The 68599-nt window shown below is 34.8% G+C and overlaps 6 protein-coding genes across 8 annotated transcripts; 3 read left to right on the top strand and 3 right to left on the bottom strand.

The window, feature by feature from the left end:
- The first annotated feature begins 12804 nt into the window (after positions 1–12804).
- Positions 12805–17005, top strand: LOC114760805 (UDP-glucose 4-epimerase GEPI48-like). The gene is made up of 9 exons (XM_028950093.1): positions 12805–12995; positions 13907–13956; positions 14064–14199; positions 14793–14894; positions 15045–15272; positions 15627–15705; positions 15887–15969; positions 16540–16631; positions 16876–17005. The coding sequence occupies exons 1-9, from the start codon at positions 12816–12818 to the stop codon at positions 16973–16975; spliced, it is 1050 nt and encodes a 349-aa protein (XP_028805926.1). The 5' UTR covers positions 12805–12815; the 3' UTR covers positions 16976–17005.
- A 23133-nt stretch (positions 17006–40138) lies between these two features.
- On the top strand, positions 40139–43083 carry LOC114760801 (GDSL esterase/lipase At4g10955-like). Of its 2 annotated transcripts, none has more exons than XM_028950089.1 (3): positions 40139–40251; positions 41215–41332; positions 41908–43083. In XM_028950089.1, exons 2-3 carry the CDS (start codon positions 41271–41273, stop codon positions 42878–42880), a joined length of 1035 nt encoding a protein of 344 aa, XP_028805922.1. In that variant the 5' UTR covers positions 40139–40251; positions 41215–41270; the 3' UTR covers positions 42881–43083. The 2 variants fall into 2 exon arrangements, with proteins under 2 accessions (XP_028805922.1, XP_028805921.1); XM_028950088.1 differs by having other exon boundaries at positions 40139–40298.
- Positions 43084–44995: 1912 nt separating this feature from the next.
- On the bottom strand, positions 44996–45927 carry LOC114760803 (uncharacterized). Its single transcript, XM_028950090.1, has one exon. The coding sequence runs from the start codon at positions 45791–45793 to the stop codon at positions 45197–45199; it is 597 nt and encodes a 198-aa protein (XP_028805923.1). The 5' UTR covers positions 45794–45927; the 3' UTR covers positions 44996–45196.
- Positions 45928–50343: 4416 nt separating this feature from the next.
- LOC114760782 (uncharacterized) lies at positions 50344–52924 on the top strand. The gene is made up of 7 exons (XM_028950067.1): positions 50344–51186; positions 51282–51464; positions 51543–51781; positions 52037–52123; positions 52212–52293; positions 52376–52798; positions 52889–52924. The coding sequence occupies exons 1-7, from the start codon at positions 50344–50346 to the stop codon at positions 52922–52924; spliced, it is 1893 nt and encodes a 630-aa protein (XP_028805900.1).
- A 2478-nt stretch (positions 52925–55402) lies between these two features.
- LOC114760781 (uncharacterized) lies at positions 55403–57451 on the bottom strand. Its single transcript, XM_028950066.1, has 3 exons — positions 57435–57451; positions 56479–57326; positions 55403–56385 (listed from the first exon to the last, which is right to left on the bottom strand). The coding sequence occupies exons 1-3, from the start codon at positions 57449–57451 to the stop codon at positions 55403–55405; spliced, it is 1848 nt and encodes a 615-aa protein (XP_028805899.1).
- A 2743-nt stretch (positions 57452–60194) lies between these two features.
- Positions 60195–65435, bottom strand: LOC114760791 (importin subunit beta-1-like). 2 transcript variants are annotated; one of them, XM_028950075.1, is made up of 3 exons: positions 65288–65435; positions 61937–64356; positions 60195–61860 (listed from the first exon to the last, which is right to left on the bottom strand). In XM_028950075.1, the coding sequence occupies exons 2-3, from the start codon at positions 64348–64350 to the stop codon at positions 61662–61664; spliced, it is 2613 nt and encodes an 870-aa protein (XP_028805908.1). In that variant the 5' UTR covers positions 64351–64356; positions 65288–65435; the 3' UTR covers positions 60195–61661. The 2 variants fall into 2 exon arrangements, with proteins under 2 accessions (XP_028805908.1, XP_028805907.1); XM_028950074.1 differs by having other exon boundaries at positions 61937–64371; positions 65288–65425.
- Between the last annotated feature and the right edge of the window lie 3164 nt (positions 65436–68599).

Below are 68599 nucleotides of genomic sequence, written 5' to 3'. Positions count from 1 at the left end.
ACCAGCATTTCAAGAAACGCATTATCTTTTGCTTCCTTTGAAATCTCTTAGACTACGCCTTCTTCCATCGCCACTCACTATCATCTCTTTGAGGTTCAATTTCTCTAAATTTCCCTCATTGTCAATTTGATTGCTATCCTATTTTTCTTATAATTTCTTTGATAAATAATGTAGTTTGAATATAATATCACTTGAACTTGAACGATACAATATTGGTTGAGTTTGTGATTATTTCTTTTTGTGCTTTCTTTCTTCCTTGATATGATTATTTGCAGAGGGTCCTGAATTATGTTGGAAACATGATTTAGAGTATCTACTGTTGTAATGTATTTTGCATCTCTGTTATCTATGATGATCAAGAAGCAAGTTGAGTTGATTTTGTCTCGATTCAATTGCTATGGTTGTTTAATATAGATTACTGTATCATTCCAAAAACAAATAATTCCTTTTTTCTGATCTTCTTTGATATGCTCACTTGATCAGTGCTCCCCCACCCACTATTTATATTATGTTATATTTTCAAATTGGATTGGCTCAAGGTCTATGCATTGGTTGTAGTCTTGTAGTAATCATTGAGCATTAGCCAACTGGACATATATCGTCCTGCATCTAAAATCTCAATAGTCCATCATTCAAGTAGAGCGACACCTAATCGAATATTTTTATGTTTTTCAGTTTATCATGGATATTGGTTTTCTTTGGATGCATTTTTGTTACTGCAGCAACATTATTATATTATTATTTGAGGTGGTATCATATAAGATAATAATAATTATAATGGCATCCCTCCATGTGTGTGTTGTGCAAATCTTACCTTAGGATTTTTCATTCATATGTTTTTTTTAAGTGCCTGGGTGACTTACTCCAAAATAATTGAATTCTCTATTACAGTAATAGAAAACTGAAGTTTCTGCAGTTAAATATGAAGAATACTGACAAGTAAATATTTTATAATTAAATAGGTTAGATTTTAGAATATATTCGATTAAATTTATGAATATCTTATGTCTATTTAATGATCTTTTATGGATTTTTCTTTATCTAATCAGTAATAGGATAAAAAGAAATTTTGCCACAAAATCTACTTATATCCTATTTTACTTTGCAGAAGATATTATTAGATTTCAGTAGAAAAGAAAATATCAAATAAAAATATGAAAGAAAGTCAAGCCTGAACTTCTTTGTCTGATACGGATATCGTAATTGGCTAAGATAGTGACAAGTAGTTTGGAAACTTATAATGTGATGATAGTATTTTTTTTTTCCTTTTTGCAATTTAACAAAATGGCTAAAAAGAGTAAGAGCAAAGATGAACAAAGGCCTAGGAACTTCTCGAGATATATACTATTTACTGCAGAATTTTATGAGAAGAACAATAAATTTAAGTCTTTTAAAGAGGGCACTAATGCTGTGAAAAAGGCTTGGGGGAAGTTAACAGAAGAGGAGAGAGAACAATATGGTGAAAGGGCTAAAGAAATGAGAGTCCTACTGAAAAGAAAGAATTATATTGTTCCCTTCCACACACGGTGTGCTCTGGGACAATTTATGGAAGTTTACAAGTACTTAAAGAAAAGTTAAGATAAGATGGAAAGGCCAAATTGTTTGCTTAATCTTAATCTTAATATTATTATTAATATACACACACACACACACAAAGAAGGAAGAAAATTATTTTTTTTATCCAATTGTTCATTCCTGGGAAGAGGAAGAAGCAAATAGAGCAAGGGCCTCCTCTTCTTCCTGAAGTGAGCGAATTGCATGTAGAGATCCGTAGGGGCTTATAGTTTAATTGGTTGAAATGTACAGCTCATAACAGTAATATTATAGGTTCGAGCCCTACTAAGCCTACCAGAGCGAACGTGGAGACTCAAAACGGGGCATAGTATAACTAAGAGAGCGATTCCATTTAGGATGAGACAGAATGGGCAGGCACAAATGATTTGGTATAAATTGGTTGAAATATGCTGCTCACAAATTTAAAGAGATTTTTGTAGTGAATTGATCCATGCGTTTAACCCTATAAGTCAGCAAATTTCAATTCAAGTGAAGACATATGAAATGGGGCCCAAAGATGTAAATCAATTGATGGGCCTATCATTTGAGGGGTAGGATATTAAAATGGATGTAGAGAATAAAGATGAAACATTTAAGGAATTAAGGTGTGGGACTTGCATGAGGAAATCATTAGATGTCAAAATGATTGTAAGACTTCAAGTATAGCAGTAGAACATGATACTTATAAGGAGGAGAACCTTATAATGATGGTATGTGATGCATATAATGTCCCTTCTACAAATGATATGAACAATGAATTAAATGAGAGTGAAGAGTCTAATGTGCATGGCAAAAGGTTCTACGACTTATTAAAGGATGCAGAGACAGAACTTTATCCGGATTATGACAAGATGTCAAAATTATCTATAATTGTAAAATTGCTTCAATTGAAGTGCCTTAACCATTAGAATAATAAATCCATGGATGCACTATTGCCCTTATTGAAAGATGTTCTCCTAGAAGGGGCTTTAGTGCCAAAGTCATTCTATGAAGCTAAGAAGATAATTCGTGATTGTGTTTAGATTATAATAAAATTGATGCTTGTGGAAATGATTGCATATTATATTGAGGGGAACATGCAAATGAAGAATCATATCCTAAGTGCAAGATGCCTAGATGGAAGTTGAACGAGCAAAAAGGAACAAAGAATTTCCTAGAAAGTCTTAAGGCATTTTTCGATAACACCTAAGCTATAAAGGTTTTATATGGCAAGAGAAATAGATAAATAAATGAGATGGCATAAGGAGAAGCACACAAATGATGGTGTATTGAGACATTCAGTTGACTCTCTTGTTTAGAAACACTTTGACCAATAATACCCTAACTTTTCTACTGATCCAAGCAGTGTTAGATTAGGTTTGGTAAGTAATAAATTTTAACCTTTTAGGAATATGAGTGTCAATCATAGTATTTTTCCTGTAGTTTTGGTACCATATAATTTTCCACCATAGCTTTGCATGAAAAGCCCATACTTCATGATGACACTTCTTATGTTTTAGTGACGACATTTGCTGGTAGCAAACTCATTGCCTTTTAACAGTGACATTATGTCTCCACTGAAAGGACTTTCAGTGGTGACTTTCTATCACCACTAAAAATAGACTTTTAACAACAACTTTGTTACGTCACCGCTGATAAGCTTTAGCCACGACTGCTAGGGTAGTGACCTAGCGATGGCAAAATGTCATCGCAAAAGCTTTCCAGTGGTGACTTTGGATTTTTAGCCATTGAAAGTTAAATTTTTTTATAGTGTTGGTTGGGAAGTGTATATATATATTTATATATATAAAGTAAAGTCTATGGCATTTCGATCTGCTGAGCTTTAAATAGTGCTATGTGACTCATTTTTTATTTATAAATTTATAACAATAAGTGCCATGTTTCTTTTACACTTTCGTCAAAAGAACGTTAATGTTACATGTAACGTGGACTGTCGATGTTTAAACAAAATATTTCCAAAATCTATATTTTTCAAATTTATCTTTTTGGTTATATTCACTTCATCTCTAGATATGGTAAGCAGCTGCCAAAAATACAGACAAAAATTTGTCTTTGCATATAAAATGTTTTTTCTTTTCAAAGTTATCCCTACTAAAATAGGGGTATATTTGAAAATATATTTATTGAAGAGTGGTGAAAAACTCGTTAAATATGGTATTTTTTTTAAAAAAGATCATTTAAAACATTATAAAATTCTAAGCCATGTATTATAAAAGGGATAAGGGCATTTTTGCCATAGAAGTGTTCACTTAGGAGTAATCAGTATCCGAAAGTTTTATTTGGAACAATATCACCCTAAAAGCATGAAAACTATAACAATGTCACTTTGGAGTGACAGAGACCCCAACAAATGTCTACTATATTGGATGAATTGCTATATTAGAGTCCAGGTTACTTACACATTAGAGAGCTGTTGAACACTTTTTTTTTTTTTGGGAAAAGCAAGTCCTTTTGCTTCTTTCCATTAAAACCATTAACACTCAGCATTTATACCATAACAAACCCCCACTAAATCATTTTGCAACTTATTTATAGCTTGGTGGGACAAAAGAGATGTTAGGGATGGTGGACTCAATAGCGTTATCGAACAGTAAAAGCAAAAGGAGGATCATTCATGTGAAACGTCGAGATTGAGAGGCTAAGCATGATGGCCTAACAAGGCTGTGTTGTTGTGGGTTGGTGGCTCCTTTGTGTACTTCATGGACAAAGCTTAACCTAGAGAGGCAATTCTTTGGTTGTTGAAAGTATCAGGAGGTAAGGTTTTGGTTTCTTTATGTAGTTGATTTATCTCTTACTAAATCAAATGGTTGCTCTGTTTTTTATGTGGTATGGTGGCTCTATTAACAAGAGGTGGGTGTGGGTATTTTCAATGGCAAATGATGAGATAGGTGAAAGGTCAACGAAAGTGATAAATGAGTTGCTTGGCCATGTCGATAGGTTCTATAATGAGAATGTAAGGCAGAGGAGACGTGGTGATGATGAAGCATTAAGTGTAGATGTTGTAGTAGAGCTTGCTATGATTGTTGGTGAGACAAAAGACAGAAAGGAGATAGAGAATTGTAATTTTTGCACTGATTGTGACTTGGCTTTTGTTGTTTTCATTACTTGTGTAATGATCTTGGATTAGAGATTTGTTGGCTTTGATATCACTAAGTATGTTAATGCTTAGTTTGCTAATAAGAGAGGTGTGAGGTTAAACGTTTAAAGGCTCTTGAACTATATAAAGGGAAGTATAATGTTTTTTCTAAGGTAAAAAAGGTAAGTACACTGTTGGAACAAGAATGAAGAATTAATACTATTAATTTACCATTAAGATGCAAGATTCATGTTTTTATGACAATGATATTAATTTCCCATATTGATTAAATAAATTGAAAGTGAAAATTTGGACCTGCAGTATTAATTCAATTTTTTTCCCCCTATACTCATTGAAGTGTGAAATAAGTTTCTAGTTTATGGAAAGAATTAAAATGAAACAGCATTTATGCCCTATATAAAATAACAAATTAATTAGTTTGAGGTTTATATAAAATACACCATAGCAGAAAAATTACTCCATAGTATTTATATCCTATGTAAAATAAGAGACCAATTACATAAAATAAGACAAATGTATTGAGAAAGAAATCTTACAAAAAAGAATGTTAACAATAGCAGACAAGTTGAACAACATCTAACCAAATGTGCGCGCGCGCGCATGCCATTAAGTATTGCAATAGCATTAACAGTCTACAACCATCCAAAATACACTAGTTAGTGTCCAAAGTATAAGCACAAAACAAAGCATTAGTTGTCCCCACTGGTAAGTTGGCTAAATTTGTTGCAAATATCTGGGGAGAAAAATAAATAATAGTAGCATGTCCACTTTACAAGCATCCAATATATAACAATCTAGAACTATCTAAAATAAAAGTGTGCCATATATACAAAAACATGACATAGTAGACCCCTAAAGCTATTACCTCCCTCTCTTTGGATTGAACTTTGATCGACTTGTTGAGACAATCATTGTTTCATCTCTATGTTTGGGGAGTTGTGATGTTGACATTGCAGGTGATCCTCTCCAAGTGAGGCCTGGAGATATGGATGGTAGGTTGGATAAAGTTAAAGGACTTGCTCTATCTCTGTGATATTAGACCACTCTAAATCCAGTGATATTTGAAGTAGCAGAGACACTCCTCCTAATTTCCTTCTCATTTTTTATTGGAAATGTGGTCTCAATGTTAGCATTATGGTGCATATATTTCTTAGTTGTGCCCTTATTTAGCACAACATGTGATAGCATGCTAGGCTACAAAATGAACATAATAAATTAAAAATTAAAATGAAGCGAATTAATTAGGTGAAATTAGAATGAAGAATAAATTAAAGAACAATATTATAAATAGTTCTCCCCATAGCCTCATCAATCCTCACTCCCATAACAGTCTCTACTTGAGTCTGATAGAAAGCTTTTCCACTATGTGGTCTTGAGGTGTCTTGTGATTTTTGGGATGGGATTAATTCATAGTCTTGTGTTGATTCAGACTCTGATCTCCATCATCTTGTAAGTTCAGGCTTTGGTGTGTTTGTATCTTCTCTTCGCAATTGGAATAAGTATATGAAGTTATAGTACTTAGGAAACAACAACACTTAATTAATATTCACTACACATTTCTTTATAGGTTACCCTATTGTGGCCCTCTTTTCAATATGTGGTGCATTTAAAGGCTGAATCTTTCTTGCTCAACTTTTCAGTAGGTGGTGGAGACAAGTTAGAGTTTACATCAACACTCTATTATGTTTGTTGATTAGGTTTAGTAATGTTCCTCCTCCTATCAACTTCTTATGTTCAAGATTCCTTTATTCTTAGACTTGCCAGGTAATGCACACATAGGTAGTGGCTCTGTAGGCTAATACCTTTCTGTCCACCAAAATTTTTTCCTCTCATAGGATGGAATTTACATCTATAGCTAGATATATATGTGTCACTATGGTAGATCCTTGAGATTAGTGTTGATGGGTCTATCTTTGTATTGTATAGAGCACAAATCACATGCTAACATGGAATGCCAATGAGATCCTATGCTATACAAGTGCATCGTCTTCTATTAATGAAGACAGTATGCCTACTATCACCTTTACACACATGATATCCATCATCATTATTGAAATAAATTATACAGAGTTTTAACAAGTCCTTGTTAACTTCAAATAATGCCAAACACTTAGGGCTAAATTTTCCCTTCCACCTATCAACATATCTCTGTCCACTTTTTCATTAATTTTAGTCTTATCCCATCAATTATTCTAGTAATTAGAAGATATCTCTACTCATCTAACCAAGCATCCAAACTCTCACTTAAGCTATTATCAACCATCCAAGAACAACACCTAATACTAAAGTAAGCCCTTACCCAACACTGAACAAGATATGATACTGCTACAAACATTGTCTCTATGTTAAGGCCTCCAAGTGCTTTCAAATTGTCCATGAATTGCTCATCAAATGTACTTCATGCACATGCAAAATATTTCTTCTTCAATTCATCTCCTCTTTATCTCTTTGACCAATATGCAAAAAATTTCTCACCATCCTTTGATGCATATAGCACAAATGGAAAACCTTTCTCACATTTAGTCTTCACTCTTCAGGGCTTAAACCTAATGAGCCTCACCTTCACTCATGCATTAATTGCATACTTGTCAATCACAGCAACCAACTCCTTTTTAATTAGCATAAATTGTACCTAACATAAAACAAAACTTCTCTTTAGACCCAACCATTTCTTCTTGGGCTCTCACTTTTGCTTTAGGCTTATTAGCATCTTTTTGGCCCAATTCGTGCACGAATTCCTCCTCTTCATTCCCATTGTCATCACCTCCTTCATCAACTAATAACTCACTCTCTCTTATATAAAGATCCTCATCTTCACTATGATCTTCACCCCCATCTTTACCACCAAACTCTGACTGCTTCTCCTCCTCTTCACTAACACTCAATAAATGATTTTTTCCATTATCATGCCTACTTTAATCACATCAATAATGATAGCTTTCCCCTAAGCATTATGAGTTGTACCTAAGAATTACTCCTTGTACTTTCTCTGACTCTTAACCAAGTGATCTTTATATTTCCTAAATAAGCTACTTTATTCTCCAAATATGCCTTATCATGTACCTCTTCCTCCTCATCTTCTCCCTCCTCATTTTGTATACTCTTTGTTTCCTCTTCAAGCACTTTTTCATAGTACTCAATTGATCCACAAACTTATTTATATTAGACAAGTCATTGAAACCACCATCTTTATCCCCTTAAGAACTACCCATAGGACTACCGTTACCATCAACTGACATCTAACCCAAATCCTAAATAAATTAATTGGAAAGAAAATTAAAAAAAATTCACACATAAACAAACAACGGAGACTCTGCTATTTTACTGTACTAGGTTTAAAGAAACTTTGAATTTATTCTCCCAATCCCGAATTCCATGCCTTTTTGTCCTACAAGAATCTCAGTTGCCTCATCTCTTCACTAGTTATATATGGTTTCTAGCTCACATGTGACCCACTCTCTTACGTTGGCTTAGAGCAATCTCTGTTCTCTTGAATCTTTAGCTTTTCCTCTTACTTTCTCAATGATCCATGGCTTCTATTGTTTAATCTAATCATTTTGCCTAAGTTTCTCTTCCTATGCTCTTCTTTACGTGCTTCTCATATGCCACACATTTTTCTCCATATTAGCAACTTATCCACATGTAACTCACCTTCCTCACCGTCTTGTATTTTTTTAGCACCATTATGTATACCAATGATTTAAAACCCAAATCGGACTAGATGGTTGGACCAGTCTGATTGACAATCGGATATTTTATCAGCTTGGGTTGCAACTTTAAACCTTCTAAGGGGTTGAGTCGGTTTGAGCTATTCAAAACCAGCTTTTGAGCTAGTAGCTGGAATTAAGCTGAGAACCAAAGCGGTTTGAGGGAAAAAGGATGGGCAGTAACGAAGAAGAATAAAGTGAATAGGAAAGAGGAAAAAATAGACTAGAAGAAAATAGGAGAAGAAAGAGAGAAAAATTTTAACATTACCTCATATTCATAGCTTCCCTTCTTACCTGGTAACGTTGAAAAATTAGCCATTCTTTTATAAGAAAGAGAAAGAAGAAGCCATGGCCATCAGAGACTGAGAAGCACAAAGCAAAATGTGAAGCATGGAGAAGAAGAAGAAAGAAAAAAATGACTATCAAATTCAAGCCTGTATGTGATAAGCTTGGTTGGAGGCTTTGCGCATTTTGAGAATCAACTTTTTCAAAATTCTTGAAAAACGTATTTTGGGGACATGTGAATTATGAAGACTGTTGGTAGGTTTTTTAGGCCGTAACCATTATTTTAGGTTTTTTTCATTGTTTATCTTTTTAGTTTTATAAATATTAAAAATTTATTTACAATTATCTAATTCATTTTCATTTTATCTAAAATAATTAATATAAAATTAAACATGTTTTTTTACTATATTACTACAAATAATTTGTTGTATGATATATTATTATCATCTCAGTTTATTAATTTATTATGAAATTGAATTGTTTAAGTTGATTTCTAAATTAGAGAATACTTAGATTAAGTTTCTTTTATGATTATGTCAAGTTCTCCAATTACATATGATTATGTGTTTATTTTTTTTCATATTAGTTTATAATTAGATATTAAATGCTAATATTTTAAAAATAGAGCACATTAGTCATGTTTAATTAAAGGACTTGATATAATGGATATAAGTAACTTGTTGTAAGTATTGTTCTTTTAAATTATTTAATAACTTAATATTTTATTTATCTCTATATTATTATATAAACATATAATATTATTTTTTTAATTTAATCATTACATCACCAGTCTGACCATCGATCCAAATCGTCTGACCGGACGAATTGTGACCCGTTAGCCTCTTTGGTGCAACATCTGTTCTAGTTTTTAAAACATTAGTGTGTACCTAACAGTCAATGTGGCAGACATCTGTTAGGGTCTTCATCACTTCAAGACGATATTGCTAAATTTTTCATACTTTTAGGACGACATTACTTCAAATAAAACTTCCGAATACTTATTGCTTATAAGTGAACGTTTTCATGGCAAAAATGCATCTTATCCCTAAAATAAATGTTCAACGTTTTAGACCCTTATGACGGTGACAACGACTCACAAATTCAACTCACTCAGCCTGAAGGACTCTATCTCCCTCAGCCAAGTTTCCAGCCACAACTCCCATTCCTTGCAAAGGAATCCCAGGATCCTAACCAAGAAGACCCTGATCCAGAGCTCGAAGACTACTACTACTCAAGAAGCTCAAGGAGACACTATGACTCAGATGACCCCCTCAATATGTCAATCTCAATTATTAAAAAGGAAAATTGCAGCAAGTTTTTTTGGGGAGATTTACTATAATGCTATAAAGTTGGGATCCAAAAGCCGAGCATGGTCACAGGTTCCAGAAGATTCAGGAAATGATCGCGTGCGCACATCCGCTTACGGCAATAATAATTAAAGTAATCCCCCGAACAATCCACCTTGCTTAGTGGTCCAACCAATACGTATTCCGCGCTTTGTGCGCCAGGCTAGAATCTTCCACCCTCAAATGAATTTTTCAAAAGAAAAACTAGAATCTTCCATCATGCTTTGAATGCCCAAGTTCCCAGACATAATTTAGATATACCCGCACAACACAATGTTCACACATTGGGAAGATGATAGAATATGTATTTAATATAAAATTTAGTTAACAAATTTAGAATATTAAAATAGTTAGTTAAATTAGTTAGGGAAAATCCCAAAAAAGGTCCTTGGAATATGAGAAATGCCAGATTGGGTCTTTAAATTTCGAAAATGACAGAATGGGTCATTGACCCAATCTGTCATTTGTGAAATTCAGGCGAATTGACAATTTTACCCTTATTTATTCATTCACTACAATGATTCAAGGAATCACTATAAGAGTTTAGGTGTTACTTAGATTTGTGTAGTGAATAACTACTCACTTTTTCATAGTCAGGTGTCTTGTTATTAACTACAGCTAATTTTGTAATCACTAGAACAATGTAAGCATTATCTAGATTTGTGTAGAGAATAACTACTCATTTTTCCATAATCAGGTATCTTATTATTGTCAGGTACCTTATTATTAACTACAACGAATCTTGTATTCACTAGAACAGTGTAAGAGTTACCTAGATTTGTTTAGAGAATAACTACTCACTTTTGCTCAGGGGCAAAAATGTCAATTCGCCTGAATTTCACAAATGACAGATTGGGTCAATGACCCATTCTGTCATTTTCAAAATTTAAGGACCCAATTTGAGATTTAGTATATTCCAAGGGCTTTTTCTGGGATTTTCCCAATTAGTTATCTATAGATATTATTTTTTTAAAATACTCTTATTAATCATGTATGTTTAAATTACTTATTGATAGTAACTCCTTAACATATACAATTACTATAGGAATTACTTGAAAGTAAAATATATAAATATTAGAGACAAAATGAATTGAGGTCTTATATCTATAACCAAATTGAATGTCAAACTTGCTCTCATATTAAGGATCGAATGTAGTACTACCTCTTGGTCCTTAATGTAGGGCCCGGTCAACTATTTTGAAAAAACTAAAAAAATTACCAAATTATTTAATTATTATATATGTTACGTGATCTTTATAAAATATTTATTTGTATCATTAGATTATATATCAATTTATAAATAAAATAAATTATTTAAAAAAATGATAAATACAAATACTTTAAAGAATTTAATAAATTTTTTAATTTTTATAAATTGATGAATTGGGTTGACGACCGGAATAGTAGATTACTCACTGGGAGTAAAGTAAAATATCAATTTTCAACTGCGACCCAAATTTAGGAAACTTAATTGGGGCAATAATAAAGAGTTGAAAGAGTGATAAATATTACCTTAATTTAATTTGTAAAAATTAATTGAAATAAAATTTAATTTTACATATATTAATTTAAACAGACCTTAACACTTACAAACATATAATATTTTGATTCATTAACGCCATAAAATTAAACAAGTGAAAATGATATGAGGAGAAAAGAAGGATGGATTAATATAATATTAAAATGTGAACGTCATTGTAGAGCCATCTTAACACATACTAGTATTACGATTTCGATCCCCTATTCTTATTACTTTATTATTAAATAAAACAGCTTTTCTAAACGACACGTACTAATTAGATTGATATTACGTTATTTTTGAGAAAACAAATTAAAAACTTGGACACTCTAAATTCTGTATTGACTATTTAGATGGGAAATGTACCTTATCCTCATCTCTCCAAATGGATTAACGTATATTGATCATGCTAATATAAAGATTATGTTGGAAAGATTGTTTTCATTTCAGGTTAAATTTAGATTACTGGTTACTTAGTAATACTAAATGCCACATCTTCAATGCTCAATATAAAAGTTAGTTGAAAAATTTGATACTACTTCCGGTCCTTATTATAAGACTCTGTTTGACTTTTATTTTGATCCTAAATATAAGACCCCAATATACTTTATTTCTCATATTTATCTACTTTTTTCCATGATAATCCTTCTAATAATAATAGTTATAGATAACAAACTTGACTAGCAAGGATATTTTAGGAAAAACAACATCTATTCATTACAAAATAACTAACTTAATTAAGTTCTTTAATCTCCTCAAATTAGTCAACTGGGTCTTATAATTTGGACCGGAGGTAGTATAATCCTATATATTCTGTATTCTAAATTTATAATTTTATTCTAAAATATTTCTATTCAGTATAAGGGTTTTTGCCAAAAACATATTTTTAATACTCCTTAAATTAATTGTATAATTCTTATATTAAAAACAAAAGGTAAACCTAAATGTGACAACTTTGTTTATATACCTCCATTATACACTGTGAATTTATTTCCAAATAGCTAATCCAAACACTTTTTTGTTTTCAAAATTTTAACAGATGGAGCAAAAGATATTGATGAAAGAAATTTTTAGGCGTAAAAGGGGTGTGTGCGTGCGCACAGATTATTATATAAATGCCTCCATCACAATTGCGAGATGGGAACACGTTACAGGATATTCGTGAACACGTTACAGGATTTCTGGCGTTCTCCTCCCGCGTTTTCAGAAACCGGCTTTCGTCTTCATAGGCTGCCTTTGTGATTTCAAGAGTGTCATTCAAGTTCGCTTCAATCGTACTTCTCTCCTTTAACTGTTTAGTCCTGGAGATGAAGGTCGTTCTGGTCACTGGTGGAGCCGGTTACATTGGCTCCCACACCGTTCTCCAGCTCTTGCTCGCCGGTTTTAAGGTCGTCGTCGTCGACAATCTTAATAATTCTTCTGAGGTTGCTATGCACAGAGTCAGGGAGCTCGCCGGCGAATTCGGGAGTAATCTTTCCGTCAACATGGTGCTCATTGTTACCCATAACTTCCGATCAATTTTGTTGCATGTGCTTCTAAATGCTGGGAATTGTAATATTCCTTGTTCATTTAGATTAACGTACCCATTCTTGCTTTGCTGTTTTAATTTGTCACGTTTAGGTTCGATATATCTTTATTAGACGTTCTTTTAATCTCAGCGTGATTGCCGTTTGCCTTAAACGCAAGAGTTTTGATACATAAAGCGAGGCCGACACGCTGAATTTATATATTTTTCAAAATTATTGCCTCATGTTTACTGTCAGGTTAGCAATTAATCACGTCAGTGGCCTACTTTTTGATGGGGAATAAGTAAATAAGTGAGGTTTATTTTCTAGTTCGATTAAATCTCTTCTTTTTTTTTTTTTTGGGTGCCTTTTTCTCCTTTTAATATCCAAATGCTTGCTTCGTTTGCCCAGTTGCCCTGTTCTGACTCAGGGGTTGACTGATACTTAGTGCCTTCAGCATTTAGGTCAAAATTTAAGCTCTTCAGTTGTTGACTTTGGTTCAGATGTATATATAGGTATATATACGTCTAAGTACATTTGCACATAAGTGTATCTAAACATATTTACATGCGCGCGTGGATAAGCAGACATATACACATATGTGAAGTCTTTTGGTTTTTCATGTTTTTGAAATAGGATGAATAAAGTCATCCGTACTGTTGTTTACTGGCTATCAAATCCAGTGAGCATCAACTTTCAACGAGTTTTTGTTGGCGCTATACTCTGGTACCTAGTTTTTGCTAAAAATGAAAAAAAAAAAATCAGTTACCAAGTGCTTCAACTAATTAATTTTGCATCTTGATGTCTAAATTCTAAACATTGCATTGCAGCATAATTATTGTTCACTGATTTTGTAATGACCTATTGCTTACATTATAAGTCGTCAACTGCAGGTAGATCTTCGGGACAGAGCTGCACTCGAAGAAATTTTCGCTTCCACGCAGTGCGTGCTACAACCAAACTTTCTGTTTTCGGAAAAAATTACAATGTCTTTGGTTTCTTACAGTTGCATCTCATCAACTATCTGTTTCTGATCTCTACTAAATGCAGATTTGATGCTGTCATACATTTTGCTGGGTTAAAAGCCGTAGGTGAAAGTGTGCAAAAACCATTACTTTATTACAACAACAACTTGATTGGAACGATCACCCTCTTGGAAGTCATGGCTGCCCATGGATGCAAGAAGGTAAGTTTATTTATTTCTTCTTCTTCCTTTCTTTTCTTGTTCTTGTGATTGGCTTCTACTTCATAGATAGTATGCAAGGAATGTAATCAATGTTGTCAGAAGTTATCTTCTTTGAATTTATGCTAAATTTGAAATGTTTGGTCTTTCTCCATGATGAAGTTCCTTAAAATATTGTTTGGAAAATATATTTAGCTTTGGTGCTTGACCCCAGCAGCTATAAAGGTGTGTTGTTGTATCGTTGCATTCTCTTGTTGCTCCTGTTGTGACAGTATTCTTATATGTCAGTTTTTCCTTAGTTTTCTTTCCTTCTTTTCCCTTTATTCCTTATGTGCACAGAAACCAATCGAAGTAATGATTAGGAAAGTATTTGGCAGTTTTCAAGTTCCACAAGTAAATAGCTATTTTGGTCCTCGCTGTCAAGGAGATAAAGTAGAAGCCATGTTGGACTATTTTAAAATGAAGTCTTGATTTTCGTTTTTTTTAAGTCACCTTAATAGTATTGCTACCTTGAGGTGGCTCCTCAGATTAATATTATGCAGTCTTGGTGCTTCGTTTTGTTATTTTTGACTAACGTATTTTTTGCATGATTTCAGCTTGTGTTCTCATCTTCAGCAACTGTATATGGTTGGCCTAAGCAGGTTCCATGTACAGAAGAGTCTCCACTATCTGCATTGAACCCATATGGACGAACCAAGGTACAAATAGAATGTTGTTCCTGGTATTTTTGCTGTGGTATTGACAATGACTTCTTGGCCTTGCACACCATGTCTCTGATTTGGTGAATATCGGTGACATCGATGGTAATTGGAATCTAGTGATGATGTCTGAAAGGGTTTCTATTCCAGCTTTCCATTGAGGAAATGTGTCGTGATATCTACCAGGCAGATTCCGAATGGAAAATGATATTGCTGAGATACTTCAACCTAGTTGGTGCTCATCCGAGTGGTTATATTGGTGAGGATCCTCATGGAATTCCAAATAATCTCATGCCATATGTTCAACAAGTAGCAGTTGGCAGACGTGCCGCATTGACAGTATTTGGAAATGATTATAATACAGTTGATGGCACTGGGGTATGTTCTTTCTAATTCAAGACTTTGCAACTTCTTCTTGAAAGGTTGCATGAATTTTTATCAATGCTGACACTCAAGTGAGGAGTCTGCCTGCTATTTTCTTTTAGTTTGGAATGGCACTACACATGCACTGGCTCATATGTTCTGGAAATCCTAATCTATTAACAAAGTGCAGTTGGATCTTATTTCTTATTAGAAAAATAATAATCTTTCCCTATTAGACTTGAATGTTCCATTCCTTCTTCCCGCTGTTGACTTCTACTGAGTATACATGACATACTTCTTTTTATTTAAGATTTGATTTTCATGACTTCACAAAAAGTCTAACTCAATGAATCTCATCCTTATTGTTAGGTGCGTGATTATATTCATATTATTGATTTAGCGGATGGGCATGTAGCTGCATTGCGTAAACTAGATGATCCTAATATAGGTATTCTTAAAATTTGTCATATTTTTCTTGTTTACTTGTTATTTAAGTCTGTTGGTTCTGTCAAGGTGTCTTTTGTGCTTTTTATTTCTACTGTTTTTTCTTTTTAATCTTGTGCTATCATTATAAATATTACTTTTGTTAGTATTTGATCTTGTATTAAATTCATAGTGTGTATATGTAGGTTGTGAGGTGTATAATTTAGGAACAGGAAAGGGAACATCAGTTTTAGAGATGGTTAAAGCTTTTGAAAAGGTCTCTGGAAAGGTAATGGACAGATTATTTCCAGTTCAGTTGATATGACCATAATTTTTGCTGTGAAATTCGTTGGCCTACCTGTGTATGGGTTGTTCTAAAATTTGCAAAGCATGTAGCAGTTTACATGGTTAGAATAATTGTGTCATTGTGATCACTGCTCAATTATTTAATCGTCTTTTAAAATCTACATTTATCTAGTAAATTTGGAGTTTTTTTAGCACTCTGGTGATATCCTTTTGCACAAATTTGTAATGCTAGGATGAAGTGACTTCTGTTTTCATGTAAAACTCACGATATGTAGCTTCTCGAGTAATCATAGTGTAGAACCTTTAGTTAGAAAAGATGAAAGAAAATGGAAGGCACATGAAGGAGATAGAACAAGGTAGTTTTTAAGGATGGCTCACACGGTGCCTCAGTAACATGCTTTTAGAACAATGCATTAGAAGGAGAATTGTTTTCTCTTGAGGATCCCAACCTAATGGGCTGATACCCTGTCAACTATATTATACTTGGATTGGGCTTGTCTGTGATTGTGTCATATCACATCAATTTGTTGAATAATTTTGTTTTACTTTGCAGAAAATTCCACTTGTGATGGCTGGTCGGAGGCCTGGTGATGCTGAAATTGTCTATGCATCAACGGAAAAAGCAGAGAGAGAACTTAATTGGAAGTGAGTATCATTTAGTTTGAATGGTTTAGATATTGCCCTGCAATTTTCTTGGTTTGTTTTGTATTTTTTTGCCCCCAAACTATCCAATTAATCTTTTGTTGTACCAACATAAGAATATGATCGCACAGTCAAGATCTCCTTGAAAGCAGAGAGAGTCCAAAACTAAAATTAGTTGTTTCATTTGTTTGAATGAATCCTGTTTTGGAATTATTTTCTCTTTCTCACATGTTTATCTTCCTTGCAGGGCAAAATATAGCATTGAAGATATGTGCCGTGATCTATGGAATTGGGCAAGCAAAAACCCTTATGGCTATCAATCACAAGATTCCACCAAGCAAAGCTAATTGTCAATTATATGGATGCTGACCTCTTCTAGGGCCTCTTACAAGCCCTGTTCCTTCGTAGGCGTGTGAATCACTGTGAATCTTTTTTTTTTTTTTAATGTTGTAAAATAATTGTTAAAGGTGTCTTGCTGTACAGATTATTTGAACTAGGATCCTTTCATGCAAATCCAAGGTCTAAACTTCATGTTTTAGAGACAGGCATACCCAGACTAGATTCTCAGTTTAAACTAGTTTTGCTTGTTCTGTTTTCTCCCCTGCTTTTTGTTTGGAAATCATGGACGACAATAATCCTAAATGGAATGCAATCTCGTGTTTGAATGATGATTAATCCTCATATTTGTCCCTCAAAACAAGTACTAATTTTGATAGAAACATGACTTAGTATATCATCCAAAGAGAGATTCAAGAAATATGGATTCTTTTTTTTTGATAAACAAATTTTTGGAAAAGGGTTGGGCTCACCCACGATCCAAGGGCAGGGCGAAATCTCCCTTCCTCCTAGGTCATACCAATGTTGGGCAGGGCGAGCCGTCAATTACCCTCAGGCGTTTACCTAGGCACCCAAGAGCTAGGATGCCTCCCCAAGCGCCGCGACTGGAACCACAACAAAGTGGTATTCCCCAGGGATCGAACACATGCCAACTTGGTCATATGTCTCACCCCTTCGCCAGCTGAACCCACGGACGATGGGTCAAGAAATATGGATTCTATTGGGAGGTTGTTTAGAATCGTGAACTTGCCAGTTAGTTTGAGGTATGACTCTAATTAAATATACATTCCTTATTGCAGTCTGTTCCGTTAACTTACCAACCAAGTTCTGAGCATAGCGGCAACACATTGATTTAAAGTATTGCTGTTCAATTTGAACAATAAATAAACAGAGTTGATCTTCCTTCGATTTCATATGCATGCGTTTTTAGATATAATTATGAATATGAATTAGTCATTAGTATTAAACTGTCGCTACCAATATGTGTTGTGTATTGGGATGATATCGAGTGGAATATTAATTGTGGAAAATTGCGAGTTCGATCATTGAGAATCAAAATGAGAATACTATTGGATGGAATATCAATTTTCAATTTGTCAAAAGACATGTCTAAAGTGTGTGTTGATATTTTATTTCAATCATAATGTTGTATTTCTAGGATAGGGTGTGAACTATTGAGACAGTATCCATGGACAAATATCTGAATGATCCTAGCAGCATATCAACTAGTTTTCTTTTGGGTTATATGCACAATAGTTAGTTAATGGGAAAATGTAGAAATTAATTTTAATTAACAAAGAAATAGTTGTAATAGATTTTTTTTAAGATTCAAAGTTTTTGGTTTTAAAAAAACAAATCATTCGCATTGTTTTTCCTTGAGCATATTATTGAGAACTCATAGTAATTTCTTCATTATATGGAGAATTGCTATAAGCTTAGTTATTTGTAGGAAACAAGTATTTGTTATAAAACTAAAGGTAAAGTAGACAATAAGAGAGGACAATTAGAGAGAAGAGAAGATATGACTATTCCTCTCAATTCAAGATATTGAATACATTATACATGGCTTCTGTTTATAAGCATAATTTTACATTTTTTAATAGAATTTACAAATTAAATACTAATAGAAGATAATCTTGGGTTAGATAATGAGAGATATTGGAGATGATAGGAGATATAAGAGATAATGAGAGAGATATATAGATATCCACAAAAATATTATTATATTCATAACACTCCCTCTTGGACGTTCATTATATATGAATGTGCCTTGTTGAAAACTTTAACTAGAAAAATCATATGGGACAAAAATCTAATAGAAGAAAAAGAGTTTATCATTCATTGATGCATTATGTAGTGCTGTCTTATTAAAAACCTTACTAGAAAAACCCAGTATAGCAAAACCATAGAAAAGAAATAAAAGTACAATGTATATCAACTCCTCCTCTTGACAACATCAATTGACATCTTCGAGCCTATAGTCTAATATAACTAATAAACCTTCCAAATGTTATAGTGAGATGAAAACGTCAAATATTAATTTCATAACCTTTTAAAAATTATTAGGCAAATAGTCCCTTTGTGGTCTACAGACATGTGAATCATACTATGATCTCTCAACCTGAGGATCAAACAAGAATCCTTTATCCATAAATAAAGCCAGTAAGATTAGTCTTGGATACATTTAGATAAAATAATATCACCTCCGCAGTATCTTTAAAGTAGCAAAGAACATGCTTAGCTTCATTCTAATTTCTTCATGTTTATGAAAACTATATCATGCTAATTAGCAAATGATATATCAAGTTTTGTGTGGATGTTTAGATCTATAATTGTTTGACTGACACTAAGATAGAGTACTTTGAGACCAAGTATTTATTCATCAACTTCTGGAGGTCTAAATGGATCTTTAGTCCACATCTAAAGATCTAGAAACTATTGGAGTAGATAGTACATATTTCTAGATCTTTTTATAGATGGGTAATTTGAAATATTTTTATACTATCGCTTTAACTGATATTTACTACATTAGTTATACCACATACGTCTCTATATAGACTTATTTAACTTAATTGAGTGGTGTTCTTGAGAACATAATTGTATCTTCTGCAAACTTGAATCTTTCAAGGATTTTCATATCTTGTGATCCAAATCTATCCATATATTGGATTATTTTGAACTTGCACAAGAGTTTGAATCCTTCTAGGATTCACATAAAATTTCACTATATAGTGAATCACTATATTTTCTAGACGCATATGAAATCTTCTCATATATTATCAAACTACCAGACTGATAAGATACATAAAAGTTTAATCTACCATAAGATTGCATTTCTTTTTTCTTGTACAATTGTCTATTTATATAATACTAACATTACCTTTTAAATGCTTAAGCCAGAGATACACAAATCCCCATATAATGTTATATCTTTTCTTTTCTATTAGCCAACCATCTTTCTGTCTATATCTCATGACAGATTTGTATATAAGATCTTCATTTGATCAATTGATATCATCACTAAAATTATTATCAATAATTTTATTCCTTTATGGGTCTCTTTTCTTTTATGATATAACATATCGAGATCTCTTTGTTTCTTCCAAACACTTAAACCTCCCTTGATATTAGGGGGACATACGAACCAACTAGAAACAAGTATACGATGGAATGAGACCCCAAGAGAACATGCCTCTTATAAGCCCAAACACAAGAAACCGATTGAATGATCGAGGTAGGATTTTAAGAGAATCTATCTCTTATAACCTTAGCCATCAAGACACCACAAGGTCGATCACTCTCTTGCTACTGTCAAAGTATTCTCACAAGAATATGAGGATGCAAGCAAAGCTCACACAAAGAGAAATATAATTATCATGTTATTAATTATTCAAATCATTCCCTTATAGGCAACTATAGAACACTTTAGAATCATAATCCTAGGACATAAATGCTAAGATAATGCCTCATTGATGATTATTTGACTATGGGAGGCATCATTTATTATATAAAGAGAAAATGAAATTACTTAAATTTCAAGAACAAGTTTGCTATCTAAAAAATAGGAAACTAAATCAAAACAAAGCTTCTGGAACAATCATTAACCAAAAAGCCTTATTCAAAGTAAATGAATATGGAAACTTCCTAAAAATGAAATTAAATCTTAATTAATGTATAAGGACACCTTCTAGATGCTTCTTGAATGTTTTGGATGTCACTTATGTTCCTTGTCCATGTCACTGCTTGTCATATGGTTTTTTAAGTGAATTTTTTAATCAGGACTCCATCTGGGCCTTGTACATCATCTTAGATTCTTGTTGGGCTCATTGATCATGCCATGGTGGCTTTAGAAGTGGCCTATCACATGTCACTTCAAGCTTTGTATTTGTAATTGTCCATATCACTATCCAAATAATGATCCATGTCCTTCTCCATGTAAGCATTTTAAAGCTATAAATTCTTTGAACACTTTGAAGGACTGGTTGGGCCAAGAAAGGATAGTGCGAATAGTTATGGAATGGGCTCAAATCAGGGTCTATTTAATACAAATAGTGAGCCTTCTAATGATATGGATTTTGATGAATTCTCTAGCCCATTAAAGTCCGGAGATAAGTAGTAGGCTAGCCTAGTTGTTGAACAGACCTCGTATAAAAGTCATAGATCTCATGTTACTATAAAAAAATAGTGCTAACTACTTGAATGAAGCAAGCCTAAGCATAAGGTTCTGGCATAGAGTTGCTAACCAGTTATGTAAGAAAGTTTTATTTCAAGATAATACTTCAGCCAATGTCCAGCAAGTAAGGAAACCCTATATCATGGGGTTACCAGAGGATAGTAAGGAGGTTGCTATTCAAAAATCTCAATTACTTAGAGTTTCTTTGACTCATATTTCTTATTAGTCTTGAAGCTTGAACGTGTTAATCTTAAAAGGGGCTTAGAGAAAGTTGAGCATGAGGTGTTGCATATAACTAAAAAGCAAAGAAGAGAAGAATCTGAGTCTATTGATGTGCAAGTAGATTCTAATACTGAGTTTTCTTTCTTGAAAGGTAGGAGTGAGGATTTGGATAATAAGAAGAGGAAACAAAAACATAGAAGAGGAGCTAGTAATGCTACTTCTGGGCTGATTAATGTTCCTATGAAAGAAGTACATATTAGTAGAAATGGTGGAAGAGATACTGCAAATAGAGATGAGTTTGTCTTTGCTGCGAGAGGGCTTGGTGGCCAGCCTCAAATGGCCACTAGGTTGCCATGAGTCTCTTAAGTTAGAACTGTCAAGGGATGGGGTCTCCCTTGATAAGCTAGAATTTAAGGTTTCTGGGTGAAAAATTTAGACCCCTTTTAGTTTTTCTTATGGAAACTAGAGAAAATTTGATTAAAGCAGAGCAATATAGAAGTTGGTTACACTTTTAAAACAAATTTTATGTTGAACTTGAAGGTACTAGTGGTGCTTTGACCCTTTGGTGGCATCATAATATTCATATTGACATACTTATGGTTGAGAAGAACTTTATTCATCTGTGAATCATTTCTGGTCTAGAGCCAATGGAAAGATATATCACTCTTGTTTATAGGCTCCCAAAGCAAGGTTATCAAACTCACGAGTTTAAGTAAACTAGTGAGGGGAATGTAAACTTGGAATCATAAACTCGGATCGTAAACTCGTAAGAGTTTACCTTTTATTAAAAGATACCTATTAAAAACATAGCTAAATAATTCAAATGTAAAAAATAAATAATAATTTAGTCTAACTATACTTTAAATCTAAATTATTGAAATTAAAGCCATTAGTATTCATAGTTCATCATGCCCAACATAGAAATATATATATGAAATTATATTAATCTGAAGTCACTAAATAAAATCAAATTCAAAAACAATAATTATAAATTCAAGAAAAATCATCAAATGTTGGATTGCCATCATCTTCATTGTCTTTAGATTCTTGGCCTTTACCATTGTAATCTCCATTTGCCTACCCATATCATTATTATCAATATCATTATAATTTTCCCTAATGTTATCAACATTCAAATCAGCATTCAGGTCAACATCAAATATTGGATTGATAATGTTCTCATTAATCTCATGATGTTGAGGAATCTCATCATCTTCTTCCTCCACACCCTCTTCGTCTATTCTTCCTTCAATAATCCATTCATTATCAGAATAAATATCACCAAAGTCATAATTGGAAGCTCTATTATTTTGCTTCCTTGTTAGCTTTAAATTGCAAATGAAAAATGCCAAGTCATTCATCTTCTTTTGATGCAATTAGTTTCTCTTTTTGGTATGAATCTAAACAAAATAGAAAAATACTTATTATTATACTAACCTTCAAGCAAAATTATGTTGAAAGTTTTACAAAAAAAAACTGTCTTAACATCTCAAAAGCACTCCAATTACGTTCACAACCAGAAGAGCTGCAACATAAGCTAAGAATGCGAATTGCAATTCTTTTAAGTTTTGGGCATTCATCTCCATAAGAATCTCACAATTCTACTGGAGTCAGTTTTTTCTTAATGCTTGTGCAGTTTCACGCCTGAACATACCTTTTTTATGATTAAAGTTAGGCAATTGATACTCAATTTTGTTAAGTTCATCTTTATCCTCTACCATTCTTGAGAAGCAATCATATAATCCTTGTTTGACCATATAATTTGGTTTAAAATCAGTGTCATAATGGAGATGAGGATTAAGATAGTATGCTACTGCATGCAAAGGCCTATGCAGTTGAGCTTCCCACCTCTTATCAATTATATTCCATATAAGCTCATAACTATAACAATCAATAAATAGAAAGAGTCATTGAACAAAAACGGCAGAAGTAATCAAGATATTAAAAAAAATTACATTAATAAAATTAAACACAATTTAATTTAATACTTCTTTTTAACATTATTAAAATTTTGTTTGATCTTTTCCTTTGCACTTTCCATTACCTCATATATGAATCCCTTCTTCTAAATCCACTAAGCGAAGAACTTTAACAAGAGGAGTAGCAGCTTTCAGACATGTTACAACATTTTTCCACAAATTATTGTCAATAGAACTTCGTGCCACTTCCTTTCCATCTTGAGTGGATGAATATTTGCTATTCTTCCACTCTTGAGAATTAAACAAATTTATTAGTGGTACTCTATGTAAAACCCTTAACCTCAAAACATTATAACTCATCACAAAATCACTACTATGGTAGAAAAGAAAATCTGTTAAATGAACTACCATAGTAAGAAGAAATTTGCATAATTTTGAATTAACATGTAAACTCTGTTCCAACTCAAAGTCCGTTGCATGCAACTAAAATCATTCATTCACATCTACTGGGCCTCCGAGCCTCCGGCCCGGGTAACAACAGACATCACATCAGCCCATCTAAATGATTCCCAACAAAATAATCCAGAGTTTCATAAGACACTAGCAATGGCCTCGGGCCACCCAAAATAAGGAGATACATTCTCTCCAGTTACAACAAGGCCGGGTAATCAAATATTTCAAAAAGCAGTCCTAAATGTGGCAATATATACTAGCCATACATATACAAAGGCTAGAGGCCTAAAGCTAACCAAGCTCAAGCCTTTGTGTCTCTTCCCAATGGCCACGCCCGGAACCTTCACCTGAAAACATTGTAAACCACGGGGTAAGACAAACGTTCCAGTAACCAACCTTTTCAATTCAAGGTACTACTAAATAGGTGCTCGTGAGGTGTCAAGTGGGACAGTTCACAAGTGATATATATATATTGATAGCCACTACAAGTCATGCAAGTGCAATGATGCAATTTCCATCAACTATATCCCTCACTTTGGGGGATTTTCAGAAGCCGAACCCGGCCTATCCCTCACTATGGGGGACGTAAGGAGCCTAAAAAGGCCTATCCCTCACCCTGGAGGACGTAGGGAGCCAAAAGGCCTATCCCTCACTATGGGGGACGTACTGAGCCAACCATCATGCATTAATGGAGGCCTTACCACGTGGTAGTAACTATCAAAAACTCTCACCAATTCCCAATTCATGCATCATGCTCAAACCATAATCAAATAGTAATTGAACATTTTATAATTAACTTCATTCAGTGGCATATTCAAGATTTCATTCATCATCAATCGAAACCCCACAAAATGGTTTTCCTTTTTATACACAACATACACTTTGAACATAATTACTACTTGGAGCACAAAACATAAATCTACTCACAATACCACAGAAGCAAGTACTAAGGATTGGAAAGTGGTTACCTCTTGCCTGAGCAAGGAATAACAAACCAACAATGTGGCCCCGTGCACCACCAAGACTCACAACCGGTCTACACAAGCACACAAACACACAACCACCATGTATTAGCTTTCAAACTAATAATGTGGCCAAAACAACACTTAGGGACACAAAATTCCTAGCTTCAACCAAAACTCTACCAAACTCAAAGGGTATAACCATCCAAACAACACTCTAAAGTCATAAAAGTCCATTAAAACATTAAATCTCCTTCCAAGCATCAATTAGAGTTCAAACCTCAAGGACCCACTATAGGAACTCTACACCCAAATATCCTATTTGAACAATTGAGGTTCCAACAACAAATCTAAACCGATTAAACATCCAATTTAACCCTCCTTAACATAACCCAAATCACAAAACTCAGAATCAACCTCTATATTGTCATCCTCAATCACAAACCTCCCATTTCCATAAACCCTAGCTTCAAAACTCAAGATTCTTTAAATCCAAGAAAACTACACCAATTAAATACTTAAACTAACCCAAAACAATCAATTAAACTCAAAACAATCGGTCAAAAACCTTAATTCTATCACAACTTAGAAAATCTTAGGGTTCCACCAAAAATCCTCAGAAATTCCAAGAAAGAAAGTAGATTAGAGGTTAAAATCACTTACTTGAGGTAATGGATCCTTAGAAATGTCTTTCCCAAGCCTCAACACTGAAACCCTAGCAGAGCTCCTCTCTCCTCCTTCAGATTTTCTAATTTCGCACACTGAACCCCTCTCGCGACTATATAGATTCGGGACCTTTCGCCGCGGCGAACTAATCCCGAGAGGGATTACTTGCCTGAAAACCTGACTTCGCCGCGGTGAAAGCTTCCCGAGAGGAAACTCTCGCTAGCCCAGAAAACATTCGCCGCGACATAACCCTACCTTCGCTGCGGCGAAACCTTCCCGAAAGGATACTCTCCCCTGGAACTCCCGGTGCACCGCGGCGAAGTTTTACTCCGCGCGGTGAACATACACTGAGAGGGATATGTTCACCTATTCCTCCAACATACCTCAAATCCAACCCAACCACCAAGATCAATATTAAATCGCTAATCTATCCTTAAAATCAACTAAAAGAGGCTATTAAAACCCGATAAAACTCAGGATGTTACACTCTATGCTCATTAAGACATGACAAAGTCAAATATGCAATGACAAATCGAGTTGCGGCAGACCTGACTAAGTCCCTTCCATTTGTGTATTTTCTCAAAAGGTTGATGAGAATCGATCTTATATAAATGTATGTAGTGATTTTTCTACCCCTGCTAATGTTTTCTTTGTGCAACACAGTTTCTTTTTCAAAATCCCCCAATATTAAGTTAATACAATGGGCTGCACATGAAGTCTAATACAAATGTTTCCTTTTTTCCATCGACTTTTGCCCAGCTGCTTTACAATTTGCAGCATTGTTGGTTACTATTTGAACCACATTTTGCTCTCCTATTTTATCCACAACTTCATCAAGCATCTCAAATACTTTGTCAGTAGTCTTAGATATTTTAGAAGTATCTAATGAATACAAAAATATTGTCTCTTTAAGACTATTTACTAAAACATTGCAAATTGAGCACCTTTTTCTATCAGTCCACCCATCAAACATTATGGAACAACTTGTTGTTCTCCATTTACTCTTAAAGTGATCAAGCATGGTTTACGTGTTTTTCACTGAGATTTAAGTATTTCTCCCTAATCTCATTATAAGAAGGAGGCTTAAATCCTTGACCAAATCTTCCTATAACTTCACACATCTTTATAAACTCAGAATTTTTTATACAATTAAAAGGAATGGCACTTGTATAAAAAAACCGAGCTACTTGCTGACAAGCTTCTTCCCTTAAGTCTTTCTTAAACATCTAATTAATGGTTGATTGGGAGTTGCTTGCCCCTTTGCTATTATTTTTTGAATTTATCAAGAAATTCATGAGTACTTTTTCTAAATTTTGAGATTCAACTTGTGCTTTAGTGTCTTGATCTTCTTCTTCACTAACATCAATCTATTGTATTTTCCTTTTAGACGAGGCACATTTGGCTTCACAAATATATTGTAGTATTGCAATTTTTACTTCTTCAGGAACATTAACACAAGCCTTAGCATCTAGTTTAGTGCATGCTAGATGATGTTTAAATCTATAAATACCTCCATTAACAATTTTTTCACAATAGTTACACTTTACTTTTTTGCTATTCCCATCAACATCCATTCCATGTTTCCATCCTATGTCAGATCTATTACCTGGATAGTTTTTTCTTGCAGCAATAACTTTTTTCCTAGTATTTTCTCCTGTGCTTGAAGACATCTTCAATTTAATATATTACCTACTTCATAATTAGTCAAAATAAATTACAAGATTAAAAAATAAACTAAAGATCAGATAACCATCAAATTAACAATAAAGTGAAATTTTTTATATAAAGTAAATAGCATAAAATGAAACCAAATTTGTTTGTTTGATATGAGCTTATTTTTGTTAAATGTTAAATGAAACAATTAGAAAGAATGATAAAATATTAGTAGAATGAATGATAAAGTAGTATTAAAAATTAACCCATTCAACTCCTAATATTTTAACAAAGACCATTTTGTTTGTTAAAACACATATACAATGCATGAAAAAAAAATCATGGAAAGCTGGACAAAAAGTCCAAAATACTGACCCAATTTTGAAGTCAATACAGTTTCTTGCTTTGCTTTACTTCACGGTTTCCCACACTTGGACGCTCCTATTCAAAAGAAGATCAAGTTGCTACAAACTTTCAGCCGCACCAAACAAGCAAACGCAAGCTTTCACACAAAAGGCTATTAAATAATAATATAAAGCATATGTCAGGGTAGTCGACAAGTACCAGACGCAAGCTATGTTTTCCTTCTATTACATATTATAATATATATTATTTTAACAGATAAGTACCATGTCCAGCTGTGTTTTCCTTCTATGATATTATTTTAATGGAAACAAGCGTACATGATAGCTTAATAGTTACATGCCTACGCAGTACACACATGAGTACATGACACATCTATTATATTTTAAAACTCACTTCTTAGGGGCCCTCTTCACTCTCTTCTTCTTCTCGTGCTTCTTTCTTCCTCATCCTGTGTCGTCTTACTTTGAAACCAGATACCAGTAGCAGCAAGCAGAGGCGCAAAGGTATGAGGAAAGAAAGAAAGGTGCGAACTTGGGAAAGAAAGATGGTGGCGGTAGCGGCACAGGATTACAAGCTTAAAATAGGGCAAGTTATATGAGTATTCTTTTTTTCTTGTTAACATAATATAATTTTTTTAGCTTGTATTTTACTGTTTTAGTCTTTTATTAACCAGATCTACTTGACTCGCTTAACTCGGTCTTAAAACAACGAGTTTAATGAGTTTGATCGAGTCAAAATCGAGTTTGATTGAGTTTATGTAGGTAACAAGTTTGCAAGTGAGTTAACTCGATTTTCTTAGCTAAAAACCTGAACTCGGTGAATTCGACGAGTTGACTCGCTAGTTTGACAACATTGCCCCAAAGAGCAAGATTGTGGAGGTTAGTGGAATAGATTGAAAAATCTCTGCCCAGGGGATAATAACCTATGGCTTTGCTATAGGGACTTCAATGAAACTTTTGTACAGTTTTTAGAAAGAAGTTGGGAGGATGCAAAATCTGAATTATTTTAATGCTTATCAAAATTTTATGTCTACTTGTCAAATGGTAGACTTGGGTTTCAAAAGGATGAACCTTACTTGGTCAAACAACTGGCTGGAGTAGAATAATATAAGGGAGTGTATAGACAGAGTAATTTGCAGTAGGAATTAGATCTGACTACTTGCTTCTCTTCCTTAATACTTGTTATAGTGGGATTAAAGGGAATATAGTGTTTAGATTTGAAATGAATTAGTTAGACTACCATTGTTATGATGCTTTTATTGATGCCAACTGGTTGATAGTTGTCACATCCAGAAATTTTATATCTAAGAATAAGGGAATCCCCAGACATTTAAGGACCAGAATAATGGGAAAAAAATGAAATTTTAGAAAAATATGTTAGAAATTCTCAAAATTTAACAAATAATTATGAAAGGTAGAGAAAAGGTCCTTGGACAGTATTCTAGACTCAAAAGTTGAAATTATGATGGAAGGCAATAATTATTAAATTTTTAGTAATTATTGGATATTGACTAATTAGGAAAAATTGGTCAAAAATTAATTATGAAAAATATTTTTAAGCCTTAGAAAATTAAGAAAAAATAAGGATAAAGTGTCTTGGGAATTATAAGACATTGTAGAGGTAGTTTTATTCCCAAAATATCCCTAAATAATCTTTAAGGGATTAAAGTCCGATTATGCTAATTAGGGTTTTATTTGAAAAAATTCCAAATAAATACTTATGAGGCTAGATAAATCCCAAAAAAATTCATGAAACTTCTATGGGATTAATAAGAGGTTATGAAATAATCAAAAAGGTTTTAATGAGCTCAGAGACCTGAAAAAGTAACTCTCAAGTAAGAAAACTAATATAGTAAGAAAATTAGTTTTCTTTTCTATTAAGGATATAAATTCATCATGAGAGCAAAGGAAGCCTCTTTAGGAAGGTAGAATTGATAAAAAAAATGTTAAGAATATGAGAAAAATTTATTTAAAAGCTCAGATCACTGATATAGAAAAAGACGAAACTATTTTAGTATAAAAACGATGCTAAAAAGAGTGAAAAGTGCACACCTTTTTACTTGGCTCTCATTGTGCCACTTGTCAAGTTAGGAATGGAGAGGATTTTGACTTCTAAAGTTCATTTTATTTGGGATTAAATAAAGGAAAGAGAAAATGCAAGAAGAAAGCTCAGCTTGACACATCATCATTGTAATTCCTTTGAACTTGGATGGCATTTATTTAACTCAAGGCTTATAAATAGATCTCTTCCCCTCTCTCAAGACACCATTTTCTGCTACCTAAGGGAACCTCTTGCAAAATATTTTCTTGAAGTGTAATCAAGGAGAACCTTGAGGATTTGGCCATACAAGGTTGTATTCAAGGTTAGTTTGATATTCTACCTCGTGTATTGATTAGTTTTCTTGAGTTTTATGATTGAAATTGGTGGTTTATCCTTGGCTTGGGTGCTGGCCAAATTGTGTTAGATTTAGGGGAGAAAGAATATGATATTAATCCTAGGTTAAATGCATGGATTACTAGTTTTTTCAAGTGGTATTACATTATTTGGGAATGAAATTCATGTTAAAGAACCTATAGGTATGTTTTGGCCAAATAGTGATTTTTCCCTAGGATGAGATTTTGCATGTTTTGATGCTTCCATTGGCTTTAAAATGAAGTTTTGTGTAGGTAATCCTAAGCCATAAGCATTGGAATGCATTAAAGTGAAATTAGATGTTGAAGGGCCTTAATCACTACTTCTCAGCCAAAGCAAGTTCAATAGGTAAGAGATGTGTTTTCAAAATTACAAGCTCATATTTGGATTCTACATAAAAAATTATGTAGGATTGATCTAATGGGATAATTTTTAGATTGTTGAAAATCAATTCCAAAAACTCAAGAACAAAGGGGTTAAGGGTTTCTTGAATTCCAAGTCATGTTTGTATGGCATAGTTGTGATGTGTGATTGCCTCTTTTTAAATGTGATTTTAGGCTTTAACAATTGTGGAAGAGAGGGCCAAGATCAAGAGGCAAGGAAAGCATTGGAAGAATGGTAGCAAGATTTAATTAACTTTAATGTTAATTGTTGCATTGACTGCTATGCAATTTCATATGCTATTATGTGGTTAAACTAAATGATGTATGATGATGATGATTGTGTAGTTGTACTCCTTGCTTCAAGTGCCTTGACTCTTACATGTTAGAGTGCTACATGAATAAGGTTAAGTAGTTCCTTATTAATTGTAAAAGGTTGGAATGCTTGTAATAGATGCATGCTTGTAATAGTTGATTTTCTCTTGCTACTAGGATTTCTTTGAAATCTCATTCCTTCCAAATGTAACTCTTTTCCATAGGGGTTGAATCATCAAGGAGAAGGAGTAATTGGATAAAGCTTATGTTATATGCATGTTGAATTATGGTCTCATTTTTTGTAATTGTATTGAAGTTTATGATACTGCAACTCTGTTAAGGCAATGAGTTTGTGACTTTGTTTTGAATATGTTATCTTCCTTAGATGATTATGATATTTTGTATGATTAAATTACACTTCATGAGCTTCAAATTGATAGGTAGCACGTTTTAAATGGATGTGTGTACAAATTTTTAGTGATTTTCCAAAGTTAAGTTTAAAAATCTGGAAAACAGTTTTTACCAATTAGAACAGTAGTAACTTCCATAAAAATCTAGCACTGATCGTTAATGAATTGTTTTATGAGATTATTTTTCTTGAAAGAGCATTCAAACAGCTTTTTGTAGAACCTAGAAGCACTCTGCTTTGATTTTTCTAGATTTAGTTATGAATTTTTAAAGTTGGACAGAAAATCTGGATTTACTAAGTGAACAGTGTTGTTCTGAAACTAGCGCCCAAGTTACGAAATTTTGAGTTTAAGGCCATCCAAAATGGCTTTAATTGGACCTTCGTTCAACAAATTAGTGAAGTACACACTATATATCTCTCTTTGCATTGTCCTATGTTATTCCCTTATGGAGAAGATGGGTACAGGATTGTTGTTGATCATAGAGAAGAAACCCTTGCCTACACTAAGAAGAAGAAAAAGCTTAGCATGAGGGAATATTTCACATATAAATTTGGTTAGGGATAATGAAATATCAACATTCCTCCATGTGAGATGGTTATTCCAACAATTTGTTGTTGATGGATATACTATGATTGAGTCTCAAAGGTTGCTTTGGGTCAGGACTCACCAAAGAGAACTACGAGTTGATCTATACCAAGGATTATCTGATGTATTAACAAGTGGAGAGAGAGATGTTGTATCAATAGGAAGATGTATAATACTTCCTTCTTCTTTCACAGGAGGAGCCCGTTACATGATAATAAATTACCAAGATGCAATAGCTATTTGTAGATGGGCAGATACCCTGACCTCTTCATAACATTCACTTGAAATTACAAGATTTTATTCCAAATATGGATTGCATGCATCTGATAGACCAGATATTTTATGTAGAGTCTTCAAAATGAAGCTTCAATCATTAATGAGAACCACTTAGAGAAGGAAGACTTTTGGTTCGGTTCGGGCAGGTAGAATTTAATGCTTACTTTCTTATTTTTCTACATGTCTATTATATTGTAATTTGTACTTTATGCCTATTAATGTTATTCTAACATCATCATTATCATGCCAAAGGTTTATACAATTGAGTTTCAGAAGAGAAGATTACCACTTGCTCATAAATTGTTATTCATTAATCCAAAGGATAAGCCCAAACATCCTGAAGATATTGACAAAATCATTTCTGCTAAAATCCCTGATAAGGAGTTGTCGTCACAATTATATGACTTGGTGAAGAAATTCATGGTCCATGGTCCTTGTGGCTCTAACAATCCTAGATCACCTTATATAAAAGACAACAAATGTGGTAAGTACTTCTCAAAAAGGTTCAATGATGATGCAACAGTTAATGCTGAAAGCTATCCTACCTATCGTAGAAGAGATAATGGCAGGACAGTTGAAATCAAGTTTGTCACTTTGGATAATTGCTATGTTATTCCACTCAATCCTTTGCTTCTGCAAATGTTCCAAGCTCACATCAATATTGAGAAAGCAATCAGTCATATGTAATTAAGTACTTATTCAAGTATATCAGTAAAGACAATGACAGAGTAGCTGCAGGATTATTTGACAAAGATGACGATCCCATATTTGATGAGATACAACAGTACTATAATTATAGATATATCTCATCATGTGAAGCATCGTGGAGAATATTTGGATTTAACATACACAATAGATATCTATCTGGTGAAAGTTTAAGTTTTCATTTACCTAATCAACAAAGTGTAATATATAGCAATTCTGATGATGTTGCTGATATACTTAACAAACAAAGAGTGAGTGAATCACATTTCCTAGCTTAGATGAAGATTAATGTGGAAGATAGTTTTGCTAGGACTCTAACTTAAACTGAATTCTCTAATCATTATGTATACAAAAGAAATAAAAGGGAATGAGAAAAAGGAAGAGAGGTTTTTTAATTAGTCACATTTGTCATGCCTCACCAACATCTAGAGAGTTTTATTACTTGCAGGTGCTGCTAACAAAAGTAAAAGGATCACGTTCTTTTGATGAGATTAAAACAGTAGATGGTTTCTATATGCATAATTTAGGGAAGTATGCTTTGGTATGGGTTTGTTAGATGATGATGAAGAGTACATTTATACAATAAAAGAGGCATCATCATGGGCATCTGGTTAATCCCTTCATTAAATGTTTGTTAGTATGCTGTTGTGTTGTTGTTTAAGCAACCCTGAAGATGTATGGAGAGAGACATCATCATTATTGTCTGAAGACTTATTATACATTCCACGAAATGATCCCAACTTCTCAAGTAAATCTTTAATGCTTAGTATACTTTTACCAATAATATTTCCATTGTTAATATATGTTTCTTTCCTAATAATTAGTTAAATGTCAATGTATTAATTAACTAACGTTTGTTTTACATGCAGGTATTTCTATCCCATTAGAAGAAAAGGAACAAGGAGTATTAACAGAAATTGACAAGTTGCTACAGGGGAATGGTAAAAGCCTTGTAGATTTTCCTTTTATGCCAAGTCTAAGCTGCATGGAATCTCTTGATGTCCCAACCAACTTATGTTATAGGAGTTGAATTATGATCGAAATGCTCTTTGTGTCGAAGCAAATAGACTATTACAATAATTGAATAAAGAGCAACTACATGTATTTAACCATGTCATGTTAGTGTTGGAGCATTATGCAGGTGGTTTTTTCTTCATCTACAGTTATAGTGGTACTAGTAAAACATTTCTATGAAATGCTCTGACGTCTTCATTACGTTCTAATAGAGAGATTGTTTTTACAGTTGCCTCAAGTAAAATAATAGCAATGTTATTATCTTCTAGACGTATAACTCATTTAAGGTTTGCATTCCAATTCATGTTCATGAGCATTCCATGTGTTCTATCAAGCAGAACTCTCTACTCTCTAAACTTATTAAAAAGACCAAGCTTATTATATGGGATGAAGCTCCAATGGTCCAACGCTATTGCATAGAAGCTTTTGACAGAACGTTAAAAGATATAATGCATTATTCAGCTCCATTCAATAGGAAATGTATTGTTATGGGTGGTAATTTTTGGCAAATCCTTCCTATTATCCCGAAAGCTACAAGAGCATCAATTGTTAATGGATGCATTACCTCATTAGAATTAAGGCAATATTGCAAAGTTTTCCAAGTAACAAGAAACATGAGATTGAGTTCAGAATCAATACCTGAAGGTTGCTTAAGGTTAGAGAGGTTTTCACAATGGCCGTTAGATGTAGACGATGGTTGTTTAGGTGAATCAAATGATGGAATTGCAGAGATTGAAATTCCTCAGGAGCTATTGATAAGAATATATCATGATCCAATTCAAGCAATTGCTTCTTCTACTTATCCTAATCTGTTCAAAAATCTACACAAGAATGATTACTTCATTGACAGAGCCATACTAGCACCAACAATTGACCATGTCCATCAAGTGAATGACAACATGTGCTTATTGTTACCAGGAGAAGCGTTTGAGTTCCTTAGTTGTAACACAGTATGGAAATCAATAGCAAACATTGATAGCTTTGACAATTTGTACACAATAGAATTCCTTAATGCAATTACTTGCTCCGAGTTACCACTATACAAGCTAATCTTGAAAGTTGGGGCACTAATTATACTATTGAGGAACATAGACCAAGCTTCAAGCCTTTACAATAGAACACAAATGTGTATCTCCAAATTAGGAAAGAATATCATTGAGGCCATTATATTGAATGGTTCACACCCAAACCAAAAGGTATTACTTCATAGGATGGACATGAATCTTTCTAAGAGTAGTGGCCATTTCGTATGAAGCGTAGGCAATTCCCTATCACTTTATCATTTGCCATGACAATAAACAAAAGTCAAGGGTAGTCGTTAAGAAGTGTTGGATTATACTAAACGAAGCCAGTTTTTTCACATGGCCAGCTGTATGTTGCGCTATCATGAGTTAAATCAATAGATGGGTTGAAGATTATTGTTGATGAAGGTGGCAACAAAATGAAAACCACAACAACTAATGTTGTGTACAAGGAGATATTGCAAAATGTACTTAAATGATGATGCATAAATTGAGAATATGATTGTTAGGTGTAACCATTTAGATGTTCTCCAAACATAATAGATCTAATAAAATTATGTATATTGTATGTCATGTTATGTTAAAGACTTTGACAGAATATTTGCATATTTATATTAGATGTCACATTATGCTTGTGTTATGTTATGATCCCCATGCAACGCACGGGGTATCTAGTACTAGTTATAATTTAGACAGATGGCAATTATAGCAATAACCTAGGTTATTGATGACATTATGTTTTTGTATCAAATATTAGGTTGCATGGAAGAAAAAAGGTATTAGTCATCATATGGCTTAATGGAAAACAAAAGCATCACATTACTTCAAGTAAACACAATACATGGCAAGGGGATTAAGGGAAATAAATGGGAAAAATAACAGTAAAGCATAAAAATAATGACTTGGAATTTAAAGAGTACAACATAAAGATAGGATCAAAATAACAACAACATGAACTCCATCTTAAACATCTTGTCCCAACACCAAACAACTTGTAATGACTAAACTTTCTCTTGCTTGATAACTTTGACAATATGTTCTCTACAACTACTACTTGGTTAACTAAATCTATGGTTTTCCTTAAAATGATCTTCCTTGTGCTTTTTTTATATGCAATAGTCTTAGAACTAGTAGAATTCACCAAAGTTATGTTTTCATCAACATTAGTCTGAGTAGGTGTAGCATTATTGACAAAACTATCACTTATACCTTGAGGTGTAACCTCTCTGTCATTAGGTTGGGTCATAACCTGCATAAAATAACAGAAAAAGACAATAGAAATCAGACAGGCCTAATCAATTAGTACTAATACTCATACTGATTACAAATCATATGTTAATAGTTTTAACCTCAGTAGCTACACTCCCATGTCCTTCGATGTTCTATAATAAGAATCATATCATTAACTCATGAAATTGTTGAGAGTGCTTAGTATTAAATTATGAGAATAATTTAATAAATTAGGCACACCTCAGTAGACCCTTGTATGAATTGTTTCATGAGGTCTTCACAATTGGTAAGGAAAAAAAAAGGTAACTACTTAAAAATGAATATGAGAAGATAATCATACAGAAAAATGAACATGTCAATATATAGTGATTTTTGTGGTAATAAAATTAAGTGCATCAGAATTATTTATACCTAAGATTATAATCCAAATAGAAGGGCACATCATTATAACTTATTATATTAAATTTTAAACAAAACACGCATATCAAATAGATACTTAGACTATGATCTTTGCATTGTCAAATCATAATGGATAAAGCCCTACTATCCCTACTTTTATACTACCCACAACGATTAGATGTGCACTTTCAACAAAGCCAACTTTGCAACCTGCCATGTAGTTTCTAAGATGGATAGATAAAATACTAAGAGTGTTACTTGTATTAAATGAATATGAAATTCTTAAATACATTGTCAATAATCCCATATACATTTAACAATGTAACCATTTCCCCCCATATTGACCTAGTATAAAAGTCCTTAAATCAAAGCCTCAACCACCTTTATCCATTACACACCACTTTAAAAACAGTGAACAAAATGATGACTACTATAGAGGAGATAAGTCTGATTCAAGTCAGGGAACTATTGGAAGAATGGAGATCTTATGGTGTGGACTATACGTGGATCTACTGTGAACCACTCATTATGTGCATCATAACTGCTACATCATCTATGTCCCTATATTATTTCACTCTTGAAAAGGAGGAAACACAAGTAGGATCATCCAGTTGGTATAACTTCCATTATATACCTCTATACTACATATATGGCTACATACATGATCAAGGTTTTAACTATCAAAACTTGGATATAGCAAATAGGTATAACTATATAGACTACAATTCGTACTTAGAATTCCTCACATGTTTTATGCCTTACGTGATTGTCATGTTCCCTATGGTATTCACTCAACCACTCACCATTCATGATTTATGGTCTCATGCTTCCATGAATGTGTTCCCAGTCTGGGCAAGACGAAGAAGACAGCCCACATACACTATCTACAAATCAGTTTCAAGACCAAATTCTATCAACACAAAAAAAAATAGATACCAACATAGAGGATAGAACTCCACATCACTTTGACCTTAACCTACTATGTTCTAAGACGTAGGCACAAAATAAATCATGAAGACTTCCATTTCACATTATGTGCATATCTATTAAGATTAATTCTTGTTATGTTATGAGCTAGTTGCCTATGTTTGCTCAGCTTTCTTTTCATGTCTTAGCATTCTGTTGAAGGTTGTGTCTTTATGTTTACCTGTGAATTATATGGATCTACAGGACTAGCCATGAGATTCATTGTTATCATTATGTCTATTAGAATTAAGTATTTGCGTGTTTAGGATCTAAAATCCTCTATTTCATCAAATTTTATGTAACTTTCTATGTATTATATTTAAGGTGACATTTATGTGTTTAATCTTGAGCCATTAGCATTTAATCGCTTTCTTTAATATAATGTATGTGCTTTATGAAATATGAGTTGCTGTATTGTTCAACAGATATAGCTTCTTCCATAATATACTGGCTCCTTAGACTTTCATAATAAGCCATGGATTTAACTCTGCCAATCCGTGATATAAACAACTAATAAAAATAAAGCAATCAAATCATGAAAGTATAACTATTAGTATAAGGTATAAATAAAAATTTGAACATATGAGTTTGTCAGTTAATGGAACAAATAGTTAAATGCAACTTCAAAATGCTATCATGAAACTTGGCTATGACAAGTGGTGTGCCCAGAATTTTCAAATCATTCATCATTAAATATATAGTGAAGATTTTTTATGGTCTTTCACATAAAACTTTCAAAATTTTGATATTAAATTTTTGATAGTGACATTTTAATGAACACGCTCTAGAGTTACACATAAAACAAAAGTTATTGTACTCACTCCATACCATACCAGTATATAGCTACTTCTTGAGGCAAGATTCACCATTCAAAAATAACAGGAAAGACTCTAGATGTGCCTAAATGAAAAGTACTATTCTGAGAGGGTTTATACTTAGGGCAAGTGCTGAACATGCATAAGGAACTAAAAGGTTTTGTCATGTGGACTTGCTGTACCTTGATGGACTTCATGGATGGAGAGGAACCTAGATTAAAAATTTTACAAATGCTCAAACTATCTTGAGGAAAACTCATTGCCCTAATCTAATACCCTTAATTAGAATACCATTTAACCAAATTTTATTTCTATATAGGATGGTTGTAGTTATTTTAAGTGGCATGACAACGAGATAGATGACAAACATAAATCACTAATTAACAACCTAGTAGATAATAGAGACCAGCTATTCCTAGAGAAGGTTCATCTTTGAGGAGAAGTGGAGAAATTAAAGGCCATCAACAAAGAAAACATAAGATATGAAGAACAGGAGGAGATCAAAAAAATGAAATCAGAAATTTGATGAATAGAAATGTCAATCAGATCTTTGATTATATGTTTCTTTGCATCATGGCTACTGATCTACATCATATTCTATATGTAGGAAAATTAGGGGTTCAAAGCGACGAAGCTTACTCAATCATAGTTGTAGATGGCAATGGGCTCACGAACAGTTGGAATTACAATCTCATTAAGGTTTTGATTGTATCAGATAATTTTTCCCTTAGTTTCTCTTTTAAATTTTAGAAAGTATTAAAATATCTCTGCCATCACATGAAATCTCTCGATCTTGCAATGTTTCGGGCCTTCTTTAAAATACTAATGAATATGAGCACATTTTGTAATTAAGCATTATTCTTCACCGACAAAGGCCCATCATCAATTCATACTAAGATACTAGTACTACTAAGTTCAACATGCCATTTAGACAGGAATGCAAGGTCGTCATTTATATCAACATATTTCCAAATCATAGAAACTTTTGACTTAAGGGTTACAAATTGAAAAAACTTACACATATTACATAATATGACAATTTAATGACATGTATGATCTAAGTGAGAATAACAGAATATAAGTGTTTCTAATCGATGAAAAAATTAATGACTTCGTGAAGTCTACATGTCAAAAAAAACAAGAAGAAGAAGCATAATAACCAAAACGAGACACAACAAAAAAACTGCATTGTCATAGGCAGTCACATATACAACAGGAGCCATGTATGAGCTTCTCTAAGTGTGCAAATAATAACTGGCTGTAGCTCACTTCATTTCATGCTCTTCATTTCCTGGAATGAAAGCAATTTGACTCTGCTTTCTAAACACACATTTCGTGTGAGCAGCTATTCTTCTCTCATTGTCTTGTCTTCCTCAGCCTTAAAAGAAGCATGAAATGCTATTTTGCTTAGATAAAAGAAATTAGCACCGCAAGAATTTTAATCCGCCAAAGGATCCCGCAAGATATTGGTAGTTAGAGAAAGACAGAATTTTGGTGGTACCTGATTTTGTAAGGGGAATCAGATTATGATAAAGATGAACATGAATGAGACGAGTAGATAAAACTGATGGCAGAAGAAGTGTATCTAAGAGTGATTGAATGTAATGACACTCCAAACCTCTAGATTGTATAACAGGACCTTCAATTACCGACACACCCATCTTCTATCTTCCAATCTTTCCAAATGCGAAATGTAAAATGTTTGGAGGAACAGGAGGGATAAGCCACTTATGAGATGAAATGATTCGTGATGACTTATAAATATCCATGAAATAGGCGTGTAAATGGTGTGCTATAGATTTGAATTTGAAATTCAAAACTAGTGCTTTCAAGATGAGCTATCATAAGCATTGTATAGCAACAACAAAGCCCCGAGAATGGTTTACGGCTCAAACAAATCCATATAAATTTATTGAAATATTTTATTGGAGCCGATACACTATTGTGAATAGTGAAATGTGTCTAAAGGTGTGATTGAGCCGTGCAATTGGGCGGCTTGTAGGGAAACATTATTAATAGATAAGTTGATTATATAGATTAAAGAAACCAAATTGTAATTTGGTATATTTTAGGATTTTTATTTGTCATTTTTCTAATAAAACATTATTAAATTTTGATTGTCCATAGCCGGGGGGACGACGTTGTCCCTGCCATTAAAAAAAAAAAAAAACCGAATAGCGAAGAAACGGACAGCATTCCCTGCGCTTTTCCTCCCTGGGGGCTGCTTGCCTGCGTTGGTTGAGAGTGCAAAATCCACGAATCGAGATAGCGACGTCTGAACTTATTTCGCCAATCATCCACTCCTTTCCCATTCTCTGGATCTCTTCGATCTGCATTGTTTGGGTAGGGGATCACCATACTCTGCAGTCACCTCTGATCTTCGCTTCTTCGTACATCTCTCTCTTTGATTCCCAGTTCCTTCCACATTCTTATCTTTATTTGTTTTTGTTTGCTTCGTAACACGTTTGTGAGTCTTTGGTGTTGAATAGACCTTTTATTGTGACAATTCTTTACATGCTTCTCATAATATTTCAACTCGTTCAAGTGAAGAGGGAGCTTCGAGATTCTGGGGCTAATTAGTAATTTTTTCCCTTAACTTGTTATCCGAGTGTTCTTTAATTATTATTTCTTTCTGAAGCTTTTAGATTTGTACAAATCCCAGCACTTGTTAGTCTTTGGCTTACGAAATTTTCTTGCCAAAACTGAGTTGAAACTGAAAGACCACAGTGTCTTTATGCTGTTCTTTAAGCTTCCAATTAGAAAAAGAAAAAGAAGAGTTTTTATTTTCCTAGCTTTATGCTGACATTTTCTGTGCGCTGATGAGCAATGGGGCTAGTTACATTGCTTGCCTCTAATGTGTCCAAGTACCAAAATGTTATTTCTCTACTGGATTCTGGTTATGGCCAGATCTCAACGTTTACGTTCTTGGATTTTCTCATTGTTATGCGAATGTTAGGAATTTCGTCCAACACTTTGCATCATTTGAGCATCATTGCATTTGCATTCTGAAAAGAAAATTTCCCTGGGATTTAGAAAGCATGTGTGATTAAATGTTTGAAATTTGACTTCTCGTTGTATTTCCCTTTTGATGTATGTTCACACGGCTGATGACATCCCACCATACTAGAATTAAGATTGTGCAGCGCAACTGAAATGTGTTCTTTTTTGTGAAGCATGTTTTTCATGTGAAATGATTCATCATTGACAATAAGAGAGATTAAATTGTCTAATAACTGTTCATCGGTTTCCTGACATTCTGATTGGCAAGGTATTGATAGATTATTTCCCCTTTTTGGATTTTGTCAGAATCTTTGGAAGACACTGAGAAGGAAGGAAGGAGTGGAAAGCATAGGGTGTCATACATGGCGTCTGAAAGGGAATACTTTGACCTCTCAGGACCCTTACATCTAACATCTGTTGACTGGTATGACCAGTTGAAAAAATCCCCTGCGTTATAAATTTATCTTCTTTTTTTTTTTCCCCCCCAGACTTAGTTTATGTTGTCACACCACCGTTGTGTGATCTCTGACACTTGTCTGTAACCTTGAAAGTCAATAGTTTTGTGCACTCTAGTGTAGCATTGTGTGTCAAAACTCATGTCATTTGCTTAGCATTCTGGTTACATCTTTTTTTCGCTTCTTTTTTTTTTTTTTTTTTAAAAAAGAACTACTTCTCCCCACATCTTCCGGCATCCCATAAAGTATTCAACATAAACTTGGTACATCTGAGTTATTCTTTTTGGACATATAACTTCAGTATTGAATATTTTAGCTGACCAAGTCACCAAGTTTGTTTGCTTTGAAGGGAGGGTAATTTTGCTCCCCTCGTTTAGTTCAAAGTATTGTAGAGGTGGGTCCTCCCCTCCCCTCCCCTCCCCTCCCTTCCCTTCCCTTCCCTTCCCCTCCCCTCTCTTTATAAAAATTCATTTATGAGGATATGCTTTGATTAGTTTTATAATGGTATTGCCAATGATACTGAACAATTTGCTTCTTTATCCAGGGACGATGCCAATAATCGCATGACTGTTGCTGCTAGCTTGGTCCAAGGTGTTTACATCCTAGAAAGGGATCGACAAGAAAGACGGGAAGGTCCCAATGCTCTTGCACCTCCTTGGTGGGATTTCTTCAACTTTAAGTTATTACGTCCACTCATAGATGATGTTGATTCTTCTATCTTTGGTGCGATCTATGAGTTCAAGCCTCAGTCATCCCAGAGTAATGACCTTTTACACAGAAGAATCCCTCGTTATGTGATTGCCTTTCGAGGTACCATAACCAAGACAGACTCCGTTTCTCGTGACATCGAGTTGGATATGCACATAGTTCGAAATGGACTTCATCAGACCTCTCGTGCAGAGATAGCTATCCAAGCTGTTCGTAACATGGTTGCGTCTGCCAATGATTCAAATATCTGGTTGTCTGGTCACTCTCTGGGATCAGCCATGGCGATGCTTTGTGGGAAAACAATGGCCAAAACGGGCAAGTTGCTTGAATCTTTTCTTTTCAATCCACCATACGTTGCTGCTCCAATTGAGAGGATTAAGGATAAGAAACTGAAACATGGGATTCGATTTGCTGGCAGTGTGATAACAGCTGGACTTACCATTGCTATGAAAGTTAAGCAGCCGAGGAATTTGACTTTTGATTCATTTGCTGCTTTGTCTTCCTGGGTCCCATGTTTATTTGTGAATCCTTCTGATCACATTTGCTCAGAGTACGTTGGATATTTTGAGCACAGAAGAAGAATGCAAGAGATTGGAGCTGGTGGCATTGAAAGGTTAGCATCTCAAAACTCACTCACTGGTTTGCTGATGAGTGCATCTGGAAACGAATCATCTGAACCATTGCACCTAATTCCTTCAGCTAATTTGACTCTTAATGTAACTCCTTCACGGGATTTCAAAGAAGCTCATGGTATTCATCAGTGGTGGCAACCCGATTTGCACCTGGAATCCAAGTTCTACAAATACTAGTTCTTGTAGGGTTATGGTAAATATGATGGCTGAAGGTATTGATGAGATTTGTCCTTGAATATGGGTATTGTATAGAATAGTGGTTGCTTTTTGTTCTGTAACACCGTTTATGGTTTATGTAGCACTGCAAGGATTATAATAATACTTTCGTTGTCACAAAAAGGAAAAGGTTAAGAAAGGCGAGAAGAATCAACATGTTCCTAGTTGTCCATCCCAGATGAATTTAATAATGGTAACTGGTATTAGCGTAATACCCCTTTTTCTTCTTTTCTTTAAACGAAAGTCATGGATAATATTATATACTAATTATATGTACACACACACAGCCCCAAGGCGAATACATTCTTAAAGCATAACCGAAACTTGCAAGAAAACTTACCAGCAGTGACTAAAGTGAGATGCTATTGTCATGATGAGCAGCAATCATCTCTGCTCTTTTGACTGACTCGTTAGGTTAAATTTATATTTTATAATTACAAGTTGAATTGTTATATTTTTTTTAAAGCATTAATATTAATATAATGTTTAGTTCTTATAGTTTGCTCTTATTTTAGTTTTAGTTCTTATAGGTTCAAATTATAGATATAAGTCTCTTATTTTTTTTCGTTTAAAAACGTTAGTTCCTGTATTTTAAAAAAAGTTTGAATCATTTTGTTCTTGAAAAACCAAAATGAATAATTTGAAAATTATAAAGATCAAAATCAAAATAAAGATAAATTATAAGAACCTGATATTGTATTAACGTTTTTTTAACTCCATCCTTCCTAATATTTTGCTTTTTTCTTGATAAAAGACAGAAATAAAATCGATGTTACGTACTGCGTAAAAGCAGGAGTATAGTGTTAATGGTAAGAAAAAGTATTTCAACCATTGATTGAAGACCAAATTAATTTTCAGAAAAAGGTGTTCATATCTTGTGGATTAAGAAAGGGTCATTTTCCATTCATTCGGAAAGGGCGGTGATGGCTGTCGCTTCCATGAGTCCCTACCTTTTAAGACGTGGCCACCCCACAAGTAACCACATCATACTTAATAAATAAACAAATTACCTTTCAATAGTAATCCTTCTATGGTAGTTGTCCTTCCTTTTGATTTCATATCCGCCAGTAACGAGACAAATTAGTCTCTTTAGAGGGCCTCCTCTTTCCCCATCTTTTTCTTCCCTTTCTTTCTTTCCGGCACATATTATTATATCTGTGATTTTGGGAGAACATAGACAAGCAACTACAGTATCAAGTTACCCCACGCTTTTTATGTATAAAAGTTACAGGACTAATTTATAAAAATTAATTAAGTTAATTATTTATATATAAAAATATGCGTTACTTTTATAAAATACACCTTTAATTATTTGTGATAAAAACGATTTCATATAGTTGTTTTTATATTTGTAATTAATAGAAACTAGAAATAATTTTTAAAATTATAAGTGTGAGAGCTAAAATAGATTAAGCACAAAAGGTGCTACTCCTCTTATCCTAAATAGAAAACCTAATTAACTCATTTAACTGTATTAAAAATGTTAATTAAACTAGTTAATATCATATAAATTTTTTTTCAAAATATCCTAATCATCTTTCTTAATTTTCTTCATCCCTTCTTTCTTGATTATTGCTCAAAGAATATTAATAAAATTAATTTTAAAAAATTGGTAAATATGTAAAATAAATTTTACATATAAACTAACTCACGTCTACGGAGGCGCACTTTTTTTTTTGAATTGAAAGTGGATTACGGAGGCGCACTTTACTTCTTGACGTCACCACCACAATTTCCCAATTTTTATAATTTGAATAAATATTTAGTAAGTTCCTTTAAATTATCATTATCCCCATGATCTTCGCCCTAGTCGCTCAAGAAATCAGTTCCTGCCTACTGCAAAATGTTACTTAGTCAAATGCATCATGAAGCATGGCATCCAGCTTTGCTTATGTGACAATTAAGCTCATCAATGGAAAAGCAAAAGCTCCCTCGTTCCCACCACACCCCACAAAATCCCTTTTTCTTTTCCCTAAAGCCTTCTTTTTCCATGGAACCAAACAAGCTAAGCTAAAGAACATGATTAAGGGTTGAACCAGAATTACAACTTTCCAGTAATTCAGAGGAAGAACAAGCGAAGAAGAAATCACAAAATGTAACATTCAAGGGGACAATCAAAATCCATTTTTACAATTTCATGCCCATCTGAGTATACAATCACAACCCAATTCATAAAACCAAAAAGAGAGAAGAAAAATTACACAATACTGCGATGACTAGCAATTAATAACTACACTTGCATAGATTAGAGGCAAATCAGAAGAAAAGGGAAAAGAATTAGCAGTGAAGACCCAAAACAGAGCCATCGCTCACGCCAATGGCGACTCTGCATCCTGCCTTGGCCATCACGCGATGGCTGAACAAGTACAGCACCTTGACCCGACCCGCCATCATCATCTTGGACTCTATCTCCATGGTGGACCCAACCCTTACTTCATTGAACCCATCGGCAGAGGAAGAGGAGGGGGTGAACAAGGGAAAAGACTGAACGGAGAAAGTGGCGGCCATGTGTTTGGTAGTTCCGGCGTCGATATGGCCGGCGGGGATGAACATGAAGCCGACCTGGTTGCCGGAGTAGATAAGCTGAAGAGAGCTATCGTAATGAGAGAAGAGGGCTCTGTTGGGGTTTCTGACGGAAGCGTTCTGGGAGAAGGTGAAACTGACGGAGCCGTTAGAGACGGAGAAGGACGGAAGCCGGACGGCGCTGATGGAGATCTTGGGGTCTTGAGGCTTGAACACTGTGAAGTAAACGACGAGGATGACGATGAGAAGGAAAATCAAGAAGACGGTGGCGACGAGACAGGAGGCGAGATTGGCGCGAGCCGAGGAGGAAGAGGAAGAAGATGGCCTCTCTCTCCTGTAAGGCTTGGCCATAGCAGAAAGAGGAAAGTGGAGATGGATAGGCGATTTTGGACAAATAATTAAACAATTGGGACTCGGAAGTTGGGGTTCCTTTGTGATTCAAAGAGCATTTTTGCTCCCATTCTCATCTTTCCTCACTCTAGTCAGGTACCAAAACTGATATTTAATGCCGGTCCCACCAGCTTCTTTCGATTTCTACTGCTACTGCTATTATTATTACGGGCTGTATGTTTGTGCTTTTGCTGCCATTGATTTGCAAGGACTCTAAGTGCTGCCGATAGAAAAAAAGAAGGGAAAATCACTAACAGGTCCCACAGGAGGTAATTTATTACTCTAAGGTCTCATAAAATGTCAAAATCACTGACAGGTCCCAAGGGACCTCAGAGTAATATTTTCGTTTTGTAAAATGACATTACTGCCCCTCATATTCCAGATTCACATTTGCTCTGTCATTACGATTTACAACCTCAGCAGCAACTATTAACAACCTAATGAGAGGGCGTTAACAACCCTAGCAGTATCCGTTAACAACTTACTTTATAGAATTATATAACCTCTGCATAAGAGTAAATTATAACCAAATAATATAATACAACAACTTTAACACTAAAATGGGAAGCTTTTTGATATCATTAAGAATTTTAACTAGATCCAATAGGATTATAGTAATATTTTAATGCGAATATCCATTTACAATCTCAACAGCGATTATTAACAACCGAATGAGAGGGCATTAACAACCTAAGCAGTAGCCGTTAACAACTTACTTTATAGAATTATATAACCTCTGCATAAAAGTAAATTATAAGCAAATAGTATAATACAACAACTTTAACACTAAAATGGGAAGCTTTTTGATATTATTAAGAATTTTAACTAAATCCAATAGAATTATAGTAATATTTTAATGCGAATATCCATTTACAATCTCAACAGCGATTATTAACAACCGAATGAGAGGGCATTAACAACCTAAGCAGTAGCTGTTAACAACTTATTTTATAGAATTATATAACCTCCGCGTAAAAGTAAATTATAACCAAATAGTATAATACAACAACTTTAACACTAAAATGGGAAGCTTTTTGATATCATTAAGAATTTTAACCAAACCCAATAGGATTATAGCAACATTTTAATGCGAATATCCATTTACAATTTCAACAGCGATTATTAACAACCGAATGAGAGGGCATTAACAACCTAAGCAGTAGCTGTTAACAACTTACTTTATAGAATTATATAACCTCCGCGTAAGAGTAAATTATAACCAAATAGTATAATACAACAACTTTAACACTAAAATGGGAAGCTTTTTGATATCATTAAGAATTTTAACCAAACCCAATAGGATTATAGCAACATTTTAATGCGAAAATCCATTTACAACATCAACAGTAAGTATTAATAACCTAAGGAGAATTGTTAACAACATTAGCAGTGTCTGTTAACAACTAATTTTATCGGATAATATAACTTCTAACTATAACTAACTAAACTATAACTAAATAGTCTTAAAGTTAATCTTATATAGTTGTTAGAGGTTATATTATCTTATAAAGTCAATTGTTAATAGATACTGCCTAGATTGTCAACAGCTCTCTTTGGGTTATTAATACTCACCATTGAGGTTGTAAATGGATCTTCGCATTAAAATGTTGCTATAATCCTATTGGGTTTAGTTAAAATTCTTAATGATATCAAAAAGCTTCCCATTTTAGTATTAAAGTTGTTGTATTATACTATTTGGTTATAATTTACTCTTATGCGGAGGTTATATATTCTATAAAGTAAGTTGTTAACGGATACTGCTAGGGTTGTTAACGCCCTCTCATTAGGTTGTTAATAGTCGCTGCTGAGGTTGTAAATCGTAATGACAAAGCAAATGTGAATCTGGAATATGAGGGGCAGTAATGTCATTTTACAAAACAAAAATATTACTCTGAGGTCCCTTGGGACCTGTTAGTGATTTTGACATTTCGTGAGACCTCAGAGTAATAAATTGCCTTCTGTGGGACCTGTTAGTGATTTTCCCAAAGAAGAAACACGACGAAAAAATTGATACTTTGATTTTAGTTGTACATGACTAGATAGAAATTTTAAAAACCACAAATAATCACCTAGTAATTTCATTTTAGTTGTACATGACTAAATAGAAATTTTTGAAATTTGTTTAAATAAGAATTTTGAAACTAGCTTATATGATTATATTACCTTTATATTATTTATGCTTATTTTATGAAAATAAGTTAATTATGTTATCAAACTTGTTAATATCACTATGTGACTTATCAATCACGTTATAAAAATTAAAAAAATTGTCAGTTTATTAGGCACTCAAAAATCACAACTAGTGTTATTAGAGTTATTAGTATTGTTACGCGTTGGAGTAGGAAAAATCCCACTTTCACAGTTTCTTGAAAAAATATGTTGCTATTTGTGTTTTTAAACTTATTAATATCATTACATAACTTGTCGATCACATTATAAAACTTGAAAATGTTCCAATTTATTAGATACTCAAGGTCAAAATACCTTTCAGCTCACATGGTGAATGACATTATTAAAGTTGTTAATCATGTTATTACAAAAAAAAAAAAGGTTTTGTTAACCATATTACTTAGTCGAACATAACTTGCTGTATACAAGTTTTGATAAAATTTGCTTTAATAGTATACATAAATGGTATAAATGAATAAATAAATTATTATTTAGCCTTTACTTGCATATCACAAAAGTTTTTGAGAGATTGATGAATGCATAATAAATTGAGAAATTTTCAACTTCTATAATGTGCTTGACAATTCATCTAATAGTATTACTAAATCTGGTAACATAATTAACAACCTGTTTTCAAAACATTTCCAAAAAAATAAGCACAAATGATATATGATCAATATAGTTATTTCAACAAATTTTAAAATTCCTATTTGTTCATGCGCGGCTAAAATGGAATTTATCCTATTAAAGTGACATTGGAGTATTCAAAATTGAAGTATCATTTTATTGTCGTTTTCCTTAATTGTTATTCTTCTGCATTCTGAATATAATTATTATATTTAATATTCTTTTTTCCACAATTATTATTTTTAATCAAATCAACTGTACCAGGATATTGTCAAATTGCAACTACCCCCTAAATTTGGAGTTAATAGTGGCTTTATAAAAATTTAAAAATTAAACTAAAATTAGTTATTGGGAAAATGACATTGAGGTCCCATGGAGAACAAAATACATCAAATAGGTCCCTTGAAATCTGATAATTTTTTTGAAGTCCCAAAGGGACTCAGATGTAATTTTCAGAATCTTCAAATGACTTATTTGCCCTTACTATGATTTCCCATTCGAAATTGCTTTGACTGAAAATTTGAAACCCTGTTTGTTGTTCGATTGAAGAAACCGTCTGGCGCCTTCATCCTGTTCGAAATCGTTCGTGCTAAGAATCCGGCCACAACCCACCGTGCTGCTTCAAATCTACTCACAACCCACCGAAAATCGTGACCGAAGTCCTTGAAAGCCTGTGGCAGTGGCTCTGTTTTGGTGGAGCGAAGTGAAGTATAGCGGAGCGAAGTCCTGGTGTTGGAAGCGAAGCGGAGCGAAGTGCTGGCGTCTCCGTTCATCGGTGTTTGAAGCAAAGTGGAGCTCGTCCTGGTGTTTGAAGGGAAGTGGAGCTCGTCCTAGTGGCGCTGTTGATCGGCGTTTGAAGCGAAGTGGAGGTTGTCGTTGTGGCTCTGTTCATCTGCATTTGAAGCGAAGTCGAGCTTGTTGTGGTGGCTCCGTTGATCGGCATCAGAAGCGAAGTGAAGGTCGTCGTTGTGGCTGTCGTCATTTGCGTTTCAAGCGAAGAGGAGTCGTCCTGGTGGCTCCGTTGATCGGCGTCTGAAGCAGAGCTCCTATTCTCACAATTTCTTTTCGCACACAGAGGCATTGTCGACACTGAAGAAGGTAAAATCATATGAATCAGAAAAGCATGTCTTGGCAGTTTGTTGTTGCGTTTGATCATTGCTGAATATTTGCATCAAATACGGCTGGATGCTTTTGATTATGCTTGGCCCATGTTTTTTTTTTCCCTTGACCATAAGATGGTATGCGTATTGGAGCATGTTTAAAACAATGATACATGATGAGGCATTAGCCTTCTAAAAGCACTTCCAAGAAGGCTTGTAAGAAGAATGATACATGATGAGATGAGGTATGAAATGCGTAAATGGTAAATAACTAGAATATGATAATATGGAAGAATCAGATTTGAGGCTGAATAATTGATGTGTCTTGTTTGGAGTTCAAAGTATTTGTCAAGATTGTTTGGTCTGTAATTGTTACTACTTTCCTTTTTGGGATTTCTATTATCATATTGATGATTGCGTCTGAATTATGCATGATGCAGCCTTTCATTTATTGGTGAAAAATTGAATATTTTTATCACTAATTAAGCGTTTCATTTGTTGACATACTGAGAAACCTGGAAAAACCCCTCTTTTGGTATATCTTTCTGGAACTAGTTTGAGAAGTTTGCTGTGGTCTGAAAGAGTTGGGGTTCAGGATTTGAGCAGAATTGCCAAATGGGGAAGGATGCACAAAGAAGCAGTAATTTCTCCGGTTATGCCTTGTTTACGGAGGAATTCTACAAGAAAAGCTCAAAGAAGTACAAATCACTTGAAGCAGGAAATGCACAAGTGAGAAAGGCATGGGATAAATTATCAGAACAACAAAGAGAGGAATATTGTGAAAGGGCTAAGGCACAAAGACCTCCCACCAAGTCCAAGAAGTATATTGTTCCTTTCTATACAAGATGTGCACCAAAACAATTCATGCAAGTTTGCAAGCACATCAAAGAAAGGAAGGAACTGATGAATAGGCTGAAAAAAATAGGGTTTGACAAGTTGGTTGAAGTGTGTTGTCACACAATTCAAAGAGAATTGTGTGGAGAGTTTATGTCTGCAGTTGATGTTGCATCAAAAAACATTTCCATAAGAGGGAAGACAAGGAAAATGAGGGCAAAAGATGTGCATGAATTTCTGGGGCTACCATTTGACGGAGAAGAGATTAAAGTAGTTGTGAATAATGAAGATGAAGTGTTCAAGCAGTGGAGGATTGTGTATGGCAATATTCCATACAAGAAGATAGCATCATTGTTGACTGAGGAGAACCAAGATGAAAATTTTGAGGTGCTGTTTGTCATGTATGCATTGGGAACATTGTTATGTCCTAATGCAAGTATTTGTGTGGGTGATTATTTGTTGAAGGTAATACTATCAACAAAGGATAGATTGGATAAGTTTGATTGGTCCTCTTATGTGTTGCATGAACTATATAAGGGGATTGGAGTGTACAAGAAACAATTGGAAAAAGGCAAGTTGACTGAGAAGAAGAAGAATGTGCCAGGTTGTCTATACTTCCTAATGGTAAGTGCTACAATAATTTGTATATTTCTGTTGTCATTTGATGGTCTGAATGTTGTCAATGGTTGCTGTTAACTTATCATTCATGTCACATGCAGTTATATTGTCTACAAAATTTTCCATTGGGAGAAACAAAAGCTGCACATGTAAAGGATGCTGTTGCATATTGGGATGAAAAGAAAGTGCAGCAAAGAGTTAAGGAGGAGAAGGAAAGCAATCGAGGACTCTTGCATCCGGCAAAGCAATCCACCAAATTTGATCCTGAAAATTTAACTCACCCGGTATGTGGACTTGTGGGCTTAATGATTAATTTTTTGTTTTTCTACTGTTGCTTACTGTTCTGAATTTTATTTGTATAGGAGATCAAAAAGACATATACTCGATTAGTGTCTATGCTGGGGGAGGAAATGATGGCCCTTCAGTCAAGACTAATGGAGGGTAGTGGCAATGTAAGTGAAGAGGACAAAGATGAGGCAGAAGAATCTGAAGCAGAAGAGGAAAAAGTTGAGAAAGGAAGTGATTCAGAGGATGAGGAAGAAGATGACAGAAATGAAGAAGAAGAATCTGAATCACAAGATGATAGAAATGAAGAAGAAGAGCAAGAAGCTCAATCAGAAAAGGAGATGGGTGGACAAGAATCACATGACAAGGAAAAAAAAGAGGATGAAGAGGAAAAAGAGAAGGGAAATGAGGACAAAGAAGATGAAGAAGAAAATAAGAGAGAAGAAGAAGATGAAGAGGACAAAGAAGTGGATGAGGCCACCCAAGGGGAAGGGAGCGAACATGTGAGGAAATCTACAAGGGTGATAAGTAAGGGGAAAGCTCTTAGGTCTCCATTTCTGGAATTTAAAAGCAAGGCTGGGAAAAAGAGAACAATTGATGACAGGCAAGCTTTATTTGACATGTGCACAGCAAGGTGTAACCATGAGGAGCAAGAGCAGTAAGTATTATGTTTTGGTGACCAATTTTGTATTATGTTACAGAATTTACTGAATTTACTAACTTCATAATTGTTTCATTTGTGTTAGATACTTTGTATCGATGTATGGATACTTCCTAACCCGTGGTGAGTTGCAATGTCTCCAACGTAGAAGATGGATAAACGACAGGGTGAGTCACACGTACATAGTTAATATCAGAATGAGTTATTGCATGCTAAGGAGTTGTAATTTGTTTGTATTTGCAATTTCAGTTTATGACTATGGTGGCGAAGACATTCGTTGGAGATCAAAAGGAAAAAGATGGGCGAGTCAACCGTCATATATTTTCTGCAGATTTCATGCAGAAAATGGTGGCGAATCCTTTAAGGTGGAAATGGGAGGACCATGAAAAAGAAATATTACCTGAATATATTGGATACAATATCGGGGATTGCGATTTCATTTTTGGTCCTACTCTATTTGAAGATCATTGGTTTTGTTATGTTTTTGAGACAAAGACCATGACCTTCCACGCCCTTGACTCGTTGGTTGATAGCATCACATTCATGAGATTACAAGCCGAGGAAGAAGAAGCAAAGAAGAAGGGGGGTGAGCAACAACATGACGCAAAGAAGAAGAAAAAGAGGACAAGTAAAAGGCAGTTCGACCCCAAACAGTTCATGGCAACACAAACTGTGAGTAGTTATTTACAGCTTTTATACTTGTCAATGACTATTATAATTGTTAGTAGCAGTCTGCATAGTTGTCATTACATGCTCTGGTAGTTGTCACTGGATGCTATACTAGTTGTCACCGGATGATCTGTTACTTGTCACTGGATGCCATGCTAGTTGTCACTGTATGCTCTGTCCCTTGTCACTACATGCTGTCGTAGTTGTCACTGGATGCTGTGCTAGTTGTCATTGCATGCTCTGGTAGTTGTCACTGGATGTTGTGCTTGGTGTCACTGGATGATTTGTTACTTGCCACTGGATGATCTATTAGTTGTTAGTTGTCACTGAATGATCTGTTACTTGTCACTGGATGATATATTAGTTGCCACTGGATGCCCTGTTAGTTGTCACCAGATGCTCTGTTAGTTTTCACTGGATGCTCTGTCCCTTGTCACTGGATGCTATGCTAGTTGTCACGGGATGCTCTGTTAGTTATCCCTAGATGCTGTAGTAGTTGTCATTGCATGCTCTGGTAGTTGTCACTAGATGCTTTGTTAGTTGTCACTGGATGCTCTGTCCCTTGTCACTACATGCTCTGTGAGTTGTCACTGGATGTTCTGTAGTTGTCACTGGATGTTCATTATGTGCGTGTGTTTTTTTTCTAGATGAACTGTTTCCATTCGATGCTACGTGCTGTTAAGCCAGAATTGTTTGCCAATGAGGACGAAATTGACAACGAAGTGAAATGGGCTAAAGTCTATGTGCAGAATGATACGTAAGTATAGATGTTATGTTCGATTGTGTTATGTTGTTTTTGTTCACAATAACAATTGCAAGGCGCTAACATATTCAATTTGCTTGGTAGTGATTCATGTGGAGTTCATGTTATCTCTTGGCTACAAGAGTGGGATGGCACCGTTCGGGATGATGCAGGATATACAATGCCACGATACTCTAATGATGAGCTACAAGAGTTGAAGGTTGGCTGTTTGTGGTGGTTGGTAACCCATCCAAGTAATGAACATGGGAGTCAAGTGATGTCGATGCTATCGGACTACAACAAGACCAAGAAGAGGAGATAGAGTAGTCTATGAATTTTTTGTTCTCTTAGCCCATGATATGTGTTGTTAAGATGATTAGCAAATAGGTCATTTTGTAACAAACTGATCAGGTTATGTTTATAATATTATTACCTTTGTCATCACATTGTAATACTAATTTGTTAGGGTTTTATTACATTTTTAATTATATTTATATTTTATATGCGCAGAGATATTATGGTTGATTATTAAATTAACAACGTCAGTTATCCAAAATAACAACTAATATAACAGGAGTTAATGACAAGTAATATAAGAATTTCATAACAAGTCACAGTGTTCCATTGACAAGTCACAGTGCACCATTGACAGGTCATGGTGCCCTATTGACAAGTCATAGTGCAACCATTGACAAGTCACGGTACTCCATTGACAATTCACAATGCTCTCTTGACAGCGACCATTGACAAGGGACAGTGTTCACACAAACAAGTCATAGTGCTCCATTGACAAGTCACAGTGCCCCATTGACAGGTCATGGTGCCCTATTGACAAGTCATAGTGCAACCATTGACAAGTCACGATACTCCATTGACAAGTCACAATGCTCTCTTGACAGCGACCATTGACAAGGGACAGTGTTCACACAAACAAGTCACAGTGTTCCATTGACAAGTCACAGTGCACCATTGACAGGTCATGGTGCCCTATTGACAAGTCATAGTGCAACCATTGACAAGTCACGATACTCCATTGACAAGTCACAATGCTCTCTTGACAGCGACCATTGACAAGGGACAGTGTTCACACAAACAAGTCATAGTGTTCCATTGACAAGTCACAGAGCTCCATTGACAAGTCATAGTGCAACCATTGACAAGGGACAGTGTTGCCATTAACAAGTCACAGTACTGTATTGACAAGTCACAAAGCTCCATTGATAAGTCATAGTGCTCCATTGACAAGGGACAGTGAAGCCATTAACAAGTCACAGTGCTACATTGACAAGTCACAGAGCTCTATTGACAAGTAACCGGATAAACTATTGACAAGGGACAGTGTTGTTATTGACAAGCAACAGTGCTCCATTGACATGTCACAGAGCCACCACTGACAGGGGACAAGGGAGAGGTAAGTTTTTGACACTTCATTAATAATGATTATATATAACCATACAACCAAAATATAATATGACAAAGTGATTGTAAATATCATTTCATGGTAAAAAAGGTTATGTTACTTGAATTCATGTTGTTGACAACTTACATCAGCAAATTCATTGACAAGTCGTAGTGCAATGATTGACAAGTCATTACAGGTCTAGTGACAACTCAGGGTGCAGGTAATGACAACTAAAATGACAGTACAATGTAACATGCCAATTCATAGCCAACTTTCATTTACACTTTCATATACATGAAACTACACCTATTTCACAACCCATCCCAAAAAAAACATAGGGGTTGCATGTCATAATGAAACTAACCAGTGGTGTGTATCCATTTACAAAAAATTTCCTTCACACCCATTTACAAAATATTCTCTTCACATCCATATACAAAAAATAGCTGACTTCAATATGTTCTCAGCTGGGATTTGGGTTCTTGCATGTCTTGGCAGTGTGTCCAGGCTCTTTGCATCTTCCACAATGATAAACCCTCTTATTTTGGAACTGAGATTCTATCCTATTAATCCTTGGCCTTCCTGGAGGCCTTTTGGTTATCAGTGGATGCAAGAATGTTTGGGTCAGCATATGACTCACAATAGGTGCATCAGGCTGTGGGCAATCATGTGTTGCAATTGGCCTCATGCTATTTGCATATATTTTCTCCTGTGTGGACAATTTGTAACAATCATCTACATAATCATACACACTACGATGAACTAGTTTGATTGCTGCACAAGCATGTGGACAAGGTATTCCACTCATTTGCCATGCCAAACATGTGCATCTGTGAGAAATCAGATCAACAGCAACATAGATGATGCGTCCCTCACGTATTGTCTGCACCGAAATATGGTCATCACCATAATATGTTGCCTCCATACACGCACCTCTTGCTATTTGTTCCGACAACTTTGATTCAATATTGGGTCCTACACCATTTTTCCAGCTTTTCATCCCCATTTTGCTAGCAACCATCTTCTTAGCCAACTTCTCTTGATGCTCTTGTATCAAAACCGGCAAGGTGTGCTTCCTTTCTTTCAACATCCATGCATTAAAAGACTCAGCAAGATTATTGGTGATGTTATCCCATCTCTTAAAAGGAAATTTACTTTGCGCCCATCTATCCACATCCCCATGAGATTCAACCCATTGTGCCAATTGAGGACAAAACAATCTTAAATTTCCCATTGCAACATTAAACTCATTATCATGCCTTGCATATGCAATTCCATCAAGTAAATTAAGTGCATTCTCCTTGTTATTTTCTGAGGTCCGTCTCACACCTCTATTGATTTTCACATACTGAGCACTATAATTTTCTTTCACATGTCGATAGCAAAAAGCATGTCTATCACCATCAAATACTGTCTTGACAGCACCGATAATAGCATTACTCTGATCTGAGACAATTGTCACTTGTGCTGATCTGGTTATCTCTTTCAGATTCTGTAGATACCAAGTCTATTCATCATTTGTTTCCCCGCTAACAATACCATATGCTAAAGGAAACAACTCATTGTCTGCATCAAATGCACAAGCTGATAATAAAGTTCCTTTGTAAGGACCACTCAAATGACATCCATCTATATAAATAATTGGTCTGCAACCTTCCACAAAGCCTTTAATTGAGCATCCATATGCAATGAATAGCCTCTCAAATCGGTTGCTATCTGAGCCTTCCCATCTTGCAACTGTGTCAGGATCAGTTTCCATGAGTCTCTCACACATCCAAGGGATTACTTTATAAGAATCTTCTACTCGACCATGTAATTCCATTAGTGCTCTCTTCCTAACCCTATATGCTTGAGTATAGTTCAATTGCACTCCATATTCTTTATACAAGTCCTTTCTGATTTCATTAGGACTCTTGTCAACATTGCACCTCAAGTCATCAATCACAATCGAAGCAGCTAAATTTGACCTTCCTGAGTGAGGTACAATTAAGTTGTCCTGTGCATGATGAATGTGTTCACTTTTGTACGTTCTGATAGTTAAAAACTCAGTATCTTGATGTGCTCCCATTGAATATGCACCCATATACCATGGACAACCATCAACCTTGCACTTCACAATGATCTTTTGCTGATTATTCTTAATGAAAACGTACGAAAACTTCTGGCATAAGCTGTACTTGTATAATGTTTTCCGGAGAGTAGTGGCATTTGGAAATATTTGTCCTTCTCCAATAATCAAATCCTTCCATTTTGTGGAATTCATTTGTGGTGTAGGTGTTGGGATCATTTCAACAGCACAAGGAATTGATTGTGGCTCTCCAATCACATCAAATAAGGTAGGTGGAGACATAGACAATTCATTGACACCTCCAAATGATTGATCAATCCTGCAAAAAATGACAAGTCAGGGTGCATGTATTGACAAGTTGGTAGCAATACAGTAACAACTGACATACTAAGAAATCACAATAACAGTTTTCTTAAACTATACTTACACATCTTGCTCCTCCATTGTATTATCTCTTGTTGCTTCTATGTGGTCCTCATTTTCATTTTCTTCGACATACACATGACCACTTTCTTCATTGAACTTTATCAAATGTTCCACCCCATCATCATCTACCAACTCCACAAAAGTTTTTTTATCAAACACAACAGAGAATTTCAGAAGAAATGAGTTGCTTTCTTTTCCAGCAATTGATGATATAATTTCTTTCAATTCTTCATAACTTGTGCCCTCCTTTACATTGGTTGTTCTTACACTACCTCCCACATATCTCATATTATCTTCTCCATCATTTATAAACTTTCCCCCTATGTGAACAAAGCAAAATAGATGTTTTCCAGACGTAGTCGCCATCAGTAACTGAAACCTGCATCAACCAGCACGCAACTGTCATTGACAACTTAAGGAGCTACATTGACAAGTGTAGCGGCACACATTGACAACAATCGCGGCCTGATTGACAACACAATCTCATTTCCTGCTAAGGGTTTCTACCCTCACTAACCTTCATCTTTTTCTTCCTTTGCCACTGAACTAGCATCAGAACAGAGGAAAACCACCCAAAAACAGAGCACCCATTATCATTCTACACACCCAACTTAAATCACAACACACATCAACCAAAAACACAGCTTTTCCATTCATTAACATCTGAATCCTAAACCAAAAACACAAGCTTTGAAATACCATCAGTAACTGAAACCTGCATCAACCAGCACGCAACTGTCATTGACAACTTAAGGAGCTACATTGACAAGTATAGGGGCACACATTGACAACAATCGCGGCCTGATTGACAACACAATCCCATTTCGTGCTAAGGGTTTCTACCCTCACTAACCTTCATCTTTTTCTTCCTTTGCCACTGAACTAGCATCAGAACAGAGGAAAACCACCCCCAAAAACAGAGCACCCATTATCATTCTACACACCCAACTTAAATCACAACACACATCAACCAAAAACACAGCTTTTCCATTCATTAACATCTGAATCCTAAACCAAAAACAAAAGCTTTGAAATACCATCAGTAACTTAAACCTGCATCAACCAGCACGCAACTGTCATTGACAACTTAAGGAGCTACATTGACAAGTGTAGCGGCACACATTGACAACAATCGCGGCCTGATTGACAACACAATCCCATTTCGTGCTAAGGGTTTCTACCCTCACTAACCTTTATCTTTTTCTTCCTTTGCCACTGAACTAGCATCAGAACAGAGCAAAACCACCCACAAGCAACTCAAAAACAGAGCACCCATGATTATCCTACACACCCAACTTAAATCACCAACACACACCAACCAAAAACACAGCTTTTCTATTGATTAACTTGTGAATCCCATTTCCAAAACCACCCACAAGCAACCCAAAAACACAAAAACGATTTTTTCATTTCCCATTTCCAAACAAAAGCACAATCTGTCAAGAAAGGTAGGAGAGAAGAGGAAAGAAAGTTTCACACCTGAAAGTTTGTGGAGATTCACATGGAAGCTCTTTGGAGTTCACTAATGGTAATAGAGAGGATATTTCATCATCAATGGCTGCTTCCCTCTTTCCCAATGTCTTCTTTCTCAAGCATATTGCGCGGGAAGTCTCACCCAAAATGAAATGCTGCTGCTTCGTTTCTGATGGCTTAGGGCAGGGCAAGAGAGTAATTTACAGATTCTGAAAATTGCATCTAAGTCCCTTTGGGACTTCAAAAAAATTATGACATTTCAGGGGACCTTTTTGCTGTATTTGGCTTCTGTGGGACCTCAATGTCATTCTCCCTTAGTTATTTCAAAAAAAAAATTTGATTTAATTATTAGTACAGAATATTAAACCTTTTTAATATATATAATCAATAAAAAGTAAAAAAAAATATAAATTTAAGTGGCAAAATAGATTGAAATATTATATTTTAAAACTAAATTAAACTCACCTACCAAATTTTACTTTTTCATTTTTTTTTTTTGCCAGTATATGTGATTTTACACTTTAAGACAAGAGAAAGTGGATAAACATAATATTACTTCCGATTCTTAATATAAGATTTTATTTGACTTTTATTTTGATCCTCAATATAAGATCCTAATCTATTTTTTCTCTCATATTTATGTATTTTTTCTCAAGATAATCCTTCTAAAAATGATAATTCTAATCAATACACTTGATTAGTAAGGATATTTTAAAAAAGACAATATCTATTTATTACAAATAACTAATTTAACTTATTTTCTTAATTTTCTCAAATTAATCAATTAGTTCTTATAATTAAAACCGGAAGTAATAATTATAACTTACCTAATTGTTATAACTGTGTTCTAGAAGATATTGTAATTAAATTTCAGCATAGTAATAAAATTTGTTTTGAATCAAACAGTAAAAACCTTCATTTTTGTGTTATTCCCCTTAAAAAAGGGCTAAGCAAGAAAACCTTGAAATTAAATGAAATTTATCCCAACTTTCCATAAACAAGAGAACTTGGAATCATCTAGGCGATTTTTATTCATTTTAACTGCAATCCACTGCACTTCGTTTTTGTAACTTCATTTATCATCTTAACGGAGACTAACGTTGAAAAACTGCTCAGATTGCTACGAAGATAATGGAGTACAACCTGAATATACGCACCCAAAGTACCGAAAGCCATTATTTATCTTCCCCCTCCAGTCATTGTAGTATTTGGCTTGTGCTAATACCTTGTATACGCTACAATATTTCATAGCAAATTTGGCTACAACTTAACATCATAGTAAACTCAGTTTTCCAACAAAATAGTTATGTTACATTCTTTAAATATTTAAATTTAAAATTCATAATTGTATCATACATTAAGAAAAATGGTACCACATATGCTTATGCAGCAAACAGCAAATTAACACCAACAATGAATAATCTCTTTTAATCCCTGTCAAGCAGATAAACAGTGCAACTAGTTCCATTAAATTCTCTGGATTTGATTAATCCCCAAGAGTCATCTATCAACTTTCTAGGAAAATTCTATTATTCAAGGTTCCATGGATCCTTATTGCCACGGCAAACACCAAATGATAAAAGATGTCTTGAAGCCACTAGTGAAATCTGCATGCTCTTGAACGGTACAAAACTGCAGCAATCTCACCCAAGGGAAATTCATACAATATTTCTTCTTGCAGGCCTGTCAGGCTGTCACAAACACAATATGCTAAAGCTGGATCTTTCATTAATCTCATCAAGCAATCCTAGAGAAACAGATATCCTACACAAGCGGCAAATTACAACATTGCCAACATAATAGGGATTTAGAGTAAACCATTCTGGAATGAGTGTGTCACAACATCAAATAAAAATATTAACAGTTATAAAATTAATTATCCCATCCATTATTTTTCTATGATTACTTTGCTATACACAATCATAAGTAAATCACATGGACTTCCCCTCATCGTGGAAGATGAAAAACCAAATATAATTACTTCGCTATACATAATCACAAGAGACCTTACGAGCATTATGTATGTATTCATTCTGAAACGGATACCCATGCTAAGGATAGGATTTGTATGAAATGAAAATACGATGATTCACTTCATGACAGGTTATTCGTAGAAGCTCAAGACGAGGATTCATATAGAGCCCCCCAAAAAATGGGGAGCAAAAGCAAAAGCAAAAACAAAAGAGAATACTCAATACAAAATAATGGATGAAGAATGATTGACTAATTTCACCTGACCGCAAATATGTTTCATTGCCTATTCCAAGACATAGACTAAGACAACTGTTTTCCACTCTACAGCCAAATAATAGAGGAAAAATAACAAAAAGACAAGGACAGACTGTATCCCTCCCCATTAAGGCCTTACAACCCCACCAAATATCAAACAGGACACCACCGACCTCATATCAAGCCAAGCCAACAGAGAGCATTGGCATTTGTATCATGGGAAATCACCATTTTTTCCATCCTAACCATTAACTTCGATTTTCCTCCTGCACCAAAAACTCCATATTTTCTGCCAAGTTAGCAGAAAATCTGGTCATCACCCACCTACCTCCATGGCAATGCAGAACAAATAAATAAAAAATGAAATGGAAAAGAAGACTCCATATTGCTGACAAGAAACACAGACCGCTGTACTCAAGCACTTGAGCCCAAAAATGGTGATGACCTGACTCATGGTATGCAATTGCGACTCACTCAACACAAGCAGATGCATGCAAGAACAATGACCCATGAAATAGCAATTGCCTCAAAATGATATGGCTCGACTGATAGCCAACTTGGCCCATTCAGCTGATTCCTTAACCAAGTGATCATCAGATGACAGGCACTCTTTGAGAAAGTCTTTGCTGGAGACAGATTGCTGAATCAAGGGGCCAGCATTACTACCCAATGTATCAGCTAAATCTCCAAGCACACCAATTGCTGTCTTTGTAACAACATCATCCCTAGACACATAAAATGACAACGGGTTAAAATTTAGAAGCCTAAATTACAGAATAACAAATATAAGAATTTACTTACATGTCCTTCTCTGTGTACAAACTATCCAAAAACTGCAGTATATGCGGAGCATAGGGCATTAAGAGTTGAGTTTTCGGGGAGCCCTTAAACCCTTGGAAGATCCCCGAGTATGCCTCCAAGATTCCATTTCTCAAGGAATTTGTGTACTCTATCATATCATCATCAGCACCTGATGTGTGAGCAGATAGTTCAGCAGCACTCTGAAGCATGGGCATAGCATATAACAAGTACTTCTCAAAGTTTTCACCAATTGCCAAAGCAATATCTCCAAAGCACGAAAATATAGGAGGCTTCACAGACCTATGCAGTTGGTTGCTTGACAAGTCCTTCAAAAGTTGGGTCATTATTCCATCACAGTAAGGCAATATCTTATCCTCCAAGGCCCTGCATACATCACCAACCACACCCACTGTAATGGCACAAACCTGGTAGTCCTCAAAATTTTGAAGTCCCATCTCCAAATACTTGTAGAATTCCGGCATGTATTTAGCAAAATCTGGTCCTGTTGCATAAGCCAGAGCTCCAATAGCAAGCATAGCCTCCTCATGTGCTGTAGCACTTTGAGAAGCAAAGACTCTTAGGAACAGGGACATCATTTGGTCAGCATGCTGCATGAAGTGATATTTTGTTGGCTCCGATGAACCTAACTTCTGTATGGTGACCTGCAAGCAACCACAGAGAAGGCCTTGTAGCTCATTCTGCCTCTCATCAGCTGTGAGGTTCTGTTTCTCAAGAGTCTGGTGGAGCTCCATCATTATGATGGGAACTAATTGTAACACCATTGGAGTTGTTTCATCAGTAGAACACCTCACTACTTCATTTAAGGCTTCATAGGCTGCCGTTCGAAGGCGTGATTCTCCAGCATCATCTCTATGAGTAACAGTAAGAAGAGCTTGGACAATATCTTGAAAAAAGGGTGTCAGTGTAGAGGTCGAAGATCCAGAATCCTCGTAACCTTGGGCAAGAAAATAAAGAGCACCACATGCCTTCTCAGCAACATTGGGAACATCTTGCATGCTGTGGAGCAACACTGCAATAATCTGTTGGCAATTAGCCTGAGTAATAATTGGTGTTTCCAAAGCTGACCCATGTAAAAATTCGAACATTCGTCCGAGAGTCCAGGCAGTAGTATCCTTTACATGATTATTTGGATCCTGCATTAACGCAGTGAGCATAAAGTTCAAAGCAACATTTACAAGTGGTACAAGTTTATCAGGCGATGGACCTTCAAGAATGGAGCCAAAGGCATATGTAGCAGCTTCCCTTTGCCTCCAATCTGGTTTTGTTATATTCTCTTCAATAAATGGCATAACCAGAGGCACAATATCATCACCAACTGTTCGAGCAACCAGGCCCAAACATGTGCCTCCAGCCATAGCTATGTTCCATGCTCCTTCATCCTGATCTTGGTCCTCTTCTTGCTTTAATAGAGTCTCCAATAACATAGGTACAAGAGCTGGAAGTGCTTGCTTAATAAAGTAAAAGCACGGAATATCAGAATCACCACTAAATTCTCCTCCATATTCTTCTAGTATATCTATTTCTTCATCACAAATTGAACTCCAGAACTCAATAGCTTGAAGTGCAACTGGCTCCTCGTCTTCTTTCACAGCCTTGGCAGTAATGCTGAAAATATCCTGCATATAAGGAGCCAACTTTTCATAGTACGTTGATGAAATGGCAACCAAACACTCAAAAGCTGCTCGTCGAATCCTCAATTCAGGGGAAAGAGTAGCCTCACAAACAACCCTCATGATGTAGTCACGCTCCATATCATTCGAAAAATTTGCTTGAGCAAAACCCAAAGCATTGTATAAAGCTTGAATTGCAGCAAGCCTGACATCATTATTAGTTTCAGAAGAATTCATGCCCTGAACTACAGCTGTGAGTATCTTATTTACATGGTCCTGATCCACCACATCTGGGGAGACTTCTTCACAGATGTAGCCAAGCGTCTCAAGAGTTGCCTGCCTTGTAGGAGCAGGAAGTTGAGGAATATTTGATAAGAGAGATCCTATCAGTTCAGGCCATTGCTTGTGTGGCAACTCAATACCAGCAACCTTTGCAATAACTTGTGCTGCAGTTGATCGAGCATCCAAAGAAGGGGAGGAAAGGGTCTTTAACAAGAATGCTTTAATCTGGGCTTTCACTGTTGGATCCAATGATAACCACCTTTGGACAAATTCTATCTTTCTATGCTGTTCTTTTGCATCCAATGCGTTCTTAAGAACTAGACCTGCAAGCTTCCGACTCTCTGCAGGTTTCTCATCATTTGCCAATTCACCAGCAAGAGAAAATAAAAAACTCGGAAGATTATGTTCCTGAAACTGTTTTAAATTTTCTTCCGCCTGTTTCCGTACAGTACCATCCACTGCTTGGGCATTTAGAAGAATTTGTGTAACCTCCATGGCCATCTGAACCTGCAGCATACAAACCTAATCACATAATGAAGAGATAGAGAAAGAATCTCACCCAACTAGTATCAGATGTGCAAATCAAGATAAACTGGAAATCATAATTAATTAGCACCCAACAAAATTGACAAACACCAAAGAGGAAATTGAACTTGACCACGCAGAATGATAGAAAGAAAATAAGAAGGGGGACAGTGGCACAGAGTGATGCACTTATGTCATCTATGATCAAGTAAAATTATGTTCCTTTTCTTTTGCCAACAAGTAAGATTGTAGTACGAAAGAAATTGAACCTTCAACAGAGGACGCATTAGAACAGTAATCGCAACCCAAAAAAGGCACGAAACTAACTGAAAAAGAATGAGGCATGCCCTTAAAAACTCCCATATCCCACGCCGAAATTGAGAACCATTGACTCATTAAGCATAATATATAAAGAGAAATCTATGTTAAAATAAAAATACCAGATAACTGCCGTTCCAAAGACAGCATTACCAATCCTCAATATCAACAAAATCCCAGTAATCAAAGCGTGACACATTTCCAAGAGAAGTTAGCGGGAGTTAAAAAAAAGTGTAGAGTACATTAAATGAAAAACAAACACAACAAACCACAGCTGGAGAAAGCAAGAACTGCATGTCGGCGCTGCAGTTATTAAGAGAAAAACTTTCAGCACTATTGGACAGCTTAAATAAATCCCAACAGATCGACAATATAAGGAGTCATGTCACCGTCGTTGTATACCCTTCCCCAGCAAACGCAAAAGGCTTCACTTCACTTCCTCAATGTATTATTTACGAGAAAAACCAATTTTTAAGAAAGAATCAGATTACGATCACATACATCCTGGTTCATAAAGAAAAGAACACAAAACAGCAACCCTAGATCACTCTACAAAGACTCGAATAGACAGAACATCAATAACCAGAACACTTACAGCTAATTAACGAACGAAGCAGTGGATACTGAGAAGACAGATGAAGCAGTTGAAGGAAAATTCAATGCCAGAAGAAGCGCGGCGACTCTGAAACCCTAGGAGGGCGTGGGAGTGGGACAAGCAGAGACGCCTATGCCGAGAATATTTTCTTCAAATACACTTTTTTTTTTTTAAATACAATCAGAGTAGGACGCCATCAGAGGGATAGCAAGCAATCTTGTCCGTTGATTTGAATCCAATAATCTACGGCCCAATTTGAAAGGTATCTCTTTCCTCTTCAATTTCATCTCCTTTTCATTTCGCAAGACGCGACATCTCCCGCGGGTGGCCAATGCGGAGGGCAGGTAGTAATGGGAATGCGAAGGGAGAAGGAGAAGTTTTTATTAGGGGTATTTTGCACGCGTTATTGGGGCAGTGTGGTAATTGGTGGGGAAATAGAGACCGTTATGACCGCGATCATTTAATAATTACTAAGATCATATCATATTCTTTCCAATCCTCGAGACTTCCAAAAAAAAAACATGGAAAGGAAACACCTCCTTTGACATTTCTTCATTAAAATCAAAATACTCCGTTTGTCTTAAACACAAGAAATGGTTTTCTTTTAGTTTTAAATATAAAATATTATATTAATACTACATCTGCTTCTAATTATAAAACCTTATTTTTAAACTTATAATTAGTATCGGAGGTAATATATACTTAAAAAAATTTATAATTTTTTCATAAAATTTTATATTTACAAATATAATTCACATTATCGGCTTTGTTTATTACTAACTCGACTCCTATTTATAAGTTTCAAATTTGAAAAAGGGTGTAGTTAATTTTATAAATTTTAATTTGCCTTTAGTTATTTTTCTCTTATCATATATTTTTCACACATTCTCTTTCATCATTTTTCTTATTTATTATAAGGGCGTATTTTAAAAAAAAAAGTATATTTCTAACCGCTTTATTGTTTTTAACTAATTTTAACTAATTATTTATTATCTATTGAAACTTATAATAAAGATCGAAGAGAGTATTTATCTGCAATTTATTGGCAAATAATTTAAAATTTAAAAGGGTTATATATATATATATATAAAGTTTAAGAGTATAAAATTGATGAATCCACCAGTAAGTTGTTGGTTAAGACACTAAGCGGTTTCCCCTTATAAAGAAGAGAACACAAGTTTGAATTATGAGAAATGCACTTGTTGAGAAGGATTTTAATTTTAATGCTCCCAACTCAACAAAAATTAGTTTCAAGTCTAAAGTAATTTAAAGAGATTCTAACTTTAAAAAATTGATGAGTTTGGAGTCACCTTTATAAATGCAAAAGTTCAAGGTGATTTAGTGTAAAGTTTAAAAGGTTATGAATGCTAAAATTTAAAGGAGTTTTATATAATTTAGCCAATAAAATATAAATAATATGACACTTTTAGTATATTTTATTATTTATTATATTATATTTTTATAAATAATTTTTCTTATATTATTATTAATACAACGAAATGGAGAGTAATCAAAGGGATACTTATACTGTATTTGACAAAAAAATAATTACTTATTCTTCATCATTTAGTTTAAATTTCAGTTTGTTTTTCATAATGTTTTTTAATTTTTAATTACCTTTGGGACCGGATGGAGCACACGTATGAACCATGACTCCTTTTTTTGGCCAACACCATCAATCTAATTCATAGGTAATGTTACTTTGATCACCGTTGACGCTTGATGCGGATGCTGGAGGGATGCTTTCGAAGAAGGAAGAATAGAGAATAAAAATAACATGAATAATTTTCTATTGGGTTAAAAGTGTTGAGTAAACTGGAAGTATATATCAGCTTGGTTTGAGTCGTGCCTGTAGACATTGTCCTTAAGAGTTATTCCACCACCGTAGGTAAACGTGAATGTGACACTCTCTAGGATTAAACGAACCCTTCCTAGAGAAAACAGGGTGACAAAACAGCAGAAACTAAAGATATAACCCAGCAACACAAAAACACAGAGGGAAGAAGAGAAACGCAAAGGAGGAACAGATGCTCGAAAGCTCAAGAGCGGGGTGCAAAACACACTGTTCTTGACCGCTTTATATAGGCCTCAGGGGACCTGACCGTTGGGCACCACCATAAACACAATTAATCTGTTGGTTTCATACGTTACTTGCAATAATCTATAATTATACCTTCGGTTATAAACGTTAGGTACGTTTAAGAAATAAATTCTAGACATTACCAGATATTAATCCATAGAAAATGGTTTAGGGATTAATGGAGGATTAATCATGGTTTGAAAAACTTCCAACGTTCAGTAACCTTTGGCTGTTACAAATTATAAACGGTCAAAATAAGGATTTTTTGATAAGCTCTCTTAACACCATTTTATAATTTAATTTTGCAAAATTGTTTTTATAAGAGGTGCCTGGTAATGTTCTAATTCATGCACAAGGAGGAAATTGCTAGTTTTCAACTGTGTTTCTCTCCGATGGGCCATTGTCATGCATGCGAGATCTTCCTTCTCCTCTAGGCCCATTCACTCACCCAATAAATGTATGCTAGCATTTATACACTTGAGCTCCCTTTCTCTTAGGCAATGTGGGACTTCACTTTTGACACACCCACTTATATACACAATAACCCCCACATGTGTCAAAAAGGAACACGTATAGTTGAGTTACAAATGGATATAACTATTTCGAGTGTAGTGTCTTTTGGACTATGAACCAGATCTAGACCAATAATACTTAGCACATATAGATGTCAGTGAAGCCTACTTCTATGAGCCAACAGCTCTTGGTATGCACTAAAGGTATTAGGAGTTAGATTATACTCCCACAATTTCTACTGTTTACGGTAGTTTTGCATGTTATGATAGCCATGCCCGTGCCCAGTTCTTAATGAATGCTCTAGAGATTTCACCATAGTCTCATAGGAGTGGCCCCACTCCACATTTGTAGAGGTGATTTCATTAAATATACCTGCAATGAGTACACCATCCTGTAAGATTATAAAATCATTAAGAGTTTTCACTCAACCTCGCTAATAAATGCATTCTAGCACTTTCTCACATCATGGGAAGGGACTATAACTTTGCAATAGTGCTAGCAGAACTAACAGATGACTTGTTGTTCCCATTTGAACCTTCTTCATGAGGTCTCCAATCACAAAGGTTGGATTTCCATCGTTGTTAATTTCATGTTGGCTTAAGTCCCATTCCCCTCGATGTTTCATTAATCTGTTTCTTCCCTAAGGGTTTTGTAAACAAATCTACCAAGTTCACTTTTGATCTCACAAAATCGATTGAGACTACTCTATCTTTGAGCAG

The sequence above is a fragment of the Neltuma alba genome, unplaced genomic scaffold (genome assembly GCF_004799145.2).
Source record: "Neltuma alba isolate B1F8T4 unplaced genomic scaffold, ASM479914v2 tig00011022_pilon, whole genome shotgun sequence".
Classification (NCBI taxonomy): domain Eukaryota; kingdom Viridiplantae; phylum Streptophyta; class Magnoliopsida; order Fabales; family Fabaceae; genus Neltuma; species Neltuma alba.
Note: the sequence above shows the minus strand (reverse complement) of the source record. Positions and strands in the feature narration are given on the sequence as shown.

Bases quoted from the DNA above. Each gene is read 5' to 3' on its own strand.
- LOC114760805 (XM_028950093.1), top strand. From the start codon at position 12,816: ATGAAGGTCGTTCTGGTCACTGGTGGAGCCGGTTACATTGGCTCCCAC. The intron at 14,200-14,792 runs GTAAGTTTATTT...GCATGATTTCAG, and splicing joins CTGCCCATGGATGCAAGAAG to CTTGTGTTCTCATCTTCAGC. The intron at 15,706-15,886 runs GTATTCTTAAAA...GTGTATATGTAG, and splicing joins ACTAGATGATCCTAATATAG to GTTGTGAGGTGTATAATTTA.
- LOC114760801 (XM_028950089.1), top strand. From the start codon at position 41,271: ATGGCGTCTGAAAGGGAATACTTTGACCTCTCAGGACCCTTACATCTA. The intron at 41,333-41,907 runs GTATGACCAGTT...TTCTTTATCCAG, and splicing joins CATCTAACATCTGTTGACTG to GGACGATGCCAATAATCGCA.
- LOC114760781 (XM_028950066.1), bottom strand. The intron at 56,386-56,478 runs GTATTGTTAGCG...CAATTGTCTCAG, and splicing joins GTTGTTTCCTTTAGCATATG to ATCAGAGTAATGCTATTATC.
- LOC114760791 (XM_028950074.1), bottom strand. From the start codon at position 64,365: ATGCTGCAGGTTCAGATGGCCATGGAGGTTACACAAATTCTTCTAAAT. The intron at 61,861-61,936 runs GTAAGTAAATTC...TTATGTGTCTAG, and splicing joins TTGTACACAGAGAAGGACAT to GGATGATGTTGTTACAAAGA.
- LOC114760803 (XM_028950090.1), bottom strand. From the start codon at position 45,793: ATGGCCAAGCCTTACAGGAGAGAGAGGCCATCTTCTTCCTCTTCCTCC.
- LOC114760782 (XM_028950067.1), top strand. From the start codon at position 50,344: ATGGGGAAGGATGCACAAAGAAGCAGTAATTTCTCCGGTTATGCCTTG. The intron at 51,187-51,281 runs GTAAGTGCTACA...TGTCACATGCAG, and splicing joins GTTGTCTATACTTCCTAATG to TTATATTGTCTACAAAATTT. The intron at 52,294-52,375 runs GTGAGTCACACG...TTGCAATTTCAG, and splicing joins GAAGATGGATAAACGACAGG to TTTATGACTATGGTGGCGAA.